The 72089-nt window shown below is 42.7% G+C and overlaps 1 protein-coding gene across 1 annotated transcript; it reads right to left on the bottom strand.

Moving 5' to 3' along the window:
* Positions 1–25674: 25674 nt before the first annotated feature.
* Positions 25675–57852, bottom strand: LOC134310705 (NLR family CARD domain-containing protein 3-like). The gene is made up of 4 exons (XM_062992333.1): positions 56668–57852; positions 56072–56556; positions 44339–44512; positions 25675–25855 (listed from the first exon to the last, which is right to left on the bottom strand). The coding sequence occupies exons 1-4, from the start codon at positions 57850–57852 to the stop codon at positions 25675–25677; spliced, it is 2025 nt and encodes a 674-aa protein (XP_062848403.1).
* Positions 57853–72089: the final 14237 nt, after the last annotated feature.

Here is a 72089-nt window from a genome sequence, read left to right as displayed (position 1 = left end):
TTAACTATTTGTATTATAACCAGCAGAGATTTGTGAATTTCACTGTCCAGGCAGTGGAAGGACTTAGAGATCAATTGGACAAAACCTCACTAATGACTGTCCAAAATAGAATGGCACTAGATACAGGGGTTGGACAAAATAACTGAAACACCTGGTTTTAGACCACAATAATTTATTAGTATGGTGTAGGGCCTCCTTTTGCGGCCAATACAGCGTCAATTCGTCTTGGAAATGACATATACAAGTCCTGCACAGTGGTCAGAGGGATTTTAAGCCATTCTTCTTGCAGGATAGTGGCCAGGTCACTACGTGATGCTGGTGGAGGAAAACGTTTCCTGACTCGCTTCTCCAAAACACCCCAAAGTGGCTCAATAATATTTAGATCTGGTGACTGTGCAGGCCATGGGAGATGTTCAACTTCACTTTCATGTTCATCAAACCAATCTTTCACCAGTCTTGCTGTGTGTATTGGTGCATTGTCATCCTGATACACGGCACCGCCATTGGATGCACATGGTCCTCCAGAATGGTTCGGTAGTCCTTGGCAGTGACGCGCCCATCTAGCACAAGTATTGGGCCAAGGGAATGCCATGATATGGCAGCCCAAACCATCACGGATCCACCCCCATGCTTCACTCTGGGCATGCAACAGTCTGGGTGGTACGCTTCTTTGGGGCTTCTCCACACCGTAACTCTCCCGGATGTGGGGAAAACAGTAAAGGTGGACTCATCAGAGAACAATACATGTTTCACATTGTCCACAGCCCAAGATTTGCGCTCCTTGCACCATTGAAACCGACGTTTGGCATTGGCACGAGTGACCAAAGGTTTGGCTATAGCAGCCCGGCCGTGTATATTGACCCTGTGGAGCTCCCGACGGACAGTTCTGGTGGAAACAGGAGAGTTGAGGTGCACATTTAATTCTGCCGTGATTTGGGCAGCCGTGGTTTTATGTTTTTTGGATACAATCCGGGTTAGCACCCGAACATCCCTTTCAGACAGCTTCCTCTTGCGTCCACAGTTAATCCTGTTGGATGTGGTTTGTCCTTCTTGGTGGTATGCTGACATTACCCTGGATACCGTGGCTCTTGATACATCACAAAGACTTGCTGTCTTGGTCACAGATGCGCCAGCAAGACGTGCACCAACAATTTGTCCTCTTTTGAACTCTGGTATGTCACCCATAATGTTGTGTGCATTGCAATATTTTGAGCAAAACTGTGCTCTTACCCTGCTAATTGAACCTTCACACTCTGCTCTTACTGGTGCAATGTGCAATTAATGAAGATTGGCCACCAGACTGGTCCAATTTATCCATGAAACCTCCCACACTAAAATGACAGGTGTTTCAGTTTCATTGTCCAACCCCTGTATGTTGCTGGCAGATAAAGGAGGTGTCTGTCACATGATTGGAACCACCTGCTGCACCTTCATACCCAACAATACTGCCCCAGATGGAACTGTTTCCAGAGCCTTGGAGGGGCTGAAGGCTCTCTCAAAGGAATGGAAAGAGAACTCTGGTATCGAAAATTGGTTCACTAAGTGGATGGAGAATTTCTTTGGCTCATGGAAAGGAATAATAACTCAATTGGCTATGGCAGTTTGTGTGGGATTGGCTATCCTAGTGGTGTGTGGATGTTGTTGTGTGCCATGCATAAAGATTGTGAGATTCATCAACACCGTGATTCAAAAGGGGGCAGCAGCAGGCGAAGTCCAGGAAACTGTACTCTACATGCAAACCGATGGGCCAAAAGAAAACTTAAAGAATGAGGAAGATCAGGAGTACTGGACTTAACTTCAATGTTGAGTGTTTGTCTGTCTCGTTTGTCAATATTCTTCTGTCTAGATTGCTGATCGATGGATGACACTAAAGGGGGACCCCAAGAAGCAAGAATAGAAGAAAATGTCGTGAATTAATGTTTTGTGTGTATTTAGCTACAATACAACATATATAGGGTAAAGGACATATTGATAGTTTAAGTAAATAGTAATGTTAAGTTGCAAAACACATAGGCACATATTTGATTAATGTAACCCTTGCATGATTGGTGATGGTTCAAGTTGTCCAAAAGGAGATCACTGAGGTCAAAAGGGGGACCATGGATTTCCTGTCAACAAAAAGATATCATCATCAACACATAAGGGAATTTAGCTTACTTTGAAGATGTAACACATATAGGGAAGTCTCTAAAGGACTATAAATTTTGAATTTCTTTCCTATCTCGTTGCTGAAAGGTCCAAGTAAGCTTTGATTGTGTAACTATAGCCTTCTGAAGCTCTTTGTTGAAGTGAATGCAATGTTTTGCATTCAAAGGGGGAATTGTTATAATATAAATTATTATTGGGCATTACAATATTGGTCTAAAACATTTGGGTATTCAAGGAATGTGATTGGAGTTGGGCCAAACCGCCACGTGGCATAAAACCGGTTAGAACTGGCTGAGCGGAAGCCTGGGACAAAAGGCATACCTTATATGGAGTAGTACTACACCTGGCCACTGGGGGGGGGGGTGGTAAACTATAAATAACAGCTGCGTGCTTTACTCGGGGTCTGTTGCATTCTTCACTTAGACAGAGAGGCTCCAGAACGCAGCTGCTTGTGACCTGGAAGACGAACCAACCTTTTCTGAATAAAACTTTTAAAGAACGTCACCTTGCCTCCTGATAAATTCGGATCGATTCTAACAAAAGATCCACGACAGTTCATTAGAACGAGTAAGGAGCAGTTTTACTACAGTGTTCAGCTATTTCTTTATATTTAAGTTCATTAAACTATAAACTTTTATTTTGTAATGTAAGTTTTTAATGAAAGTTAATTGTCCATACCAGATTTACTAAAACTAAAAGGAGGTGAATTAAGAACATAATGACGTTTATATGACATTTATATACAGTGAGGAAAAACCGACTTTACATCTAAACACCCGACATTTTAACTTTGTACTGATCAATAACAAATATCATTTCATTACATTTTCATGTTTATTATTGTGTTAATCTGGTCACAATGCAGAGAAACCCGGACAGTACACCAGTCCACTGTGGGATTTATAACCAAGTGTAGCTGGACAATAGAAGAAGCTTTTAAATGAAAATTGTGAGTGGTAACACTGGATTCTTGGATAATGTAATTTATTAGGTAACACAGAGCTGCTCTTTACAGTAGGTCAGTATGTAGTGTCTCAAATCACTCCCTGTTCCCTATATAGTGCACTACTTCACTGTTTGGGGTGGAAGCGCTAATATGTCATGCCCTACGAAGTGCACTACACAGGGAAGGAGGAGTGATTTGGGACGAAGCCTCACAGAGTAAACATGAGTGCTGCTTTCTGTAAGAGGGAAAAACAACGAAGTTTCATTTAGGAGATGAAAGTTAAAATGAGAGTTTTTAAATGGCAGTGAAGTGAGTTTGAGCTTCTGAACTGGTTTGAAACTGTTCATGTACAAGCGGCTCCACAGGTGAGGGTCACTTCAGCCTGGTGAACGTGGTGTTAGGGACAGGAGAAGAACTTTGTGGAGAACAATCTGCTAAAAGTTTCCATGTAAGGAAGAGGGTAAAAGTCTGGTGATTTATTAGATGCGTTTTGGAGGAATAACTTGTAACCAGAAGTAATAAATCAGGATAAATGAAGGATTATTGCAGTAATAATACTGCAGTAGAATCATGTCATGGCTCATGTTGTGTTATTGTGGAGCCTGTAGTGATGAACACAAGTAATAATAAGTAGTTTTGTTCTTTTCTTCTGATTCTTTACTTTGCTGCTATAAAGAACATTTTTAATCAGCTTATGTTTGTGAAATTGTCATTTGATGTAGAAGAAACAGTATTATGAAAAACATTGACTTATTGTAAAGAATTCATTTGAATACACAGTTAATATCTGCTGTTTGAAGTATTTTAGTCATTCTTGTAACTCATCTCTTAGTATTTTGTTTATTTGTAATGTTGTGTAAATTATACTTTGTTTAGAAGGCCGTGTACATATACATTTATATTTATACTTTTTTAAACTCTTTAAAATATCTCTTAAATCAGATTTTTCTCCTTATGGCCCAAATAAATTGTGACAATAGTGATCTCAGTTTTAGACCAGAAATAGAGATTAAATATAAATCCAGAAGCTTCAGTTCTAGTTCTCTAAAATATGTTCTCATGGCTGTTTGTGCTTGTTTACAGGTGATGGATGAGTTGGATGGAGGATTTTCTTTAATCTGACCATCACAGGTACACCACAGAACTGAGGGAAAGATGGAAAGTATTCTGTTCAGAAGTTCAGTTCTTTGGAGTCATGAAAAATGTCATGAGGTCACCAGTGACTCTGGATGAAGGTAAATTCAATATAATTCATTATTCAACATTTATTCAGCAGTGTGCTCCCCTAGAGGCACCAGCTGTCTAAAATATTTTAAATCATCACTTTATTACTTATAATCAACTTCATTCATGAAAACACATCAGTGGAGGTTAATATTGTATTTAGGTTTTCTTCTAATAACAATTTAATGTAACTACTGTAATATTGTGGCTCTTCAGAACCAGCATGCATTGTAATGGGCATCATACACAGATCAGTCATAACATTAACACCACCTTGTATCTACACTCATGGTCTATTTTATCAGCTCCACTTACCATACTGCAGTACTTTGTAGTTCTACAATTACTGACTGTAGTCCATCAGTTTCTCTGCATACTAAGTTATCCCTCTTCCATCCTGTTCTTCAATGGTCAGGACCCCCTGATGTGATGGTGGTGTGTTGGTGTGCGTTGCACTGGTATGAGTGGATAAGACAGCAGTGCTGCTGGAGTTTTTAAGCATCTCAGTTCCACCACCAAACATCCAGCCAACATTGTCCTTTGGGCAGCATCCTGTGACCACTGATGAAGGACTAGAGGATGACCAACACAAACAGCAGCAATAGATGAACGATCGTCTCTGACTTTACATCTACAAGGTGGACCGACTAGGTAGGAGTGTCTATAGAGTGGACAGTGAGTGAGTCAATATTTTAAAAACTCCAGCAGCACTGCTGTGTCTGATCCACTTGTACTAGTTCAACACACACTAACACACCACCACCATGTCAGAGTCACTGCAGTGCTGAGAATGATCCACCACCTAAATAATACCTGCTCTGTGGTGGTCCTGGGGGGGGGGGGGTCCTGACCATTGAAGAACAGGATGGAAGAAGGATAACTAAGTATGAAGAGAAACTGATGGACTACAGTCAGTAATTGTAGAACTACAAAGTACTCCAGTATGGTAAGTGGAGCTGATAAAATAGACCATGAGTGTAGATACAAGGAGGTGGTGTTAATGTTATGGTTGATGGATGTAAATAGCTAGCAAACAGTAATTATAAACGATTATTAACATTTATCATCATTTATGGCTGAAAGAAGAATAGAGCACAAACATATTTCTAATTTAAGTTTGAAAATCACTAAATTGGCTGATCACTGAACACAAACATTACATTGTAGTTTGTGAATAGTACTTTGAAGGTTGACCAGATTACAGAGAGTCTCTAACAGGAAATGTTACTTAAATGTTGTTAGAAAGTTTGTCTATGTTTAAGAGCGTGTTAAACACAAACAGACAAAACTGCTTTACTGCTTGATGCTACGATACATTCTCATTACAGATAGAAATGTGCATTATGTTTGTGGTAAAAACTTGATGAAGAAATAAAAGTGATTTAAAATCATTTCTGGATGAAATACTGCTTTATTAGTATATGATTGTTTTATAGATGTTGAGTGTTAAGTCTTTATTTGACACTCGACCCTGAAGCAAAACAGTTGATCAGTAATCAGTAAAATATCCCATGTGCTATTTTTATCATCCTCATCAAGCGGTAGTCTGAAGCCCCGTCTAAAGTCATGTCTGTTCATGAGAAATGTTGTGAGCTCTCAGGTTGGTCTAGAACTCTGGTTTGTACACGTTTGGTGGTGTCTGTTTTATTCTGGGTAGATGTTGAAGTCTGGGGGTTTCGGTGACTGAAGGTAAAATAAATGTGTAATTATTGTAAATCCTGTGGTGTGGTCAGGCAGAAATGAAGTGAAGTGGATATGACATATTGTAAACATTTTGGAGGGAAAATATTGATTTCAAAATCGATTTCAATTTCAGTAAGACATTTTGTTTTTCTTTATATAGTGCAACAGTCCACTGAGATTTTGAACGGCCTTCCAGCACTCTTCCCATCAGGAGTTGCACCACCACAGAAACTGGGACAGCCGAGTGAGGCTCTGTTTCATATTCTCATGGTAAGTATTGTCTACTGTTATTTATTTGTTGTTTAGATAGTTCACTAAACTGCTTGCAAAGAAACTTTAAGTTGTGATTTAAATCCTGAATATAATTTGTTCTGTTCATGTCTGTGGCTTATAGTCCCTTTGGTTTTTGTTTTTTCAGCTCTCTGAAAACGCTGCTGCTTTTCTTAGCAGATGTCGTCTATCAGCCCCCTGCTTCTAACTGACCAGGATAACTGCATGATCAGTGTTGGGAAGAACCCAGTGACAACATTCCCCAAAGGCCTGCTGCACCAAGGTGTTCTGTACGTCATGGTGTACTATTACACGCTGCAAGTCAGGTCCAGATTGAAGGACCCATTTTATTGTTATTTTTTTATGTTTAAAGATGGTATATGAAGACCAAGCAATGTTGTTAATGTTGTATACAGAGGGACATTGTTATTGGAAAGCCTTGACATCTAAGATTTACGTGTTTTAATAGAATTCTCAGAAGCAGCCTGAACATGCTTGTTGTGTATTTGGATAAAGCTGCCATGATGGCACACTTGTTAAAGTTAATAAAAATTGATAGATAAAAATTCAGATTTTCTGTTGTTTCTTTTTATTAATGGACTTGGTGTATGATGTTTTAATTGGAGTATAAAGTACATTCATACATTCGTACAATACCATAAAGGAACGGCTCTTTAAAATGAACAAAAGGAACCACACACACACACACACACACAGACAGACAGACAGACAGAGGGAGTGAGAGAGACAAAAAAAAACATTTCCATGATCGTTCATCATTGATATTGGTATCGGGGCTGTCGTATACTAAGCTAACAGATCTTGCCATTCAAACTGATGGGATGGGATAGCACAGCGAGCTACCATGTCAACTACATCCACCCTGTACCAAAGACAGTTAAATTGTCACTGACAAGCTTGAATTTGCAAATAAAAACACATGTGCAAGTTTATACAAAACTCAATAATAATAATTTATTTACGTTTGAAAATAAGTCCATTTCTCCACACCGTCGGCCGTGTTTTAAGCCGAGGACGCTTCCGGATGCTCACTCGTTCTTGAGTCAAAATAATGTTGAAATGTTAGGATGCCTAACTAGTGAGGATATTAAGGCATCTAGGATTTCGAACAGCCTCATTCTTGGGAGTGCGCGTAGGATGGCGTAAATCGCATCTATGTAGAGAGCGCACTAGTTTTTGTGTTATCACCTCAAACAGTGAGCACCTCCACAACCAATCAGTGAGCTCCAACCGTCTACAACTCCCACCCCTCCCGTACTGTGGATGCGCGAAGGTCTTAAAGTCTCCGTTTTCAAGGTAGACCTGAAGCAGAAATTTGGCGCTTCACATTTTTAAAATACCGTCACCATTTTTAAATACCTTTATGACCCAACCGTCCACCCAACAACAGAAAAGATAGAGGGGTTTATATTACGTGGTCATCAGCTTTATTGACACTCAGTGCCTCATCAAGGCAGTGGCCATACCCACGATGCCCCTAGATGCTCCATTACCTGTCACTACAATCACGGGTTGATCACTGGCTTCTGGAAAGGTTACCCAGCAAACTTGCTCCATCATTCTGCCACTGGGTAACCACACTGAGAGGATCCCTCTTCTCCTCACCCAGGCTCCAGATTTGCTACTGACTCTGGGGTTTCCTTGGCTTCAGCAACATAACCGCAGGATCTCAATTGGTGCACCTACTTAGTGTCCATTCGGGTACCTCTTTGTCAGAAGACGTGCTTCAGAGAAGTCCTCGGTGCACCTCTATCTGCCAAAGTACCTGAAGCACCTACATTTTTCAGGCATTTTATCCACCACATTAGTACCACCGTGGTGCCCCTGACTATCCTGCATAAGAAAATTTCAGGTTGGTTTTAGTGGATGGACGAAATGCAGATTACATCCCTGTTTATATGTCTCTCATTGACTGTCATCAATTTTGCATTCAAGATTGTATTTCATATGTTGGGATCGTGAAGTTAATAGCAGTTAAGCTTGAGAGAGGGACAAACATCAATTTGTGGTCTGGACCAGTCTCAGGTACTTGGCATGTCCTGGAACACAGAAAGCTCTTTCTAGATGGTGAGAACCTTCAACTGTCTATTTCCCCAGTAAGCCCAGAATTTTGCGATGCCATATGAAAAGACCATATGGGAGGCTCAGTGGCAGAAGCCTGATCCCACCAGCAGCCCTTCAGGGAAATTATATTCTGTCCCTCATACAACTGTCCTTGCAGTCCACCCTGGGCCTGGGGGACACAGGACTTTTTGTGCCAACGGTTCTGGTGGCCTTTGTTGAACTGGGATGTAGAGAAGTACTTTGTGGCATGCTAGGTTTGTGGTTGGAACAAGGACCCTCAAACTCATCCTGCAGGCCTCCTACACCTCCTCCCCAACCTGTCTTGTTATAGTGAATAAGCTTTCAAAGGCCTACAGGTTCACTAAAACTCCCCTCAGTCAAAGGGACCAAATCTTTAGAAACTCCCCTTACAGAATGCAAAATTCATGCAGATTTTATGCTTAATAGTACCCAAGTATTAGTCTTATGCCGTTTTGTTCAATAAGTCCTTAGTTATATTGTGCTTGAGATGTGGCTGAGAGTCTAAAGTACAGAAATATCTGTTGTTAAGCTGTTGTAAAATGTTGTAAGCAGATGAGAAACAATTGTTAGCACAGAATGGAGGTTCCAAAGTCAAACACCCAATCCAATGTGACTAGAGCAGTATAATGGGAGGCCCACAGTTCTGTTCTTTGTTCTTTAGCTATTTGATTTCTGTGAGGAACCCATGGTTGTGCCAATAAATTCCTTAACCTAGTCAACTGTAACATTTGTTTTCATTTAACATTTGACCTTATTTTTCCATGACAACCTCAATGAACCACACCCACTCCACCTATTACAAACAGAAAAAAGACATCTACACCTATCCAGTACTAAAACACTGATCAAGTTCCTATCTGTTAATGAATAATGACCCCCTCCTGCCAGGAAAATGGCCTATGAGTTGTCTTGACATTGACCCCCATTAACTAAGTTACCAATCCAACAGGAAGACAAAAAGGGTAAAGCTGGTGTCTGACTTTTACCAACCTTACCTCAGAGGATAGTGAAGAAAGCGTAGCAACATAATGTTTCTAAATCAGGGGTGTCCAAACTTTTTTTTCCTGAGGGCCACATACAGAAAAATATACAAAGGACTGGGCCACTCACTAGACGTGAGGTATACTGTCTCACTTCTAATGCATGAATATTGGCAAAATCAATCAAATGCAGGTAAATTATGTTTGATAATTGAATATGTTTGAAGAAAAAAAATACCTCCACCACAGCTCTCCATTAGTAGATTTTTATTTTATTTTTTACAAAAAAGTTGACCGGTCATTCTCTCAGTGACAGCCTCAGATTGTTTCTTAGAGCAGGGGTCTTCAACCTGGGGGGGCATTATGAGATTTTTACTCCTAAAACATTTTTTACACAGGAGACATATTTGATCAGTCTTGCTGACCACGCACAAACACACATTTATTGTCCAGTTCAGGCTGAAAAAATCTTAAAAATAGGGCTCACAGTGAAAATAAGTGACAAAAACAATGGCCGCTGTTACAGGATGTGTTTGTGTCTTTAAGAGAGGTGTATAGTGTCGCTATAAGTGAGTCATGAATCGATTCATTTGAACTGAGTCATAAGTTTCTTTTCTCAGTTATCTCTCCATTTTTACTGATATTAATGAATGTCGTGGTTTTAAATAAACACCAGATACTGGAACATTTCGTGTGACTCTCTTACCTTAAAAAGCTCAGGCTTAATTACACCGCTATTACCACAGAGACAGACTCAGAGTCAGACTCACTGTCCGTGGAGCTAAAAGTTTTCTGTCAGTCAGCAGATGATCCTGAACTAGTGAACTTAGTAACTGATGAACTTTTGTCTCTGTTTGGCTCTGTGAAGGAACGTTTTCTGCTCTCATCTACATCAAAAGCTAGAACCGCTTACGATTTACGAGGGGGGCATGTCCAAAAAGGTTGAAGACCCCTGTCTTAGGGTGCTGTTCCTTCTTTAGTGTCCTGTATGACAAGAAAAAAAAGGGGATGTGGCGCCACCAATGTTTAAACGAAGAAGTACAACACAGTTAAGCACAAATATTGGGGGCAGTAGTACATTATATTTTTAGACTTTGATACGGGCCAATTAAAAATAGATGGCAGGCCGCAGTTGGCCCGCGGGCTGTAGTTTGGACACCCCTGTTCTAAATCATTCGAGCTATACTGCTGCTTTATTTAGTTCCAGTCTACCCTTGAGTTAAGAACGGTTTACTATGTGAACATTTCGGGTTACAAACGATTTTTTTCAACTTAACGTACGAACAAATTTTGGATTACGAACCGAAACTCGCGAAACACGTTACGTCACGAACAAGTTGACAACGAGCGTCTCTCTCTCTCTCTCTATAGATATATATATATATATATATATATATATTAGGGCTGTCGAAGTTAACGCGATAGTAACGCATTAACGCAATCTCAATTTAACGCGATTAAAAAAATAGTGCCGTTAACGCAAATTCTATTTGGCCCTGCGAGTCATCCCGTTAGCCAAGCATGCTATTCCATGCACTATGGAAGCCCCAAAGGGTCAAAACACACACAATGTTTGCTGATGGAGAAATTTTTACCTACAATCTGACATGTATACGAAGTCAAGGGTCTCTGCTGGATAGTATTACTGCCTAGTATGTGAGTGAATAAAACTCCCTTACAGTTTTCTCTTGTCCCAGCAGTTTTTAACATAAGTACATTTAGCATAAAATGTGTTCACCATTTTAATTGTAACATTTCACTTAAAAATCCTTGTTTTCTATAACATTTACACAGATTTTTTTTAAATGCGATTAATCGCGATTAACTATATGAAATTCTGAGATTAATCGCGATTAAAATTTTTTTTCGTTTGACAGCCCTAATATATATATATATATATATATATACATATATATATATATACATATATATATATATATACAGTGTATCACAAAAGTAAGTACACCCCTCACATTTCTGCAGATATTTAAGTATATCTTTTCATGGGACAACACTGACAAAATTACACTTTGACACAATGAAAAGTAGTCTGTGTGCAGCTTATATAACAGTGTAAATTTATTCTTCCCTCAAAATAACTCAATATACAGCCATTAATGTCTAAACCACCTGCAACAAAAGTGAGTACACCCCTAAGAGACTACACCCCTAAATGTCCAAATTGAGCACTGCTTGTCATTTTCCCTCCAAAATGTCATGTGATTTGTTAGTGTTACTAGGTCTCAGGTGTGCATAGGGAGCAGGTGTGTTCAATTTAGTAGTACAGCTCTCACACTCTCTCATACTGGTCACTGAAAGTTCCAACATGGCACCTCATGGCAAAGAACTCTCTGAGGATCTTAAAAGACGAATTGTTGCGCTACATGAAGATGGCCAAGGCTACAAGAAGATTGCCAACACCCTGAAACTGAGCTGCAGCACAGTGGCCAAGATCATCCAGCGTTTTAAAAGAGCAGGGTCCACTCAGAACAGACCTCGCGTTGGTCGTCCAAAGAAGCTGAGTGCACGTGCTCAGCGTCACATCCAACTGCTGTCTTTGAAAGATAGGCGCAGGAGTGCTGTCAGCATTGCTGCAGAGATTGAAAAGGTGGGGGGTCAGCCTGTCAGTGCTCAGACCATACGCCGCACACTACATCAAATTGGTCTGCATGGCTGTCACCCCAGAAGGAAGCCTCTTCTGAAGTCTCTACACAAGAAAGCCCGCAAACAGTTTGCTGAAGACATGTCAACAAAGGACATGGATTACTGGAACCATGTCCTATGGTCTGATGAGACCAAGATTAATTTGTTTGGTTCAGATGGTCTCAAGCATGTGTGACGGCAATCAGGTGAGGAGTACAAAGATAAGTGTGTCATGCCTACAGTCAAGCATGGTAGTGGGAATGCCATGGTCTGGGGCTGCATGAGTGCAGCAGGTGTTGGGGAGTTACATTTCATTGAGGGACACATGAACTCCAATATGTACTGTGAAATACTGAAGCAGAGCATGATCCCCTCCCTCCGGAAACTGGGTCGCAGGGCAGTGTTCCAGCATGATAATGACCCCAAACACACCTCTAAGACGACCACTGCTTTATTGAAGAGGCTGAGGGTAAAGGTGATGGACTGGCCAAGCATGTCTCCAGACCTAAACCCAATAGAACATCTTTGGGGCATCCTCAAGCGGAAGGTGGAGGAGCGCAAAGTCTCGAATATCCGCCAGCTCCGTGATGTCGTCATGGAGGAGTGGAAAAGCATTCCAGTGGCAACCTGTGAAGCTCTGGTAAACTCCATGCCCAGGAGAGTTAAGGCAGTTCTGGGAAATAATGGTGGCCACACAAAATATTGACACTTCAGGAACTTTCACTAAGGGGTGTACTCACTTTTGTTGCCGGTGGTTTAGACATTAATGGCTGTATATTGAGTTATTTTGAGGGAAGAATAAATTTACACTGTTATATAAGCTGCACACAGACTACTTTTCATTGTGTCAAAGTGTCATTTTGTCAGTGTTGTCCCATGAAAAGATATACTTAAATATCTGCAGAAATGTGAGGGGTGTACTCACTTTTGTGATACACTGTATATATATATATATATATATATATATATATATATATATATATATATATATAGAGAGAGAGAGAGAGAGAGAGAGAGAGAGAGAGAGAGAGAGATATATATAGATAAATATATAGTGAGTGAACATTTGCACCGCGGACGGTGTTTTTCCGGTGTTTTCAATATTAAAATGTCCCCAAATAAGGTGCAGAGAAAGCGCAGAGCATTTGTTGATGTATAATTACTTCTGCCAGTAGGTGTCACTGTGTATCAGACAGAGGGGACACCTAACAACAGTGAGAGAGAGAAGAAAGTTTGCTGAGTAAAGTATTCTTTCTTTCATGCAATTACACCTATAGAATACTACACTATTGAAATAAAGAAGGAAATAATTGAGAAATATGAGAGTTATTGTTGTTTCTGGTAGATTTTAATAAAAAATTTTATTTACATTATTTCTTATGGGAAAAATAGGTTTAACTAACGAACATTTTGACTTAAGAACAGCCCTGCGGAACCAATTACTGTAAGTAGGGGGTGTGTGAGGGCGAGGATTAATGTGGAGTTTAACTTAATTCCGGGTTTATTCTCACCCGCACGTTGTTTGGACCCACTGTGCAGAAAAGATAAAGTGTGTGCTTGTGTTACGTTACTGTGTGTTGCACCGCTCTGCGCTGGATTCGAACTCGGGACGGAGAAGCGCTAGAGCGACGCTCTACCGACTGAGCTATATCGTCACCGTAGCAACGCACTCTGGTACGGGCTTATGTGGCTGCACTCACACACGCACACACTTTATAACAGTGATAAGCGTTTAGTAGTCTTTAAACAAAGAACACTAAATCAAAGAAGCGATCGGAATGCGTGGCCGAACGCACACACCGATCGCGGAAACGTGCCTATTAAACTAAACGTGATCAAAAGGAATCCTTACTAAAAGAACGTGAACAGCTTCCTTAACTGCTTCGTTGTTCCTGTTCACGTTTTATACAAACCTATAAGTTATTTCTTTCAACTATTTATCTGTTTATCTATCTTGCTCTTTCCTTCTATCTTTCTTGCTTTCTTTCCAACTCTCCTTACCTCTGTCTTTCTTGCTTTCTTTCTATCTCTCTTTATTTCTGACTATCTTTTCTCCTTCACAAGCTCTCTGTATTAACTCGTTTCTGGAACACTTTAAAGTAATAAATATACCTCTCGGAAAACCCGATAGCATACCGGCTTAATCCTTGAATGAACAAAGACTCAGCACCATGCTGTTGGAAACTGGCGTTTAAATAGTGCTAGACCCAGGTGTTGTGAGTCTTTGTTAATGAGCGTGGTGGACTGTGGGAAATGTAGTTATTTTGAGCTGCAGCGCGCTGATAGGCGCTTCTGCTTTCCCACTGAAGCAGCTCATCCCGTTACAGGATCCCCTCTCCTAGGAATGGCTCCTGACGTTCCCATGCCTGCTGCTTGGTTACGGCGGAATTCACGAATTAGTTCGGGGTCCAGGATGTGTCTGGCTGGAACCCATGAGCGCTCTTCCGGGCCGTAACCTTCCCAGTCTACCAGGTATTGTTTGGAGTTCCTGACCCGACGAACATCCACCAAGCGTTTCACTGTGTAGGCTGGGGACCCAGCTATTAACCGGGGTGGGGGAGGTGTGGTTTTGGTTGGGGGGTTGTAGGGACTGCACAGCACTGGCTTAAGGCGTGATACGTGGAAAGTTGGGTTTATTCTCATACTCCGAGGAAGGACTAGAGTATAAGATACTGGGTTTACTCTTCTAAGGACCTTAAACGGTCCCACGTATCTCTGGCTCAGCTTTCTAGACTCCACCGGCAATGGCAAGTCTTTGGTTGATAGCCAAACTTGTTGTCCGGGTCGAAGAGAAGGACCCAGGCGCCTTTTCCGGTTGGCTATAGCTGTCCTGGATGCAGTAATTGACCTGAGGGTATTTCGTGCCCTCCTCCAGGCTTGTTTGCAGCGCCTGACTAGCTGCTGAGCTGAGGGAACTCCAACGTCTGCTTCCTGATCTGGAAAGATAGGTGGTGGGTATCCGAATTGACACTCGAAAGGGGACATGCCAATAGATGAGTGCCAAAGCGTGTTATGGGCATATTCTGCCCACAGCAGATGTTTAGCCCATGTTGAAGGGTTTGCCGAAGCCAGACATCGCAGAGTCCGCTCCAAGTCCTGGTTTACCCTTTCAGTCTGGCCATTTGACTGGGGATGGTAACCAGAAGACAGGCTTACCGTAGCCCCCAAAAGTCTGCAAAAGGCCTTCCAAAACTGACTAGCGAACTGGGGTCCCCGATCCGAAACCAGATCGCTGGGCAGACCATGAACTCGAACTACCTTATCCAAGAGTATCTCGGCGGTCCCTTTGGCCGAGGGGAGCTTGGGTAGGGCGATGAATTTGCTGGCCTTGGAAAATCTGTCCACTATTACTAAGATCACCGTATTGCCCTCTGAGGGCGGCAGACCTGTGATGAAGTCTAAGGACAGATGTGACCATGGACGGGCTGGGATAGGCAGGGGGTGCAGCAGACCTGCTGGACGAGAACGAGGTTCCTTGTTGCGGGCGCATGTTTCACAGGAGCCTACATAGGCTCGAACATCCCTGTCCATGGTTGGCCACCAAAAGCGTCGCCGAATAAACTCAAGGGTGCGGGCGCCACCCGGGTGACCTGCAAATGGCGAGGTGTGTCCCCAGCGGAGGATCCGTGCCCTGACAGTTGCGGGTACAAATAATGTCCCTGGGGGACCACCACCGGGGTCCGGATCTTGTTGCTGGGCCTCTCGAATAGCCTCCTCCAGACCCCATCGTATTGGAGCTACTATACGGGATTCCGGTATTATTGGCTCGCTGGGGAAAGACGGAGTCGAGGTTTCCCATTGTCTAGAGAGGGAGTCGGGTTTAGTGTTCTTTGATCCAGGCCGGTATGATAGTATAAATTCGAATCGACCAAAGAACAACGCCCACCTAGCCTGGCGAGGGTTAAGCCGCTTGGCATCTTGGATATATGCCAAGTTCTTCTGGTCTGTCCAGACTAGGAACTGATGTTTTGCCCCCTCCAGCCAATGTCTCCATTCTTCGAGAGCGAGCTTAACTGCCAGCAGTTCTTTATTACCGACATCATAATTTCTCTCAGCCGGGGTCAGTCAGTGAGAGAAATAGGCACAGGGGTGTTGGAGGTTGTCGGGGCCTGCACGTTGAGAAAGAACTGCTCCGACCCCTACATCGGAGGCATCCACCTCCACGATAAAAGGGACCTCAGGGTCTGGTAGTCTGAGTACTGGGGCTGACACAAGGTGCTTCTTAATGGTGTCAAAAGCTTCCTGCGTTTTGGATGTCCACTTGAACCGACCTGCATTTTTTCTGGTTAGCTCGGTCAGGGGTGCCGCGATGGAGCTAAATTTGTGTATAAAGCGGCGAAAAAAATTCGCAAAACCCAGGAAGCGCTGGACCAGCCGTACTGATGTTGGTTGTGGCCAGTCGGAGATGGCCTTGGTTTTGGCAGGGTCCATTTGCAACTCTCCCCTGGAGACCACAAACCCCAGGAAAGATACACTATCCATATGAAACTGAGATTTCTCCAGCTTCACAAAGAGGTGGTTCTCCAGGAGAAGATGTAAGATGCGCCTAACATGTGCTATGTGTTCGTCCAAGTTCCTGCTATATATCAAGATGTCATCAAGATATACGAACGCATATTGCCCCAGTGCTTCACGGAGTGCCTCATTTATAAATCGTTGAAAGACAGCGGGCGCATTCATGAGGCCAAAGGGCATGACTCTGTACTCATAGTGGCCTGATGGGGTGATAAAGGCCGTCTTCCACTCATCCCCTTGTTTTATCCTGATGAGGTTATAAGCACTGCGCAGATCTAGTTTTGAGAATATAGCTGCTTGTTGCAGTGACTCAAAGGCTGTATTCATCAGGGGAAGGGGATACCGGTCCTTGATAGTAATTCGGTTAATACCTCGATAGTCTATGCAAGGACGTAGGGTACCGTCCTTTTTCTTGACAAAAAAGAAGCCAGCCCCAGCTGGTGAGGTGGACGGTCTGATGAATCCAAGGGACAGGGCCTCCTGTACATACTCATCCATTGCCTGCCGTTCGGGTGCTGAGAGTGCGAACAATCTCCCCCTCGGAGGTGTTGTTCCTGGGAGGAGGTTGATCGCACAATCAAAGGAACGATGGGGAGGTAAAATCTGGGCTCTGCACTTGCTAAACACCTCATGGAGGTCGTGGTACTCCAGGGGGACCATTGACAAGTCAAGTGATTCTTTTTTTTGTACCTCAGACAGTCCAGGAGAGGTCACCTCTCCCTTTAAGCATGTTTTTTGACAAAGCGGTCCCCATAGGGAGATGGATCTCGTGCACCAATCAATCCTGGGGTTATGTTGCTGCAACCATGGGAACCCCAGGATGAGGGGTAGATCTGGGGCTTGTGTCAATAATAGGGAAATCTTTTCCACATGATTCCCTAAACGCAGAATGATGGGCCGGGTTTGGCGAGTCACCACCCCGGATCCTAGAGCTCCCCCGTCAATAGCAGAGATTTGTTGGGGAACCTCCAGGGAAATGGTGGGTATACCCAAGGCTTTTACTAGGGCGGCATCAATAAAGTTGCCTGCTGCCCCCGAGTCTGCAAAAGCCTCCAGAGACTTTTGTTGTGTGGTTCCCCAAATGAGTGTAGCCTTTAAAAACAATCCGGAGAACCGGGGTTTAGTCCTATGGTCCGTCACAGGTCCCCCTTCCTGGGACGGACGTTGGCTTTTAGTCGATCTACTGATTTAGGAAAATAACCCCGATCTCTGGATGGAGATGGGGCAGACCCCTGCAGATGGGTGTTTCCCAGCTGCATGGGCTCCTCTGTCACCTCAGCAGGGTTAGCAGAGGGTGGTAAGGCTAGTGCAGAGGAGCGAAAATGAGCCCCTTCAGGTCTGGAACGCCAAGGACACCTAGGGCTTCGGTTACGTTGCCGTTCCCGGAGACGATTATCCAGGCGGATGGCCTGCCATACATCAGCTCCAGGGACTGTGGTGGATCTCTGGTGGCCATTTCGTCCTTAAGCTCCTCTGAGAGCCCCTCCTGGTAGGCCGCCACCAGGGCCTCAGAGTTCCACCCACTCTCAGCAGCCAATGTGCGAAACTCTATTGTGTAATCTGCCACAGATCTATTGCCCTGCCGTATACGGAGAAGGCGAGCAGCCGACTCCCTTCCCCTTACCGCACTGTCAAAAGTCTGCTTAAACTCATTAATGAATAAGTCAACAGATGCACACAGGTCGGGCCTGTTCTCCCAGATAGCGGTGGCCCATGTTAGGGCCCTGCCAGATAAGAGGGCAATAATATGAGCCACTTTGGCTCGTTCGGTGGGGAAACTAGAAGGTTGTAGTTCAAAGGCCAGTGAGCATTGTAGCAAAAATCCCCTGCACCGTCCCGGTTCCCCATTGTAGCGGTCAGGAGCTGGCAAATGGGGTTCCGAGCGGTGTGAACATGGGGTATCCTCTGGAAGGGGAGGAAATTGATTGCTATCATGTGGAGAGGAGGGAGGGTGAGAAGTAGCGGGAGGATTCAGGTTTATAGCTTCCAACCTGTCCATGACTTGTTTTAATGCCTGGGCGTGTTGGAGGAGTATATTACCCTGGCGCTCCAAAGCCTCCTTGACCCTCTCCATTTCTACTGGGTCCATATTGGCTGAGTCTTTCTGTAAGTAGGGGGTGTGTGAGGGCGAGGATTAATGTGGAGTTTAACTTAATTCCGGGTTTATTCTCACCCGCACGTTGTTTGGACCCACTGTGCAGAAAAGATAAAGTGTGTGCTTGTGTTACGTTACTGTGTGTTGCACCGCTCTGCGCTGGATTCGAACTCGGGACGGAGAAGCGCTAGAGCGACGCTCTACCGACTGAGCTATATCGTCACCGTAGCAACGCACTCTGGTACGGGCTTATGTGGCTGCACTCACACACGCACACACTTTATAACAGTGATAAGCGTTTAGTAGTCTTTAAACAAAGAACACTAAATCAAAGAAGCGATCGGAATGCGTGGCCGAACGCACACACCGATCGCGGAAACGTGCCTATTAAACTAAACGTGATCAAAAGGAATCCTTACTAAAAGAACGTGAACAGCTTCCTTAACTGCTTCGTTGTTCCTGTTCACGTTTTATACAAACCTATAAGTTATTTCTTTCAACTATTTATCTGTTTATCTATCTTGCTCTTTCCTTCTATCTTTCTTGCTTTCTTTCCAACTCTCCTTACCTCTGTCTTTCTTGCTTTCTTTCTATCTCTCTTTATTTCTGACTATCTTTTCTCCTTCACAAGCTCTCTGTATTAACTCGTTTCTGGAACACTTTAAAGTAATAAATATACCTCTCGGAAAACCCGATAGCATACCGGCTTAATCCTTGAATGAACAAAGACTCAGCACCATGCTGTTGGAAACTGGCGTTTAAATAGTGCTAGACCCAGGTGTTGTGAGTCTTTGTTAATGAGCGTGGTGGACTGTGGGAAATGTAGTTATTTTGAGCTGCAGCGCGCTGATAGGCGCTTCTGCTTTCCCACTGAAGCAGCTCGTCCCGTTACAATTACATTCGTAAGTCAAGGGTCGACTGTATTTTAAATGCTTTATTATAATATTTGTTACAATATACATATATAATTACATAAAGATGTTCAATTTTACATTTACATTTTCAGCATTTAGCAGACGCCTTTATTAGATTAGATTCAACTTTGTCATTACACGTGTACAAGTACAAGGCAACGAAATGCAGTTTAGCATCTAACCAGAAGTGCAATAAGCAGAAAGTGCAGGATATACAGTATTTATGATATACATTATTTACAGTGGGTAAATAGTGGTATAAACAAGATCTATAAACCAGGGCCGGAGTGGGCCCCTTTTTCAGCCCGGCAGTTTCAAGCCCAAACCCGGCCCACTTTTTCCATGGAGGAGGAATTTGAATAAATGAAACAGCAGCTAGCTCTTACAATGCCTTTTTATTGGGTATATAACAGAAAACACTTCACTTAAACATGTTTAATTCAAATTTAAATCAGTTAAAGATTTAAAAGGTAAAAAAATGTGATAAAGATGAAAACGTATTTACAGCAATACGTACAGGAGCAATAAGTTGAAATAAAAATAATTTATAATTAAAATTAAATTTGTCTTCTTAACAGAGAGGTGCTCTATCGTTAGGTTTACACTAAACTCTTAAGTAGCTTCACTACACACATATTTAGTAGCTACCTAGAGCATCAAAAGCCTCCTAAGCAGTGCACTGGTTTCTGCAACTTTATTAACAACGGTGTCATTGTCTATAGACATGATACATGGCTTATCTGCTGCTCTGAGGCTAAAAAAAACATTTCATTAAGGGTCAGCCTATTTTGCTGAATAACATTACATGCTTGAAGTTTTTTTATTTTTTATTTTTTATTTTTTTTAACAATTTAGCCTTTATTATGATGGTGTAAAATTGATAGTGATTTAGGCTATTTGTCTCTATTTGTTAAAATAAATTAGGCTATCCTGCTGACATCTTTTTGAATGTCTGAACAATTTAACATATATCATGTATATTCTCTACGTTATATTTTACACTATAACTATGCTAGTTTAAATAACTCTATTAGACTATCCTCTACCTGTCCCTTCAGTAGTCATGTACTCCTCAGGATCATCAGTACAGTAGCGTCGAAACAAAAACATTCCATTAATGAGTTAGGCTATTTAATATATTACACTTCAAATTATGTTTATTATTTTCAGCTTGAAACTGGATATTTGTGATTAATGGTGTGTATTGGGTTCTACAAAATAAACTACGCTAAGTTGACATTGCACATGTTGCGCAATAGCCTTACAGTGACAATACAAAATTATTTCCATATCTCTCTTTACCGGCTGCAAAGGGGGTCCGTCCGCAGGAAAACAGGTCTGTTAATTTGGCACCTTTGCCAGCTTTTTTTTAACCTGGCCTTTTTGGCTCCACCGGGCCTCTTCCTGCCCTTCATCACCACCGACTGATGGTTTGCGCTATTCTGTTGCTATATTTACTTTTACCGGCGCTCCAGAAAAGACACCTCATGGGCCCAACCAACTTAAACATTTGGGAGGGGAGAATTCCCTCAGATGGTAGAACCCATCTAATCTACTGCGATGTAGGGGCTGAGCTGTCAGATGAATGGAGAATTAATGCAAGAAGAGAATTAGATAAGTGACAGATAAGTGTCAAAATTATTTTTCCCAACCGGCCCAAACTCGAGATTGACATGAGCCGGCCCATCGGGAATCCTCCAGAATCTCCCGATTAGCCACTCCGGGCTTGCTATAAACTATACTATAAACAAGATATGTAGCTAATATATATATATATATATATATATATATATATATATATATATATACAGTGGAACCTTGACTTACGAGTTTAATTCGTTCCGTGACCAAGCTCATAACTCAATTTGCTCGTATATCAAATCAAATTTTCCCATTGAAATGAACTGAAACGCTATTAATCCGTTCCAGCCCCCCAAAAACCACACCGATTTTTTTTTACGTGTTTTTAAATAAGAAAAATGTACTTTATAAATAACAAATAATGTATAAAATAATAATAATACATAATAAAAGAGAATGTAAAGAAATAAACTGGTTTTATTACGCGTATTTACCTTAAAAATCAGACGGAGATGCTGGCGGAGGTGGAGACTGGCAGAGGAAGTTGGGGGAGTGTTTCATTTCGTGCTCTATCACTTAACTTACTCGTTACACACGTAATGCTACAATATACAGTGGCACCTCGGTATACGTCTGCTTTGGTATAAGTCCAACTTGGTATACATCCTGTTTGGATGTGAAAAATTTAGCTTGGTATACGACCTTTATTTGGAATACGTCTCGCGTGCTAGAACTTGTACGGGTCAAAATCAGTCACGACACCACGCGCTACTCTTGTTTACCTATCGCGAGACAAAGCCACGAGCATCATTACGCCAGTTGCTACCGTTCAGTAAGCAACCCGCGCTATAATCTACAGCTATAACGCTCTATATAATTTTTTTACTTCACTTAATCTTATTCTTCACCGACTTTTGGCTTTTTCGTCACATTTTCCTCTTATTTACTTGCTTGTACGGCAAGATAACCAGGTGAACTGAACTCAGCTGAGCTCGTAACTCAGATCTCGGCTCGTATCACAAAGCAAAAAATCCACCAAGTGACAGCTCGTATCTCGAAAAATTCGTAAGTTGGGTCACTCGTAAGTCGAGGTTCCACTGTATATATATATATATATATATATATATATATATATATATATATATATATATATATATATATTATATATATATATATATATATATATATATATATATATATATATATATATATATATATATATATATATATATATATATATATATATATATATATATATATATATATATATATATATATATATATATTATATATATATATATATATATATATATTATATATTATATATATATATATATATTTATATATATATATATATATATATATATATATATATATATATATATATATATATATATATATATTAGGGCTGTCGAAGTTAACGCGATAATAACGCATTAACGCAATCTCAATTTAACGCGATTAAGATAAATAGTGCCATTAACGCAAATTCTAGTTCATGTTGAGACTTGACTGGTAAAACAAACGTTTTAATGTCGGACATGTCACCGTTTTTCATTTGCGGTTTGTTAACATAATGTAAAAGAGCGTCGTAGCATCTGCACTTGCATAATAAAGAAATAAATATACGCTATATTCACAAGTTGTCGGGAGCAGAATACTTTTATTAACTTATTCTGTTACGGTAAAGAATACCGGACAGCTGAGTCAAGCACGTTGTCCATGAACTATGGAAGCCCCAAAGGGTCAAAACACACTCACTTCGTGTAGAAACGTCCATCAAACCATTGGATAGTATTACTGCCTAGTATGTGAGTGAATAAAACTCCCTTACAGTTTTCTCTTGTCCCAGCAGTTTTTAACATAAGTACATTTAGCATAAAATGTGTTCACCATTTTAATTGTAACATTTCACTTAAAAATCCTTGTTTTCTATAACATTTACACAGATTTTTTTTAATGCGATTAATCGCGATTAACTATATGAAATTCTGAGATTAATCGCGATTAAAAATTTTAATCGTTTGACAGCCCTAATATATATATATATATATATATAATATATCTATATATATATATAGTGGGGAAAATAAGTATTTAATACACTGGCGATTTTGCACATTTTCCCACCTACAAAGAATGGAGAGGCCTGTAAATTTCGTAAATATCGTAGTTACACTTCAACTGTAAGAGACAGAATCTAAAAAAAAATCCAGATAATCACATTGTATGATTTTTAAATAATTAATTTGCATTTTATTGCATAAAATAAGTATTTGATACAATGTGAAAACAGAACTTAATATTTGGTACAGAAACCTTTACAGAGGTCAGACGTTTCCTGTAGTTCTTGATCAAGTTTGCACACACTGCAGCAGGGATTTTGGCCCACTCCTCCATACAGATCTTCTCCAGATCTTTCAGGTTTTGGGGCTGTCGCTGGGCAACATTGAGTTTCAGCTTCCTCCAAAGATTTTCTATTGGGTTCAGGTCTGGAGACTGGCTAGGCCACTCCAGGACCTTGAAATGCTTCTTACGGAGCCACTCCTTAGTTGCCCTGGCTGTGTGTTTCGGGTCATTGTCATGCTGGAAGACCCAGCCACGCCCCATCTTCAATGCTCTTACTGAGGGAAGGAGGTTGTTGGCCAAAATCTCGCTATACATGACCCCATCCATCCTCCCTTCAATACGGTGCAGTCGTCCTGTCCCCTTTGCAGTAAAGCACCTCCAAAGTATGATGTCTCCACCCCCATGCTTCACGGTTGGGACGGGTTGTACTCATCCTTCTTCTTCTTTCTCCAAACACGGCGAGTGGAGTTGATACCAAAAAGCTCTATTTTGGTCTCATCTGACCACATGACCTTCTCCCATGCCTCCTCTGGATCATCCAGATGGTCATTGGTGATCTTCAAATGGGCCTGGACATGTGCTGGCGTGAGCAGGGGGATCTTGAGTGCCCTGCAGGATTTTAATCCATGGCAGTGTAGTGTGTTACTAACGGTAATCTTTCTCAGGATCATCCTTACCCCACGAGGTGAGATCTTGCATGGAGCAGCAGACCGAGGAAGTTTGACAGTCATCTTGTGTTTCTTCCATTTTCTAATAATTGCTCCAACACTTGTTGCCTTCTCACCAAGCTGTTTGCTATTGTCCTGTAGCCCATCCCAGCCTTGTGCAGGTCTACAATTTTGTCCCTGGTGTCCTTAGACAGCTCTTTGGTCTTGGCCATGGTGGAGAGGTTGGAGTGTGATTGGTTGAGTGTGTGGACAGGTGTTTTTATACAGGTAACGAGTTCAAACAGGTGCAATAAATACAGGTAATGAGTGCAGAATAGGAGGAGCTTCTTAAAGAAAAACTAACAGGTCTGTGAGAGCCAGAATTCTTGCTGGTTGGTAGATGATCAAATACTTATTTCATGCAATAAAATGCAAATTAATTATTTAAAAATCATACAATGTGATTATCTGGAATTTTTTTAGATTCTGTCTCTCACAGTTGAAGTGTCCCTACGATAAAAATTACAGGCCTCTCCATTCTTTGTAGGTGGGAAAACTTGCAAAACCGGCAGTGTATCAAATACTTATTTTCCTCACTGTATATATATATTAAGGTGCAGATTAATAATAAGGTGCTATGCAGGTTAAAGTGATTAGGTGCTATGGACACGATCAATGAATGATCGTTGGTGTTTATCGTTTGGTGTTTATCCAAAGCGACTTACAGTACTGTGACAGATGCAGTCTGAGCAACTGAGGGTTAAGGGCCTTGCTCAAGGGCCCAGCAGCAGCAACCTGGCAGTGGTGGGGCTTGAACCAGCAACCTTTCGATTACCAGTCCAGTACCTTAACCACTAGGATACGACTTGCCCTTTAAACTTTAACAGTCAACAAACAGATCTTGTATTAAGTGTAAATCAAATAACATTTCAGAGTGTTATCAGCTTTAAATACAGCCCAGCACTTATGCTGTAAGAATTACATTTCTTACAGTTTGTATAAAGCGAAGTGAAAATATTAGTAAACATATTAGTAAGATTATTTCTATACTTGAAAACATCTGATAAAGTAAATCTAAGTGTAGAGCATCACGTAAATACGACATTTACAATATATCATGGCAAAAGTCTTTCCTCAAAACTTTGATGTTTTTCAAATCAACATTTTGCTTAATATATATATTAAATTGTGGTTTCCTGTCCCCACACAAAGCAGCCAGCAGGAGATCAGTGTGATTACTGTAACTGACAGAGATTGGCTGGTTCGATTGTAAAGATCTTGCCAAACATCCAATTGTGACTCATCATGTCCAGGTCAATTCATATCTGCATCATTATACTGGGGTTCCACTGTTGGTTGAACTGTGACTAGAAGATGATGGTGATGCATCACTTCTTATCTCTGCTCATGGTGAAGCTTCAGCCGGCTAATAAAGCAGGTCAGTTAAGGATCATTATATCTGAACATGAAGTGCTGATCACACACTGTTGATGTGGAAGAGAGAATAAATATAAAAAATTATGTAACAGAGATGAGCAATAAAATTACAACAAAACACAAACAGCTCAGTAACTCACCGTAGTGTCTCCAGTTTACAGTGAGGATCCTTCTGTAGATCAGTGAGAAGCTTCACTCCTGATTCTCCTGGTTTATTGTCCCTTAGATCCAGTTCTTTCAGGAGTGATGAGGAGTTTGATCTCAGAGCTGAAGCCAGAGATATAAAACCTTCTTCTGTGATACTGCAGTTCACCAACCTGCAGAGAGAACAAGAACTCATCACAATTACATCTCACACACACACACACACACACACATAACTCATCACTATTACATCTCACACACACATAACTCATCACTATTACACACACACACACACACTCACTCATCACAATTATATCTCATCACACACACACACAGGACAAACAGAATTAGAATTACTCACAACTGACGCACATACTCAACATGTATACACACATAATTACACACATAATTCAATTCAAAAAGCTTTATTAGCTTGATTATTTATTTATGTATTAATTTGAGTTTTTATGCCACATTATACACTTGATTGTGTTATGTATGACATGAGTGGTGTTTAAGTCACTTTTTCTTTGTTTCTCCGCACCCATTTATATTTTTGTTTTTATTTTTGTTCCTGTCAGGAAGTTTAGGATTGCTCTTGTGTTTTTCTGGTTGAGGGTTTCTTGGTGATAGCAGAGTTTTCTGAAGGCACATAACTGATGGGTTGATGAGTAGTTCATCATAATTAACCTTGGCAGTTTTATTGAATTATAGAGTTGTTTGTCATTTGGATTTTGTTGTGTTTGAACAGGGTTTGCTTTTGATTTTTGGGGATATACTATGGTGTCTAGTATGTCCCTTCTTTTTATTTCTATGTCCTTGATCATGTTCGATGTGACTGTTACGCAGCCCTGCTTATTGTTTTCATTAGCGTTGGTTTCTTCTTTGCGCTGTTAGCAGGAGGCTAACCATAAGCTGAAGCTATAACCTTAAGCAGCTTTATCTTCTATTAAGCCAGGCTAGTTCCTAGCTCTGATATAGGGTAGTGCTTAGAGCGTCCTCGGTTGGAATCTGCCTTGTGTTCACTCTTTAACTGTTCTTGCTACTTTCTTACAGAGTTGCTGATCCTTCAGCGGTAGCAGGTAACCCACGTGGTGGCGAAGGCTCTGCTCTATCTGCGCTCACTCTATTGTCTTGTATAGCTGTTTAGTGCAGTGGTGAAGCTAGCGTGTCTGCAAAGCCAGGGACCTGGGTACGAGGCTCGCGTTCCTAAGTTATTGTTTTTGATTTCTGTTTCATTTGAGTCTACGCCTCCCGGCGGTGTGATTGGGACTTCTCCAATCCTTTTTGTTTCTTGTTTTCTCCTTAATTTATTTTGTGTCTTATTTTTGTTAATAAATATAGTTGCTTACGCAATTTAAATCTGCATTTTGGGTCAGACTCATTTTATCATAACAGAAAGGTGCGACCAGTAAGATGGACCCAGTGGATTCCCCATTGGTAACCAACGTTCTATGCCACCAGGGGACGACTCTAGGTATACACAAGCTGACACTAAACAAATTGGCTCAGCACCTGGCTGATTTGTCTCAAGCCATACCACCATCTAATACCGACTTTGATAACTCAGTCCAGTCTCCTGCTCGCCTCGGGGCATCCTCAGTTGGTGAGCCTTCCATTCCGTCCCCCGAACATTTTGAGGTTTTCTCCTGCAGTACTCTCTGATTTTGATTGATATAATCAATTGTCCACCAAGGACCGAGAAACTGGCACAACCCGATCCCGACCTATGCAATTGGAAGTGGCTCGGGCGGCTTCCAGACAGACACCCTGTCCTTTTGTTAAATCAGGGTTGCTGAGAGTAGGCCAAGCGACCATCCCTAATAGGAGTATATTTTTGCAGGCCTGGTTGCGCTGAGGAACTGAAGCCACCAAGCTTAAAGTTTATATTTAAGTAGTATATTGATTTGGGAGCGGTCGAGAGTTTTATTGACCAGTCCCTGGTACAGAGGCTCTGCATCACCACCCAGCCATTATCGGGTCCCATTTCCGTCTTCGCTGTGAATGGGCGGGCGGTGGCTGGGGGTTCCATTACCCATCAAATGCAACCTCTCACTCTGCTCCTCGTGATTGCCGTGATCACTTTTCTGGTTACACAGGTCCCTCATCTTCAATTAGTCCTAGGTTTCTCCTGGTTTAGTAGACACAATCCTAGGATTGATTGGGCCACCGGGTACATGTTTGGGTGGGGTACACGTTTCCAGGATTCGTGCCTGTTACAGGCTAGCCCATGACCAGAATCTAAGGTGTCCATTAAAGCACTAACTGGAACACCGAACTGAAACACTGCTTGGGCTTTATTGTCTCCCAGGGGGTTTTCCACATGGATCCGGCTATAACCAAAGCTGTGGAGAATTGGCCAACCACCAGTTCTGTCCGCCAAGTCCAGAGGTTCCTGGGCTTTGTCAACTTTTTTAGGCGGTTCATATGTAACTTTAGTACGTCTTCCCGTTCACAGCCCATCCAGGTGTCAGTAAGACCCTGGAACTTCTCCGCAGGCGATTCTGGTGGCCTAGTATGGAGAGCCAGGTAAAGGACTTTATTCGCTCCTGCTCCATGTGTGCCACTAATAAGAGCACCAGGGAGCGCCCCTAGGCCTACTCCATCCCCTGCCAGTGCCCTCAAGACCCTGGTCACACTTAGCTCTGGACTTCGCAACAGGTCTACCTAAGTCCAGAGGATTTACTGTGCTGCTAGTCATCGTGGACAGGTTCACCAAGTCCTGTATTTTTGTTCCCCTGCCCAGACTCCCATCTGCCATGGGTACGGCACAGGTTATTCTGCAGCATGTGGTGAGAGCACATTGTTTCCCTGCAGATATTGTATCTGACCGAGGCCCACAATTTATTAATCAGTGCTGGCGAGCCTTCTGTCAGATAATAGGAGCCACAGCCAGCCTGTCCAATGGACAATCCGATCAGGTTATTTAGGATTTGGGGAAGATGCTCAGGTGCCTTACAGCAGGTAATCCAGCCACCTGGGCAGACAAACTTTTATGGGCTGAATTTGCCCACAACACCCTTCACCACTTAGCAATAGGGATGTCTCCCTTCGAGGCACAGTTCGGGTACCCACCTCCGCTATTCCCAGAAGAGGAACACAAGGTGGCGGTCCCATCTGTTCAGCAGCACCTAGGTTTACTGGCACCTAGGTTTATTGTCCTGTTTAAGGTAGTACGGCGGATAAACCCTGTGACATACAGGTTGGAGCTACCCGCTCAGATGAAAGTTTATCCAACCTTCCATGTCTCTCAATTGCATTCATTTGCATGTGAAGGTGCCTCTCCTCCCACTCAGCCTCCCGCCACACGTATCATACATGGTGCCGCTGCATTCACAATCCGCTGCCTCCTTGACACGAGGAAGGTGCAGGGTAGCACCCAATACTTGGTAGATTGGGAGGGTTACAGCCCCAAGGAGCATTCATGGGTCCCTGCTTATCACATCCTGGACCCTAAACTCATCCCGGAGTTCCGTAGGTATCAGGCCGCTAACCTTGGGACCTCAGGAGCTGTTCCTAGAGGAGGAAGTACTGTTAGGGTTCCTGCAACGACTGGTGAACCAAGGTCTGGTTCACAGCATCGCCATTGTTACAGAAATTCTGCTAACAAACCCTTAAACACCACACGCTCTAATTAGTGCTGACAGCCTGCAGCTGGCTCTGCCCTATTTAAGCAGAGCTAGTGTCGCTGCAGGTTGTCGCACCTAGTGCTTAGAGCGCTTGCCTTGGGTCTGGACAACCCCGGTTGGAATCTGCCTTGTGTTCACTCTAACTCTTCTTGCTACTTTCTTACAGAGTTGCTGATCCTTCAGCGGTAGCAGGTAACCCGAGTGGTGGCGAAGGCTCTGCTCTATCTGCGCTCACTCCATTGCCTTGTACAACTACTGTGGTGAAGCTCACGTGTCTGCAAATCCAGCGACCTGGCTAGTTATTGTTTTTGATTTCTGTTTCATTTGAGTCAATGCCTCCCGGCAGTGTGATTTGGACTTCTCCAGTCCTTTTTGTTTTTCGTTTGCTCTTTTATTTATTTTGTGTTTGTGTCTCATTTTTGTTAATAAATATAGTTGGATGGCGCCGCAGATGGCTGCCTCGGTGAGAACTATCTATGTTTTGTGTTGGCTTTTGTTTGTTATTGTAATTTATTGTGCATCAAACTCGGTCAGTTGGAGCAAAGAACTGTTACTGACCTCCAGAGACAATGTTTCACCAACTTTTATTCCGGAGTTTTCTCAAAATCCTTCAGAGATTATGGAAATCCTCACAACAGGTGCGCTGGCTCTACTCAACCTGGCAAGAAAGCGGCGGAGAGGCAGACGAGCCGGAACGCTCGTAAAGATGAGGCGACGTGGGGTGCGAACACTGTTACCGTCTTTTTTCCTCTCCAATCTGTGATCTCTGCACAACAAACTGGAAGAACTACTAATGCTCAACCAAACTAACAGGGACTTTTCAAACACATCTGCGCTGTGCTTCACGAAGACCTGCCTTTCGGAGCTGACCCCGGATAGCGCGCTGCATCTCCCCGGCTTTCAGCTGCACCGAGCGGACAGAGACGCGGAGCTTAGCGGCAAAACAAGAGGAGGAGGACTGTGCTTTTACATCAATGAACGCTGGTGTAAAGACGCAACGGTACTGTTAAAATCATGCACTCCTCATCTAGAATCACTTTTCATTAACTGTAGACCGTACTACTCTCCCAGAGAGTTTTCTTAATTCATTCTGGTCTCTGTTTACATTCCGCCAGATGAGCGCACGAGAGATGCGCAGAAACTGCTGGCAGATCAGATAATGAAAGTAGAAAGGGAGAACCCGGACTCACTGCTCATCATCCTGGGAGACTTTAACAGCGCAAATCTTACCAAAGAAATGCCGAAATACAAGCAACATGTCACCTGTGCCACAAGAGAAGGAAACATTCTGGATCATTGCTACACCTCTGTTAAAAATGCCTATCGCTCCGTCACGCGTGCGGCTCTCGGACATTCCGACTACAATCTCGTTCACCTCATTCCCACATACAGGCAGAGACTCAAAACTAACAAGCCTGTCATTACAACAGTGAAGAAGTGGACCAGTGAAGACATTGAAAAGCTACAGGACTGATTTGAATTCACAAACTGGTCTGTCTTTGAGGAGGTGACGGACAGCTTGGATGAATATACAGACACTGTAGCATCATACATCAGTTTCTGTGAGGACAGCTGTATTTCTACTACAACACGGGTTAAATACAGCAACAATAAAGCATGGTTCTCGGCTGAACTCAGACAGCTTCATAGGGAAAAAGAGGCAGCATTCAGGACTGGAGATAGAGTTCTCTACAAAGAGGCCAAATACAAGCTGGAGAAAGGTATCCCATCAGCAAAAAAGGAATATTCAGAAAAGCCATATTGCTGCTAACGACCCAACTTCAGTCTGGAGGGGCCTCGAAGAGATCACTAACTACAAGGTGCGAAAGACCCCCCTTCTCCTGAATGACTGCAGATTTGAATACAATAAGGACAATTCTCAGCCTTTCTCAGCTAATTCTTCATCCTCCTCCTCCACCCTGGCTCTCTCACCTCTGTCCCTGGCTCCTTTAACCATCAACGAGCGGGACGTCAACAGACTCTTTAAGAAACAAAAGGTGAGAAAAGCTCCTGGGCCAGACGGAATCTCTCCATCCACCTATAAGCACTGCAGCAATAAACTGGCGCCCACCTTCACTCACATTTTTAACAGATCATTAGAACTTTGTTTCTTCATGCTTCAAAACATCCACCATCATACGAGTCCCCAAAAAAACGAACATTTCTGGACTGAATGATTACAGACCTGTAGCCCTGACATCTGTAGTCATGAAGGTCTTTGAACGCTTGATCCCAGCCCACCTGAAGACCATCACAAATCCTTTACTGGATCCCCTGCAGTTTGCATACAGAGCAAATAGATCTGTCAATGATGTAGTCAATGTGGCCCTGCACTTCATGCTGCAGCATCTCGACAGTCCTGGAACCTACGCTCGAGTTCTGTTTGTGGACTTCAGCTCGGCTTGAACACCTTAGTGCCAGAGCTGCTGCAGGTCAAACTGTCCCAGCTGTCAGTGCCAGATGCCATCTGCCAGTGGATCATGGCCTTCCTGACAAATAGGACACAGCAGGTACGGCTAGGAAAACACACTTCAGACCAGCGGAACCTAAGTACTGGTGTACCACAAGGCTGTGTGCTTTCACTCAGCCTTGTCTCTATAATCCACTCTTCAGTCTCTATACCAATGACTGTGTTTCTAAGGAACCAGCTGTAAAGATCCTTAAGTTTGCTGATGATAACCGATGGTGACGAGTCTGACTACAGAAAGGAAGTCGAGCAGGAGGTCGAGACAACCACCTCCTGATCAACACGCAAAAGACTGTAGAGATGGTGGTGGATTTCAGGCGCAACACACCCTCCTTACCCCCCCCCCCCTTTACAATTAATGGCTCTACACTGTAAACTCTAACATTTGTATGTATTAAAAAAAATTACGTTGAAATTACTTAATTTCTTACATAAAGTAGACATCACTTAATCTTGATAAGTAGTTTTTAATTTCTCTTTGAATGATCATGTGTACTTAATGTTTTAAGAGAATTTAACTCAATAATCCAAGTTTTAGCTTTCTTGTCTGTCATGTGAACACAGTTCTAGAACATTTCCAAATGGCGGGGATTGATTCCAAGAAAACTGTTCTAGTTAACTGAACTGGTTAAGGTTTCTCAACCACATTTCTTTTATGTATTGCTTTATTTGCTAGCTCGGTTAGCTATTAATATTTTACTGGCCAATATTTATCAGGTTAGCTTTAATAGTGGTGTTTTGGAAACATAATTTTACATGTAGTTAATTAAATCTATAGCGCTCGCGATTACTTGAGAAATGTAATTCATTTTTCTGAGTCGGTTTGTTCGTTTGTCTGTTTAATAGACTGTGTGCTCGGTTCCATCTAATTCAACCGATTCATCCGAGTGATTCATATGTCGACTCACTCCCAAGTTTAGGCGCACTATGCCAAGTTGAAGTCTCATGCACAGAGAAAAGTAAGCTTGTATTTATTTACCATGACTGCTAGACATTATCTGTAGAAATGCGTTGGTCCAGTCATTTTAATCAAGTTTTAACGACAAGCAAGACGTGTCTCATGCAAAAACGCATTCTAGCCAGCGGGTTAGAATCTCGACGACCAGTTCCATCTTAACTGGTGTTGCAGTTACATTGTGGAGCTAAGTTCCATTTTAATTGGTACATGAGTTATATTCGGGTGCCTTTTTTAACTATTCTTGTGTAGTTTGCTAGCTAATTCATGTTTGTCTATCTTGTAGTTTATCATTCAACACTGAAATGTGAATTTACTGCACTAACTAACCTTGCACTGTGGCAGATTTTTTAAAAATGTGTGATTAATCTCCCCTCCCCCACCTGGGACAGTCTGATCACCTCTCATTGTTCCTGCTTCCCAGGTATGTGCCACTCATCAAACGTGTGAAAACCACAACAAGGACAGTTAAAGTGTGGCCAGACGGCGCCATCTCCTCCCTACAGCATCAGTTCCATAACACTGATTGGAGCATGTTTTCGTCTGAAGCCTCCATGGACATAGACTTGGACACATACACATCATCTGTAATAAACTACATCAACACGTGTATTGATAATGTTACCTCTGTCAAGCATGTGAAAATCTTCCCCAACCAGAAACCCTGGATGAACGCCGAGGTTCGACTTCTACTGAAAGCACGGGACGCTGCATTCAGGTCGGGTGATACTGAGGCCTACAGCTCAGCCAGGGCAAATCTGAAAAGGGGCATCAGAAGAGCCAAACACACCTACAAACTGTCTGTTGAGGAGCACTTTCACAACTCTGACCCCCGTCGTATGTGGAAGGGCATCCAGACACTCACCAGCTACAAACCATCACATCCAACACCTCCATCCAACAGTGCGTCCCTCCCAGATGAGCTTAACAGGTTCTACGCTCACTTTAACTACAATGGACTTCACACCACACAGAGTCGACCACCTGAGGACTGCAACCTCCTTACACTCTCCACAGCTGAGGTGTGTTCAGTACTGAGTAAAGTAAACGCGACGAAGGCTGCCGGCTCTGACGGCATCCCTGGACGTGTCCTGAGAGCATGCGCTGAACAGTTAGCCCAGGTCTTTACTAACATCTACAACCTGTCACTGGCCCAGGCTACTGTTCCTACGTGCTGGAAGACATCGATCATCATTCCGGTGCCTAAGCGTACTACTGCAGCTTGCCTGAACGACTTTAGACCGGTAGCACTCACACCCATTGCAATGAAGTGCTTTGAGAAACTGGTTCTCTGCCATCTGAAAGCGGCGCTTCCACCAGCACTGGATCCTTACCAGTTTGCCTACCATGCTAACAGATCAACAGAGGATGCCATTTCCACTGCCCTTCACTCCGCCCTCACCCATCTGGACAATAATGACACCTACATACGGATGCTGTTTATTGATTTCAGTTCTGCCTTCAATACGGTAATCCCAACCAAGCTGGTAGCCAAGCTCAGTGACCTGGGAATCAGCATCTCCATGTGTAACTGGGTCTTGAACTTTTTAACAAACAGACCCCAGTCTGTAAGGTTGGGTAGTCAGGTGTCCTCTAGCCTGACTCTGAGCACAGGTGTTCCACAGGGCTGTGTGTTAAGTCCATTGCTTTTCTCCCTGTTCACCCACGACTGTGCGCCGCTGCATAGATCCAACATCTTCATCAAGTTTGCAGACGACACCACAGTGGTTGGCCGCATCAAGGACAACGACGAATCGGCCTACAGGGAGGAGATCCAGCACCTGGTGGCATGGTGTTCCTCCAACAACCTTCATTTGAACACTGAGAAGACCAAAGAGCTCATCGTGGACTTCCGGTACACATCTCCCTGTCCTTATCAACGGTGACGAGGTGGAGCGTGTCTCCAGTTTTAAGTTTTTGGGCATCCACATCTCTGAGGATCTTTCATGGACCCACAACACATCCTGTCTGGTGAAGAAAGCGCAGCAGCGCCTTTACTTCTTGAGGAGACTAAAAAAGGACCATCTGTCTCCCCAGATTCTCACGAACTTCTATCGCTGCACCATCGAGAGTGTACTGTCCAGCTGTGTGACCGTGTGGTACGGCAGCTCCACTGTGGCTGACAAGAAGGCCCTTCACAAGGTGGTGAGGACTGCTCAACGAATCATCGGTACACGGCTCCCCACCATCGGAGACCTTCACCACCAGCGCTGTGTGAGCAGAGCACACAGCATCATCAGGGACCCCTACCACCCCAGCCACACACTGTATAACCTTCTACCATCTGGGAAAAGATACAGGAGCATACGTGCCAGGACCAGTCAGCTCAAAAACAGTTTTTTTCCAACCTCAATAACTTTACTGAACACCACTATTCGCCGTTAACACACGGCATTCTGGACATTCTGGACTAAACACTGGACCTATTATTTATTATTTATCATTGCACCTTCTGATTACACACTGGACTGTTGTGTTATTTATCATTGCACATTTATCATTGCACAAGTTGCACCTGCACTTTACCATCACCCCGGACTGCACACTGGACTGTTGTAATTATTATCATTGCACCTGCACTTTACACAACTGTCATATGTATAGTTATAGTTATATTTTCACCGTCCTATATAGTCATAGTTACAGTGTAGTACTATTTACACATCCTTTATCCCAGTACTGTTATTACTAATATATACCTAACTAATCTTTATTACTGTTACTGTTATTATTATAATACACATTCATTTTTACTAATATGCTTATTTTTATTATTGATATTATGTATATAGTAATATGTACACAGATATAATTCCATATATGTAATTAGCTATAGTTATAACTCTATATTCATATTAATAATAGGTATATGTTACTAATATTCTCTGTTTTTTTTGCACAATGCTACTATTTGCACTTCTGGTAGATGCTAACTACATTTCGTTGCCTTGTACCTGTACTGAGCAATGACAATAAAGTTGAAATCTATCTATCTATCTATCTATCTATCTATCTATCTATCTATCTATCTATCTATCTATCTATCTATCTATCTATCTATCTATCTATCTATCTATCTATCTATCTATCTATTAATACAATTTTATTGCAGACTTGGATGCCATGTTTTTTTCTCTGGTCAACTTCATTGAATTCATACTTGTACATCCATTTCAGCCATTTAGGACTAACACATTTTTAAAAAGTTGAGATGGGGCAGTTTAGGGCTAGTAATGGGGTAAATTAAATAATGATATGATTTGAAACAGGTGATGCGAGCAGGTGACTGTAATCATAATTGGGAATCTTTTAATTATGTTATGCACTGTACAGGGTAAACTTACCGAAATCCCCTCCCATCTTTCTTTGAGGAATATTATTTTTTAAACATTTCAATAATTTTCTCACACATTTGTTTAAAAACTTGTTTAAATTATCTGCCTATCTTTGCTTTGTGAAGGACTAGACCTTTCCTGGATGTTGCTTTTGTACCAAATCATGATTAGTCCCCTCTTTCAAATCACCTCATTAGTAAATTTTTACCTTTTTACTAGCCCTAAATGGCCCCGTCAACTTTTTTTTTTTTTTTAAATATGCTGCATGCCTGAATATCAGAAATTAATTTATATTTATGAATAAAATTGTTGGCCAGAGAAAACAAACAATTTCATGTTTGCAATAACAAAAGTCAAAGTAAATTTTAGAAAGCTTTCTTTTTTATTTGCATTTTCCACACTTTGTGCATTTTCCACACTTTAACTTAATGCATTGTGTTTGAATGACTGAATTGTAATGTTTTGACATTTTTTAGGATACTGATGAAGAGCAGACGTTCAGCAGTATTGCTACTGGGATCCTCATTGTGGAGTGTGATGAAGGAGGGCACCAGCTTGTTTCTACACACACTGTCTTATCAGCTCCACTTACCATATAAAAGCACTTTGTAGTTCTACAATTACTGACTGTAGTCCATCTGTTTCTCTGCATGCTTTTTTTTAGGCTACTTTCATACTGTTCTTCAATGGTCAGGACCCCCACAGGACCACCACAGAGCAGGTATTATTTAGGTGGTGGATCATTCTCAGCACTGCAGTGACACTGACATGGTGGTGGTGTGTTAGTGTGTGTTGTGCTAGTATGAGTGGGTCAGACACAGCAGTGCTGCTGGAGTTTTTAAATACCGTGTCCACTCACTGTCCACTCCATTAGACTCAACAACACCTAGTCGGTCCACCTTGTAGATGTAAAGTCAGAGACGATTGCTCATCTATTGCTGCTATTTGAGTTGGTCATTTTCTAGACCTTCATCAGTGGTCACAGGACGCTGCCCATGGGGCGCTGTTGGCTGGATGTTTTTGGTTGGAGGACTATTCTCAGTCCAGCAGTGACAGTGAGGTGTTTAAAAACTCCAGCAGCACTGCTGTGTCTTATTCACTTATACCAGCACAACACACACTAATACACCACCACCATGTCAGTGTCACTGCAGTGCTGAGAATGATCCACCACCCAAATAATACCTGCTCTGTGGGGGTCCTGTGAGTCCTGACCATTGAAGAACTGCATGACAGGGGGCTAACAAAGTATGTAGAGAAACAGATGGACTATGCACCAGAATTTATTTGTTTTCCACTTTAAAGTTTGAAGTTTAGGTGAATTGTGCAATCAAGCAAATGTTTTTAAGATTTATATTTGCATAACTTGGAGCTTTGTGAGTTGCTGTCAAAATGTTGTCACATTTTTTTTACAGTTTTGTGAAACTGCTGCTTTTTTCCAATAAATAAGATTTGATACCATTGATTTGATGTCATTTGGATTTTTTTGCAGTTGTAATATTAGTGCCTTCTTAATTTAGAATATTTTGGGTATAAAGCCAGTACAATATGCATATTTTGATGAGTGACAACAACTTTATATAATCACTGCAATAAACTTAAACAAGCAAGTTAGATCAGTTGTGCAATAGTTAATTTGACTTAAAAAGTTAAGTTACAGGTGCAGTACAAAACTGAGTTTCGAAAACTTAATTCATTTGAGGCAACGAATTGCCTCAAATTATTTGAGTAAACTTAACTTATTAGGGTTTACAGTGTATGGTCTTAGTGGTGGAGTCACTTAAGTTCCTGGGCACCACCTTATTCAGGGACCTAAAGTGGGGAAAGAACACACTCTCCATTGCCAAGAGGGCTCAGCAGAGAATGTTTTTCCTGAGACAGCTGAAGAAATTCAACCTGCCACAGAGTCTGCTGATCCAGTTCTACACAGCAATAATATAGTCCATCCTTACATCATCCATCACCATTTGGTTTGGTTCCTCAACATCACATGAATGAGCCAAACTCCAGCGTATAATCAAGACAGTGGAGAGGATCATTGATGTAGTCTGCCAACGCTTCAGGACATCTACAAGTGCTGAAGCGTGCCAGCAAAATTACAGCAGACCCCTCTCATCCTGGACATCACCTTTTTCAAACTCTTCCATCTGCCAGAAGACTCAGGACTAGGGATGTCCCGATCCGATCTCAAAGATCGGGATCGGGGCCGATCAAGGCATTTTTTAACTAATCGGAATCGGCTTTACTAAACCCGATCCTAATCCGATTTTTTGTTTTACGTCAGCATGGCCGCTACTTTAAATTGGAAAGTGAAACAAGTCCAACAGTGAAGTGTAATGTCTGCACTGTGAGCGTTTCACGAGGCGGTAGGAGCAGAGCTGCGTTCATTACTGTAGAATTTTACTGTTTATATGGTGTGTGAGTCGAGGATCACTCCGGTTTACCAAACAACGTAGTGATGCACTCGTTTAATAAAGAAATAAATACACACTATATTCACATATTGTCGGGAGCAGAACACTTTATTAACTTCTTCTGTTACGGTACCGAATAGCGGACAGCTAGAGTCAAGCACGCTATTCCATGCACTATGGAAACCCCAAAGGGTCAAAACACACTCACTTCGCATAGAAACGTCCATCAAACCACTGTCACAATACAAGCACTTTAAAAACTGGCTTTCCTTCATAACAAAAGAGCCTGTCCATTTTATTTTGGTATTCAGGTTTTACTGTAATGCTGTTAAGTAACTTTTTTTCTTATATTCAAGTTAAGCTGCTACACAGATTTCTGTTCATTTTTAGTGCATCACTGCATTAAAAAGATTGTTTTTCTTTGAATGTAAAGTTTAAAGTAAAACTGTAATTATCTCAATCATTTTTATTGATTTTGTAAAAATACAAAACATTAAGCCAATAGCTTGGATGCAGCATTTTTCCCTACAGCACTGCAGAGCTATTCAGGTGTTAAACATGTACACTGGATTAATTTGAATAACTGTAATGTACTTGAAGTGTGCACTGTGTGAACAGTATTATCCAGTTCTTATCTAGACAATATCTAGAAAATACAAGTATCGGTTTGAGACTCGGTATCGGATCGGGATCAAAATTAATAATCAGGATCGGTATCGGGAACAATAAAACGTGATCGGGACATCCCTACTCAGGACAGCAAAAACACATCCAGACACGCTAGCAGCTTTTTCCCCAGAGCTGTAACACTTTTTAACCAAAGTTGTTCTCTTGGGCAAATGTTGGTAAATACTGGTTAACAGTCCGTGTGCTGTCGGGTCTGTTAAATATGTTCTATGTTACATGTCATACATGTGTAATTATCTGTACTATGATGTGTATTGTGTGTACTACTATGTGAAATATTGTGTGTATTATTGTGTGTATCACCAAAGCAAATTCCTCGTATGTGTAACATACCTGCTGAAATAAAGTGATTCTGATTGTAGTTGCTTACGCAACTATAATCTCACCTCAGTATCTCCAGTTTACAGTGTGTGTGTGTGTGTGTGTGTGTGTGTGTTATAATCTCACCTCAGTATCTCCAGTTTACAGTGTGTGTGTGTGTGTGTGTGTGTGTGTGTTATAATCTCACCTCAGTATCTCCAGTTTACAGTGTGTGTGTGTGTGTGTGTGTGTGTGTGTTATAATCTCACCTCAGTATCTCCAGTTTACAGTGTGTGTGTGTGTGTGTGTTATAATCTCACCTCAGTATCTCAAGTTTACAGTGTGTGTGTGTGTGTGTGTGTGTGTGTGTGTGTGTGTGTGTTTGTTATAATCTCACCTCAGTATCTCCAGTTTACAGTGTGTGTGTGTGTGTGTGTGTGTGTTATAATCTCACCTCAGTATCTCCAGTTTACAGTGTGTGTGTGTGTGTGTGTGTGTTATAATCTCACCTCAGTATCTCCAGTTTACAGTGTGTGTGTGTGTGTGTGTGTGTGTGTGTGTTTGTTATAATCTCACCTCAGTATCTCCAGTTTACAGTGTGTGTGTGTGTGTGTGTGTGTGTGTTTGTTATAATCTCACCTCAGTATCTCCAGTTTACAGTGTGTGTGTGTGTGTGTGTGTGTGTTTGTTATAATCTCACCTCAGTATCTCCAGTTTACAGTGTGTGTGTGTGTGTTTGTTATAATCTCACCTCAGTATCTCAAGTTCACTGTGTGTGTGTGTGTGTGTGTGTGTGTGTGTGTGTGTTATAATCTCACCTTAGTATCTCCAGTTTACAGTGTGTGTGTGTGTGTGTGTTATAATCTCACCTTAGTATCTCCAGTGTACAGTGTGTGTGTGAGTATATGTGTGTGTGTGTTATAATCTCACCTCAGAATCTCCAGTGTACAGTGTGTGTGTGTTGTGTGTGTGTGTGTGTGTGTGTGTGTGTTATAATCTCACCTCAGTATCTCCAGTGTACAGTGTGTGTTTGTTTGTGTGTGTGTGTTATAATCTCACCTCAGTATCTCCAGTGTACAGTGTGTGTGTATGTGTGTGTGTGTGTGTGTGTTATAATCTCACCTCAGTATCTCCAGTGTAGTGTGTGTGTGTGTGTGTGAGTATATGTGTGTGTGTGTTATAATCTCACCTCAGTATCTCCAGTGTACAGTGTGTGTGTGTTGTGTGTGTGTGTGTGTGTGTTATAATCTCACCTCAGTATCTCCAGTGTACAGTGTGAGTTTGTGTGTGTGTGTGTGTGTGTGTTATAATCTCACCTCAGTATCTCCAGTGTACAGTGTGTGTGTGTGTGTTATAATCTCACCTCAGTATCTCCAGTTTACAGTGTGTGTGTGTGTTATAATCTCACCTCAGTATCTCCAGTTTACAGTGTGTGTGTGTGTGTGTGTGTTATAATCTCACCTCAGTATCTCCAGTTTACAGTGTGTGTGTGTGTGTGTGTGTTATAATCTCACCTCAGTATCTCCAGTTTACAGTGTGTGTGTGTGTGTGTGTGTGTGTGTTATAATCTCACCTCAGTATCTCCAGTGTACAGTGTGTGTGCGTTGTGTGTGTGTGTGTGTGTGTGTGTTATAATCTCACCTCAGTATCTCCAGTGTACAGTGTGAGTGTGTGTGTGTGTTATAATCTCACCTCAGTATCTCCAGTTTACAGTGTGTGTGTGTGTGTGTGTGTGTTATAATCTCACCTCAGTATCTCCAGTGTACAGTGTGAGTGTGTGTGTGTGTTATAATCTCACCTCAGTATCTCCAGTTTACAGTGTGTGTGTGTGTGTGTGTGTGTGTGTTATAATCTCACCTCAGTATCTCCAGTGTACAGTGTGTGTGTGTGTTATAATCTCACCTCAGTATCTCCAATTTACAGTGTGTGTGTGTGTGTGTGTATGTGTGTGTTATAATCTCACCTCAGTATCTCCAGTGTACAGTGTGTGTGTTGTGTGTGTGTGTGTGTGTGTGTGTGTGTTATAATCTCACCTCAGTATCTCCAGTTTACAGTGTGTGTGTGTGTGTGTGTGTTATAATCTCACCTCAGTATCTCCAGTTTACAGTGTGTGTGTGTGTGTTATAATCTCACCTCAGTATCTCCAGTTTACAGTGTGTGTGTGTGTGTGTGTGTGTGTGTGTGTGTGTTATAATCTCACCTTAGTATCTCCAGTGTACAGTGTGTGTGTGAGTATGTGTGTGTGTGTGTGTGTGTGAGTATGTGTGTGTGTGTGTTATAATCTCACCTCAGAATCTCCAGTGTACAGTGTGTGTGTGTTGTGTGTGTGTGTGTGTGTGTGTGTGTTATAATCTCACCTCAGTATCTCCAGTGTAAAGTGTGTGTTTGTTTGTGTGTGTGTGTTATAATCTCACCTCAGTATCTCCAGTGTACAGTGTGTGTGTTGTGTGTGTGTGTGTTATAATCTCACATCAGTATCTCCAGTGTACAGTGTGTGTGTATGTGTGTGTGTGTGTGTGTTATAATCTCACCTCAGTATCTCCAGTGTACAGTGTGTGTGTGTGTGTGTGTGTGTGAGTATATGTGTGTGTGTGTTATAATCTCACCTCAGTATCTCCAGTGTACAGTGTGTGTGTGTTGTGTGTGTGTGTGTGTGTGTGTGTGTTATAATCTCACCTCAGTATCTCCAGTGTACAGTGTGAGTGTGTGTGTGTGTGTGTGTGTTATAATCTCACCTCAGTATCTCCAGTGTACAGTGTGTGTGTGTGTGTGTGTGTTATAATCTCACCTCAGTATCTCCAGTTTACAGTGTGTGTGTGTGTGTGTTATAATCTCACCTCAGTATCTCCAGTGTACAGTGTGTGTGTGTGTGTGTTATAATCTCACCTCAGTATCTCCAGTTTACAGTGTGTGTGTGTGTGTGTGTGTGTGTGTGTGTTATAATCTCACCTCAGTATCTCCAGTTTACAGTGTGTGTGTGTGTGTGTGTTATAATCTCACCTCAGTATCTCCAGTTTACAGTGTGTGTGTGTGTGTGTGTGTGTGTTATAATCTCACCTTAGTATATCCAGTGTACAGTGTGTGTGTGTTGTGTGTGTGTGTGTGTGTGTGTGTGTGTGTGTGTGTGTGTGTTATAATCTCACCTCAGTATCTCCAGTGTACAGTGTGAGTGTGTGTGTGTGTTATAATCTCACCTCAGTATCTCCAGTTTACAGTGTGTGTGTGTGTGTGTGTGTGTGTGTGTGTGTGTGTGTGTTATAATCTCACCTCAGTATCTCCAGTTTACAGTGTGTGTGTGTGTGTGTGTGTGTGTGTGTGTTATAATCTCACCTCAGTATCTCCAGTGTAGTGTGTGTGTGTTGTGTGTGTGTGTGTGTGTGTGTGTTATAATCTCACCTCAGTATCTCCAGTGTACAGTGTGAGTGTGTGTGTGTGTGTGTGTGTTATAATCTCACCTCAGTATCTCCAGTGTACAGTGTGTGTGTGTGTGTGTGTGTGTGTGTGTGTTATAATCTCACCTCAGTATATCCAGTGTACAGTGTGTGTGTGTGTGTGTGTTATAATCTCACCTCAGTATCTCCAGTGTACAGTGTGTGTGTGTGTGTTATAATCTCATCTCAGTATCTCCAGCGTACAGTGTGTGTTGTGCGTGTGTGTGTGTGTGTGTGTGTGTTTGTTAAAATCTCACCTCAGTATCTCCAGTTTACAGTGTGTGTGTGTGTTTGTTATAATCTCACCTCAGTATCTCCAGTTTAGTGTGTGTGTGTGTGTGTGTGTGTGTGTTTGTTATAATCTCACCTCAGTATCTCCAGTTTACAGTGTGTGTGTGTGTGTGTGTGTGTGTGTGTGTGTGTGTTATAATCTCACCTCAGTATCTCCAGTTTACAGTGTGTGTGTGTGTGTGTGTGTTATAATCTCACCTCAGTATCTCCAGTTTACAGTGTGTGTGTGTGTGTTATAATCTCACCTCAGTATCTCCAGTTTACAGTGTGTGTGTGTGTGTGTGTGTGTGTTATAATCTCACCTCAGTATCTCCAGTTTACAGTGTGTGTTATAATCTCACCTCAGTATCTCCACTTTACAGTGTGTGTGTGTGTGTGTGTGTGTGTGTGTGTGTGTTATAATCTCACCTCAGTATCTCCAGTGTAGTGTGTGTGTGTGTGTGTGTGTGTGTGTTATAATCTCACCTCAGTATCTCCAGTGTACAGTGTGTGTGTGTGTGTGTGTGCTATAATCTCACATCAGTATCTCCAGTGTACAGTGTGTGTGTGTGTGTGTGTGTGTGTGTGTGTGTGTTATAATCTCACCTCAGTATCTCCAGTGTACAGTGTGTGTGTGTGTGTGTGTGTTATAATCTCACCTCAGTATCTCCAGTTTACAGTGTGTGTGTGTGTGTTATAATCTCACCTCAGTATCTCCAGTTTACAGTGTGTGTGTGTGTGTGTGTGTGTGTGTGTGTGTGTTATAATCTCACCTCAGTATCTCCAGTTTACAGTGTGTGTTATAATCTCACCTCAGTATCTCCACTTTACAGTGTGTGTGTGTGTGTGTGTGTGTGTGTGTGTTATAATCTCACCTCAGTATCTCCAGTGTAGTGTGTGTGTGTGTGTGTGTGTGTGTGTTATAATCTCACCTCAGTATCTCCAGTGTACAGTGTGTGTGTGTGTGTGTGTGTGCTATAATCTCACATCAGTATCTCCAGTGTACAGTGTGTGTGTGTGTGTGTGTGTGTGTGTGTGTGTGTGTGTGTGTGTGTGTTATAATCTCACCTCAGTATCTCCAGTGTACAGTGTGTGTGTGTGTGTGTGTGTGTGTGCTATAATCTCACATCAGTATCTCCAGTGTACAGTGTGTGTGTTATAATCTCACCTCAGTATCTCCAGTGTACAGTGTGGATTCTTCAGTGCAGCAGAGAGCAGCTTCACTCCTGAATCCTGCAGCTTATTGTAACTCAGGTTCAGATCTCTCAGATTGTTGGAGTTTGAACTGAGAACTGAGGACAGAGCTGCACAACTTTCACCTGTTAGAGAACAACGTTCCAACCTGAGAAAGAAAAGATGAATCATCAGATTATTTATACACATACACACACACACACACACACACACACACACACACACACACACACACACACACCCACATCCACACTTTTTGTTTTAATGTTTGAAGTTAAAGTCCTAATTCATTTCCTCCAGCTCAACAAAACATGCAGAAGGTGGATTTACTCTTTTAAAAGTAAATATGTGAGTCTGTGTTTCCCTGCAAAGGTAAAAATGAATGCATGAATCAATATATCTGTACAGGGGGGAAAATAAGTATTTGATACACCGCCGAATTTGCAAGTTTTCCCACCTACAAAGAATGGAGAGGCCTGTAATTGTTATCGTAGTTACACTTCAACTGTGAGAGACAGAATCTAAAAAAAATTTTCAGATAATCACATTGTCACGTGGGGAAAGGAGGACTCAATTACAGAACTTAAAATAAATAAATATTTTATTTTTAAATTCGAAATAAACAAAAAACAGAAGAAAAAATGAGAAAACAAAAAAAACCAATTGGGCAGTCCGATGGCGCCACTGAGGCTGCAGGCAAAGGAAAAAGCAAAAAGAGAAAATAGTACAGTTGGGCGCGAACCCTGGTCTTCCAAGTACTAACCAGGCGCGTTGTCGCCGCGCTATAACAGCGCGGGTGAATGAGAGTGGCAGAGCGCTTAAGGCGCTACAGCGTAGGAACTCGGGAGAAGATAACTCCCGGTAATCGCTAGCCCCAGCACAGCGGAAGGCTAGGAATGAAGGCGATCGGCGTCTACTTCGCTGAGGGTCGCAGCTGAGGAAGTTTGCCGATCTGAAAAGAGAGAGATTTAAAAGTTAGTATAGACAGGCTGAGTGCGGATTCGAACCGGGGAATACAGCGCAGTTCCGGCGGAACTCGCGGATCAGTTCAGAGTCCAGGATCTGCCGAGCCGGTACCCATGAACGTTCCTCAATCCACCAAGTACTGGGTGCTACCCTGAACCTTCCTGCAATCCAGCAGGCGGCGGACTGTGAAGGCAGGAGCACCCTGGATGATACGAGGGGTGGGAGGCTGGGGAGGGGGTAAAAATACCCCGCACATAAATGGTCGGAGTTGGGAGACGTGAAAGGTTGGATGCACTTTCATCCTGGGAGGAAGCTCCAACCTATAGGTCACCGGGTTGATCCGCCTGACAACCTTAAACGGGCCAATGTACCTGGGTGCCAACTTGTGAGGGGCACCTCTGACGGGGAGATCCCTCATCGACACAAGGACACGTTGGCCCGGCCGGAAGGTGAGAGCCAGCTGCCGCCTGCGGTCAGCAATGTGCTTCATGGAGCGTTGGGTGGCCACAAGTGCCTGCCTTGCTTTACGCCAGGCGGCGCGGCAGTGGCGGACATTAAGCTGTACAGACGGGACTGCTACTTGCTGCTCCTGCTCAGGAAAGAGTGGAGGAGGGTACCCGAACTGAGCTTCAAACGGTGACATTCCTATCGCCGAGTGATGCAGGGTATTGTGAGCAAATTCAGCCCACAATAATTTATCCGACCACGTGGCCGGATTCCCTGCCGTCAGGCACCTGAGCATTTTGCTCATATCCTGGATAAGCCTTTCCGATTGCCCATTCGACTCGGGGTGATACCCCGAGGATAAGCTGGCCTTGGCGCCAATGAGTTGGCAGAAGGCCCGCCAGCACTGGCTCACAAACTGCGGGCCCCTATCAGACACAATGTCTGAAGGGACCCCATGCGCTCTCACCACATGTTGCAGGATGATTTGCGCAGTGCCCATGGTGGATGGTAGCTTGGGCAGAGGGATAAACAGGCAAGACTTGGTAAACCGGTCGACAATTACCAAAACCGCCGTGAACCCTCTAGACTTTGGCAAGCCTGTTACAAAATCTAGAGCGATATGGGACCACGGTCTTGCAGGTATTGGCAACGGATGGAGAAGGCCTCGTGGGCGCTCCCTGGGGCTCTTGTTCTGAGCGCACACAGTGCAGGCATGGACGTAGTCACGTACCTGATTCTCCATCCCCGGCCACCAAAATTTTCGGCGCAGCAAAACCAGGGACTTAGTCACGCCTGGCTGCGCCACAAAAGGAGAGGCATGAGCCCACTCGAAAACCTGACGCCGTACAGTAGTAGGTACATACAGCCTGTCAGGAGGTCCGCCACCGGGGTCGGGTTCGGCCCTTTGGGCGTCCCGTTTGACCTTTGAAATGCCCCAAGTGACTGGGGCAGCTATCTGGGTCGAGGGAATCACGGAATCAGGCTCGGTCTCCAGCCTGGTTTGTTCCCACTGTCTAGACAGGGCATCCAGTTTAGCGTTCTTGGACCCTGGTCTATACAACAGCGTAAAGTGGAACCTACCGAAAAATAAGGACCACCGTGCCTGACGCGAGTTCATCCTTTTGACTTGCTGGATGAACGACAAGTTCTTGTGATCAGTCCAGACAAGAAAAGGATGTTTGGCTCCCTCGAGCCAGTGTCGCCACTCCTCTAAAGCCAACTTAATGGCTAAAAGTTCCCTGTCTCCGACCGGGTAATTCCGCTCAGCTGGAGTCAGGAGGTGCGAGGCATCCACTTTAACCACGAATGACTCCTCAGGGTCAGGCAACTGCAAAACAGGAGCAGTTGTCAAGAGAGCTTTTAGTCTGTCAAAGGCTTGTTGGGCCTGGACTGACCATTTAAAAGGCCCCTTACCAGTAAGGGCTGTTAGTGGCGCAGCGACAGTGCTAAAGTTCTTGATAAATCGCCTAAAAAAGTTTGCAAAGCCCAAAAACCTTTGCATTTGGCGAACAGAACTTGGTGTTGGCCAGCTCTCCACAGCTTTAATTTTAGCCGGATCCATGCGAAGGGCGCCCTGTGACACTATGAACCCTAGGAACGAAACTGAAGGGGCGTGAAAGACGGACTTCTCCAGCTTGACGAAAAGATGGTGTTCGAGCAAGAGCTGGAGAACCCGTCGGACATGCCCTATATGTTCGTCGATGGATCAACTAAAAATGAGAATATCGTCTAGGTAAACGTAGACGAACTTATCAAGGGTCTCCCGTAGGACCTCATTGATGAATCTCTGGAAGACGTAATGAACACAGTCTTCCACTCGTCCCCCTGCCTGATCCGGATCAGGCTGTACGCGCTGCGTAAGTCGGGCTTTGTAAAAATTGATGCTCGCTGAAGGACTTCGAAAGCCATGGCCATCAGCGGCAGCGGGTACTGATCCTTGATCGTAATGGCATTTACACCGCGATAATCAACACAGGGGCGCAAGTTACCGTTCTTCTTGCCAACAAAAAAGAACCCCGCCCTGGTCGGGGAGGAAGAAGGACGAATGAACCCCTGTTTGAGCGCCTCGCGCACGTATGTCTCCATGGCAACCTTCTCCGGACCGGAGAGCAAGAGAAGGCGCCCCCTAGGAGGGGTAGTGCCGGGCAACAGGTTTATGGCGCAGTCAAACGGTCTGTGGGGGGGCAAGTCCCGCGCCCTGGACTTGTTAAAAACCTCCTGAAGATCATGATACACAGGAAGAACTGTGGCCAAATCCAGGGTCTCCATTTGTGGTACTGGCGGTTTGAGATTCGTGCCGGCCTGAAGCAAGCACGAATCTCTACACCGTGTTCCCCAAATGAAGATTGACCCGGTGGCCCAGTCGATCTGGGGGTTGTGTCTTTGCAGCCACGAAAATCCCAGGACCACCTGAGGGTGAAGAACGTGAGTCACTAAGAAGGTGATCCGTTCCTCGTGGTCCTTCAGACGCAACGTCAAGGGCTGCGTCCGATGGGTAATCGAGCTGCCCGCTACGGCTCGACCATCAACAGCATGGACCGAGACCGACTTGGTTAGTGGTTGGACCTCTATCCCCAGCCTGCGTACCAGATCGATGTCGATGAAGCTCTCTACCGTTCCCGAATCTACACAGACCTTGAGGTTTGTGTTTCCCGAGCCCCAAGACAATTGGACCGATAAAAACAGGCCATGACCAGGGATGCTAGTTTGGCCCTCTCTCGATTCCCTGGTTCGAGAGCGGCCTACTAGTTTAACGGTTGTCGGGGTCTGGAGCGGGAACCTGACGCCTGAGGGGTGTCAGGTCGTGTCGACCCCAATTGCATGGGTTCGGGATCGGGATTGTGCGGAGGGGAGCTAGGAGGGACCAACGAGCGAGCAAACGGAGGACAGGAACCCTGTTCCCGCGCTCGCTGGCGAAGCCGGGTGTCTATGGACATGGCCAGCGTGTAAAAGGCCTAAAGGGTGGTAGGAGGATCTCTAGTGGCCAGCTCATCCTTTACCTTATCGGAAAGGCCGCGATGGAAAATAGCGGTAAGGGCCCCTTACCACAACTCTGCTGCTAGCGTTCGAAACTCAATAACATAGTCAGCTACTGAGCGACCACCTTGGGTGAGTTCGAGAAGGCGTAGGCCCGCCTCTCGGGCCCCCCGTAGGGTGAAAAAATGTCTCCTTAAGAGCCTCCTTAAAGGAGCTTTCAGACGAACATTCTGGAGCGTTTTGCTCCCAAAGGGCGGTAGCCCATTCCAATGCCCTTCCAGTGAGAAGGGAAATGATATAGGCCACCTTTGAACGCTCTGTGGGGTAGCGAGACGGTTGCTGTTCAAACGCTAACGAGCATTGAAGGAGAAATCCGCAACACTTTTTCGCTTCTCCCGAGTGTCTCTCGGGGGGAGGGATGGGCGTGTCGCAGGTAGTAAACTCCCCCGAGTGGGTTACGGGATTTGGAGTGGTCCCTGAAGTTGACACATGTTGAGTGAGCGTGGCTACGCGCTGCGCCAACTCGGTGAGGGCTACCTCATGCCTGCCCAGCACGTCAGAGACGGGTGTGGGTTCCGCTGAGTCCATGAGTGGTCGCACCTTTCTGTCACGTGGGGAAAGGAGGACTCAAATGCAGAACCCAAAATAAATAAATATTTTATTTTTTTATTCGAAATAAACAAAAAAACAGAAGAAAAAATGAGAAAACAAAAACCAACCGGGAAGTCCGATGGCGCCGCTGAGGCTGCAGGAAAAAGCAAAAAGAGAAAATAGTACAGTTGGGCGCGAACCCCGGTCTTCCAGGTACTAACCGGGCGCGTTGTCGCCGCGCTATAACAGCGCGGATGAATGAGAGTGGCAGAGCGCTTAAGGCGCTACAGCGTAGGAACTCGGGAGAAGATAACTCCCGGTAATCGCTAGCATCAGCACAGCGGAAGGCTAGCAATGAACGCGCTCAGCGTCTACTTCGCTGAGGGTTGCAGCTGAGGAAGTTCGCCGATCTGAAGAGAGAGAGATTTAAGAGTTAGTTTAGACAGGCTGAGTGCGGATTCGAACCGGGGAATACAGCGCAAGAGCCGAATGCTTAACGGCGTATTTAGATACTAGAGGTTGCACGGATACTGAACCAAGCACTATCGCTTGCTGTGTAGCAGCACCGCTAATGCTAACCGATTAAACAAAAAGCAGCGCAAGGGCTGCACGGCGTCGCACCACGCTAATCCTAAAAGGCAAAATAAAGACAAGTACCTCGACCTTGCAGTCTACACACCCGAATGGCGTATGCCACCAGGGGATACCGTCTAAACCTATAAAGAGCATGGACGAGCTGCCACTTGAGAACAGGGAAACAAACAAAAGGTGCGACACCCGCTGCTGCACAGAGCTGGCTTAAATAACCAGCCCCGCAGCTGCAGGTGATCAGCTCTAATTAGTCCTCCTCCTATTTAAAGCCTTTGTTCGCTTGGCTCTGTAAGACCTGCTTCGTTGGGAACTCGGGGTGCATTCACCAGCTACCGAAGGTCTCCTAATACACATTGTATGATTTTTAAATGATTAATTTGTATTTTATTGCATGAAATAAGTATTATTTCTATAGTGGCGGCACTGGTGGCGGCAGCAGCTGGGCTACCTCTCCTGCTAACGTGTAGCATTATTTGTGTATTTAGTGTATTTAATGTATATATATATTTCTTATTTTTGTCCACGATGTGCAAGACAAGCATTGTCTACGACCGACAAACATTATTCGTTACATCCGTTTTCTTGACAACAAACTGGATTAACTGAAACTCAGGCTCATGACAGATCGCCAAACCAGGAACTGTTGTGTTTTTATTTTTACGGAAACCTGGCTTCACAGCAGACTACCAGACTCGGCTATCATGCTACAAGGGCTAACAGCACATCATGCGGACCGTACAGCTGCATCGCTTAAAACAAAGGGCGGAGGATTATGTGTGTTCGTGAATGACCGATGGTGTAACAACTCAGCTGTTGTGGATCACTACTGTTCTCCTGACCTGGAGTTTATGGTGGTAAGATGCAGACCGTATTACCTCCCCCAGGAATTTACTGTACTAATCGTGGTGTCTGTTTACATACCCCCACAAAGCGACACTAAGCTAGCGCTAGCTACGTTAGCTAATGCTATCAACAAGCATCAGTTTCGCCACCCGGAGGCTGCACTCATCATCGCAGGGGACTTCAATCAGACTGATCTTAGAACAGTGCTTTCAAAGTTCCATCAGCACTTCCTCTGTCTGACACGAGGGAAAAACATGCTGGATCACGTCTACACGAATGTGAAGGATGCCTACAGCTCCATCCCACTGCCTCCATTCGGAAAGAGTGATCACATATCGCTACTGATGAAGCCCACATACCAACAGCTACTGAAACGGGTTAAAACTACAGTGAGAACTATGCGTGTGTGGCCTGAAGGGGCAGAATCAGTATTGCAGGACTGATTTGAGTACACGGACTGGGATATGTTTAAAACTGCAGCCACCAGTGACTGTCTGACTGATGTAAATGAATATGCATAATCTGTCACTGGCTTCATCCAGAAATGTGTAGATGATGTGACTCAAACAAAGCAAATCCGCACATTTCCAAACCAAAACCATGGATGAACAGCGAAGTCCGCAGACTACTGAAAGAACGGGATGCAGCTTTTAAATCTGGCAACCCCAAAGAACTCAAGACTGCTAGATGTAACCTGAGGGTCGGCATCAAGGCTGCTGAACACAAGTACAGCACACAAGTTGCAGCTCACTTCAACACCAATTCAGACCCCCGACGCATGTGGCAAGGGATACAAGTAATCACAGACTACAAGAGCAAAGTCAGTAACTTGGAGACTACAGACGCCTCACTCCCTGCCGAACTGAACACCTTCTACGCCTGCTTAGAGACCACTGCTCAGGCTCAACCAACCATGTCTGCCGTGCCTTTTTCCAAAGAAGAGCCAGCACTCATTCTAGCTACAGACGAAGTGAGAAGAGCACTGATGAGGGTGCCAACCCGGAAAGCAACAGGTCCAGATGGCATTCCAGGATGGGTCCTGAAGGCATGTGCCAACCAGCTGGCTGCCACCCTTACAGACATCTTCAACTTTTCCCTGGCACAGTCTACTGTTCCTGCCTGTTTCAAAAACCACCACCATCATACCAGTCCCAAAGAAGTCCAGCATCACATGTATGAATGACTACCGCCCCATCGCTCTCACACCCATAGTGATGAAGAGCTTCGAGAGACTGATCTTGGGTCATATAAAGAGTAGTCTTCCTAGCACCTTGGACACTCATCAGTTTGCCTACCGCGCCAACAGATCTACAGATTACGCAGTTTCTCTGGCAATGCACACCGCACTCTCCTCACTCACCTGGATGGAGTTAACACATACGTCAGGACGTTGTTTATTGACTGCAGTTCTGCCTTTAACACCATCATCCCATCCAGACTGGTCTCCAAACTGAGCACCCTTGGGATTAGTCACACAATATGCAGCTGGATTATGGACTTTCTTACCTCCAGACCACAATCTGTTAGGATGGGTGACCAAACCTCCCCTGTCCTCACACTCAGCACAGGATGCCCACAAGGATGCGTCCTCTCACCTATGCTGTACACACTGTACACATACGACTGCATCTCAAAACACAGCTCCAACACCATCATCAAGTTTGCCAATGACATCACAGTAATCGGCAGAATCACCAACGATGATGAGAGACTGTACAGGGAGGAAGTGAGGATGCTCACAGAGTGGAGCACTGCTAACAACATCTCCCTCAATGTTAGCAAGACCAAGGAGATGGTCATCGACTTCAGAGTGCACACACCACTGAGCATCGGGGGACAACGGTGAAAAGAGTGAGCAACTTCAAGTTCCTTGGCGTCCACATAGCTAAGGATCTCACCTGGTCACTTAACACATCACATGTCATCAAAAAGGCACAACAACATCTCCACTTTCTTCGTAGGCTGAGGAGAGTCAACCTGCCACAGAAGCTTCTCTGTAACTTCTACAGATCCACTGTGGAGAGCATCCTGACAAGCTGCATCATGGTCTGGTACGGCACTGGTACTTTGACCCCACACACCCCAGCCACTTCCTGTTCCAGCCACTGCCATCTGGAAAGAGGTACCGGACAATTCGAGCCAGAACCACCAGACTAAAGAACAGTTTCTACCCACGAGCGGTTAAACTGGTCACTCCTACAACAACTACCAGGACATAACCTACCTTATGACTGCCACTACCTAACCCTGCACAATAAACTCATTGCACTTGCACTTTGTGCTGCTAAATCCACTACCTCAAATTTTACCTCAAAATGTTACCTAAACCTACCTCATGTCTGTATATGTATATGCACCTTGTCTATGCAACTTGTATTGCTCTTGCACCTTGTTTGTCTTTGCAACTTGTCTATGCACCTTATGTATGGAATTTTTTGGTAACCTCCCCCATCCCATCATCCATTGTCTTTGCACTATTGTCTTTTGTTGTCGCACTGGAGATGTAGCCTGGCAGTGTTTTGTTATACTGTACAACTCTGTATTGTATAATGACAATAAAGTTGAATTGAATTGATCACCTACCAACCAGCAAGAATTCTGGCTCTCACAGACCTGTTAGTTTTTCTTTAAGAAGCTCCTCCTATTCTGCACTCATTACCTGTATTTATTGCACCTGTTTGAGTGTGTGGACAGGTGTCTTTTATACAGGTTACAAGTTCAATCAATCACACTCTTACCTCTCCACCATGACCAAGACCAAAAGGCCGTCTAAGGACACCAGGGACAAAATTGTAGACCTGCACAAGGCTGGGATGGGCTACAGGACAATAGCAAGCAGCTTGGTGAGAAGGCAACAACTGTTGGTGCAATTATTAGAAAATGAAAGAAACACAAGATGACTGTCAATCTTCCTTGGTCTGCTGCTCCATGCAAGATCTCACCTCGTGGGGTAAGGATGATCCTGAGAAAGGTCAGGAATCAGCCCAGAACCACACGGGAGGACCTGGTCAATGACCTGAAGAGTGCTGGGACCACAGTCTCAAAGATTACCATCAGTAACACACTACTGTGAAATACTAAAATCCTGCAGGGCACGCAAGGTCCCCCTGCTCACGCCAGCACATGCCAAGGCCTGTTTGAAGATCATCAATGACCATCTGGATGATCCAGAGGAGGCATGGGAGAAGGTCATGTGGTCAGATGAGACCAAAATAGAGCTTTTTGGTATCAACTCCACTCGCCGTGTTTGGAGGAAGAAGGAGGATGAGTACAACCGTCCCAACCATGAAGCATGGGGGTGGAAACATCATACTTTGGGGGTGCTTTTCTGCGAAAGGGACAGGACGACTGCACCGTATTGAAGGGAGGATGGATGGGGTCATGTATAGCGAGATTTTGGCCAACAACCTCCTTCCCTCAGTAAGAGCATTGAAGATGGGTCATGGCTGGGTCTTCCAGCATGACAATGACCCGAAACACACAGCCAGGGCAACTAAGGAGTGGCTCCGTAAGAAGCAGTTCAAGGTCCTGGAGTGGCCCAATAGAAAATCTTTGGAGGAAGCTGAAACTCAATGTTGCTCAGCGACAGCCCCGAAACCTGAGAGATCTGGAGAAGATCTGTATGGAGGAGTGGGCCAAAATCCCTGCTGCAGTGTGTGCAAACTTGGTCAAGAACTACAGGAAACGACTGACCTCTGTAAAGGTTTCTGTACCAAATATTAAGTTCTGTTTTTCTATTGTATCAAATACTTATTTCATGCAATAAAATGCAAATTAATTATTTAAAAATCATACAATGTGATTATCTGGATTTTTTTTAAGATTCTGTCTCTCACAGTTGAAGTGTCCCTAAGATAAAAATTACAGGCCTCTCCATTCTTTGTAGGTGGGAAAACTTGCAAAATCGGCAGTGTATCAAATACTAATTTTCCCCACTGTAGGTGGAAACACAGTCATTATCTGATACAGAACCAGTTGTGTAGGAGGTTTAAAACTGGGTGAGGAACAGCCAAACTCTGCTACAAAGGTGAGGTTGTGGAACACAGCTTCATGTCACAGGTCAAACACCATGATAAGACACAGAGCACAGCAACAAGACACAGGGTTGTTATGCTGCATCAGCAGGTCTCTCTTAAGCAAAGATTTCAAAACAGACTGGAGTTCCAAGCTCTTATGAAGAAGCACAAAGAAAAGAGCAACACTGAGGATTGTAGAGGTCGACCAAGGAAACTTAGTGCAGCAGATAAAAGAACATCATGCTTTCCTTCAAAATCAGAGGAAAACCATCAGCTCAACACCTTGGAAGTAAAGTGGCAAAGTGGCAGATTTTTTTTATTTCATGATGCACCAAATGTTTCACTGCACTGTTACCTCACAGCAAGAAGGTCCTGGGTTCGATCTTCAGGTGGGGTGGTCCGAGCCCTTTCTGTGTGGAGTTTGCATGTTTTCTCTCTTCTGCGTGGTTTTACTCCGAGTGCTCCGGTTTCCTTCCACAGTACAAAGACGTGCATGTGAGGTGAATTAGAGACACTAAATAGTTCATGACTGTGTTTGATATTAAACTTGTGAACTGATGAATCTTGTGTAATGAGTAACTACCGCTCCTGTCATGAATGTAACCAAGAGTGTAAAACATGACGTTACAATTCTAATAACTAAAAACTATTGGTGAAAGGTCTGTACTGCAGTTAGGTTCACCAGTTCAGTCTGATGGATGATTGGATGGATGCAGTATGTGGTTTAACATTGTCTTGCTGAAAAAAACAAGGCCGTCTCTGAAAGAGACGTTATCTGGATGGGAGTAAATGTTGTTCTATAACATCTGTATTCTGTTTAGCTTTGATAGTGACTGTCCAGATGTGTACTAATGCAACCCCATCAGAGATGCAGGTTTATAAACTGAGCGCTGATAAGAAACTGGATCGTCCCTCCCTCCCCTCTTGAGTGTGAAGAACACGGCATCTGTGGTTTCCATAATGAATTTCTAGTTTTGATTAATCTGACCACAGAACAGTTTTTTATTTTGTTTTAGTCTATTTTAAATTAACTTTGGCCCAGAGGGGACGGTGATGTTTCTGGATTGTGTTTACATAAGGCTTCATGATACAGCTTTAACTCACGTCTGTGGATTGCACAGCGAACTAAATTGATAGACGATTTCTGGAAGTGTTTCTGAGTCCATGCAGTGATTTCCAGTACAGAATCATGCATTTCAGCATCTTCATGTTGCTGCACTACATTTATAATAACAGTAAAAAGCTGCTGCTGTGATATTAATGAAGAAAATACTTACTCAGCTCTTCTGGATTCTTTCACGACTGGCAGCAGCTTCAGAAGACATTCATCTGATCTGTAATATTTCCTCAAATTAAACTCCTCCAGATCTTCTTCTGAGTTCAGCAACACAAACACCAGTGCTGACCACTGAGCAGGAGAGAGACTTGTTCTACTGAGACAACCAGAACTATAGTGTTTACAACTGTTCAGGTAAGTCTGGACCTCCTCCACTAGAGAATGATCATTCAGTTCATTCAGACAGTGGAACAGATTGATGGATTTCTCTGGTGAGGGATTCTCCCCGATCTTCTCCTTGATGTACTTAACAGTTTCCTCTTTACTGTGAGAGCTACTTCCTGTCTGTGTCAGTAGGTCTCGTATGAGAGTCTGATTGGACTCCAGAGAGAGACCCAGAAGGAAACGAAGGAAAAGGTCCAGGTGTCCATTCTCACACTGTAAAGCCTTGTCCACTGCACTCTTGAGGAAATCAGACATGCTGGACTTCGTGAACAGATCAGACAGATCAGTGGTTTGTTGTTCTGTTGGATTTTTGCTGATGAAACAAATAAATGCAAATAAAGCAGCCAGAAACTCCTGGACGCTCAGATGAACAAAGCTGAAGACCTTCCCCAGGTGTAACCCCAACTCCTCTCTGAAGATCTGGGTGCACACTCCTGAGTACACTGACACTTCTCTGACATCAATACCACACTCTCTCAGGTCTTCTTCATAGAAGATCAGGTTTCCTTTCTCCAGCTGTTGGAAAGCCAGTTTTCCCAGTGCCAGTATCGCCTCTGTGGTCTGATGAGGGTCAGGGTCACATTTCCCATGGTACTTTTGTTCCTTGTGTTTGATCTGAAAGATCAGGAAGTGGGTGAACATTTGAGTCAGAGTTTTGGGGATCTCTCCACCCTCTGCTTCACCCAGCATTCTCTCTAGAACAGAGGCTGAAATCCAGCAGAACACTGGAATGTGACACATGATGTAGAGGCTTCTTGATGACTTTATGTGTTTGATGATTGTACTGGCCAGGTCCTCATCACTGATCCTCTTCCTGAAGTACTCCTCTTTCTGAGGATCACTGAACCCTCGTACCTCTGTTACCTGGACTACACACTCAGGAGGGATCTGATTGGCTGCAGCTGGTCGAGAGGTGATCCAGAGGAGAGCAGAGGGAAGCAGGTTCCCCTTGATGAGGTTTGTCAGCAGCACATCCACTGAGGCTGATTCTGTCACATCCCTCACAGTCTCATTGTTCTGGAAGTTTAGAGGAAGTCGACACTCATCCAGACCATCAAAGATGAAAATTATCTTGTAGGTGCTGCAGTTTATTGATTTTATTTCTTTTAATTCTGGAAAGAAATAACGAAGAAGCTCAGTCAGACTGAGATGGTTCTCCTTCATCAGATTCAGCTCTCTAAAGGGAAGTGGGAACATGAAGAGAACGTCCTGATTGGCTTTTCCTTCAGCCCAGTCCAGAATGAACTTCTGCACAGAGACTGTTTTTCCAATTCCAGCAACTCCTTTAGTCAGCACAGTTCTGATGGACGTGTCTTTAAAGAGGTTGTTACATTTAATAGGTTTCTCCTGTGTTGTTGGTCTCCTGGATGTCGTTTCAATCTGTCTCACCTCATGTTCATTATTGACGTCTCCACTCGAACCCTCTGTGATGTAGAGCTCAGTGTAGATCTGATCCAGGAGAACTGATGATCCAGGCTGTGAGATTCCTTCATTAATTCTTTTATATTTCTCAATCAGTTTGGTTTTGAGGTTCAGCTCTAATAAACAGAAGAACATAAATCTATCTTTCACTGTATGAACCAGAATATAAAATCTAATATTATTTACTAACCTAATCTGTCTGATCATTTCTATCAGACACTGATTTATTCAAACAGTCCATATACATTAGACTTAATGTCAGTGTTCTAATATCAGTAATCATTTTATTACTATTAGAAAGATCAAAACTGAACTAATAAGTGATTAAATCTGGACCAGGTTAGATCTTCTCAAATGAAAGTGATGTAATAAAACCAGAAACTCTTACTGGTTTGCGGTGTGTTGACAAGATCCTCCCTATTGTTTACCTCAGGGCATTCTGTGTAATCTGGACTCTGTATCTCCAGATAGTTGTCTTTCGGTTCCAGCTGCTGATTAACAATACATAATAATAAAATATCTTGAAAAGATTTTCTGATACTACACAGGTACATTCAGTTCCAGAATTATTGGCATCCTTAGTAAAAATGCCAGGTTTTATCCTTCAGGTTTTAAAGTTCTCTCTCCTTGTAACATTACATCTACATTAATAATCAAATGGATATTTCATGTTTATGCTAACACACATTCACATTCACATTCACGTTCGCAACAACCTTTTAATACATTAACCACTAGGCTTTTTTTTTTTTAACCAGAGATAGCAAAGCTCCCAATAGTCACAGTACAGATACTCAAACTCACATAAAAAACACACAGATGCCCTAAAAACAGTATTATAAAACGGATAGTTCCGGTCCTAAAATCTGATTGGCTGAGCTGCGTTCAAAGCCGTTGTAAAATCCCTGATAAACGCACACCTAGGACCACCTCACATCATTCCATATTAATATGCCACTGAAAAGAAAAAGTGAATAGTATGTTCGCCCTCATATAGGAAAAACACTTAAAAAAAAACCATAAAAAAAAAAAGCCGAAACCAGCCACTAGGGAACACATGCCAGTGTATCTTTTGTGCCGGTCCCAAGCCCGGGTAAATGGTGAGGGTTGTGTCAGGAAGGGCATCCGACGTAAAACACTTGCCAAAACTATCATGCGAGTTCATCTAAGAGATACCATACCGGATCGGTCGAGGCCCGGGTTAACAACGACCGCCACTGGTGCTGTTGACAAACAGGGTGCCGATGGAAATTGTGCTACTGTTAGTCGAAGACCACGAGGAGGGAAATGTGTCAGGAGACAGAAAGAGAGGAGGAAAGTCAAGAGTGTAGGACTGAGGGTGGCAACTCTAAATGTGGGGACAATGACAGGCAAAGGTAGAGAGCTGGCTGACATGATGCAGAGAAGGAAGGTAGATGTTTTATGTGTTCAAGAGACCAAGTGGAAGGGCAGCAAGGCTTACAGCATTGGAGCAGGGTTTAAACTGTTTTACCATGGTGTGGATAGAAAGAGAAATGGAGTAGGGGTGGTCTTGAAAGAGGAGTTAGCAAAGAACGTAGTAGAGGTGAAAAGAGTGTCAGATAGGGTGATGGGTCTGAAGGTAGAGGTAGAAGGTCTGATGTTGAATGTTGTCAGTGGTTATGCTCCGCAGGTTGGTTGTGAGAAAGAGGAAAAAGAGAAGTTCTGGAGGGATCTAGATGAAGTGATAGAGAGTATTCCCATGGAGGAGAGAGTGGTGATAGGAGCAGACCTAAAAGGACATGTTGGTGAAGGAAACAGAGGAGATGAGGAAGTGATGGGTAGGTTTGGTGTCAAGGAAAGGAACCAGGAAGGACAGATGGTGGTGGATTTTGCCAAGAGGATGGAAATGGCTGTAGTCAACACTTATTTCCAAAAACGGGAGGAACATAGGGTGACCTATAAGAGTGGAGGAAGGAGTTCACAAGTAGACTACATTCTGTGTAGAAGAGGAAACCTGACAGAGATTGGGGACTGTAAGATCGTGGCAGGGGAGACCGTGGCCAGACAGCATCGGGTGGTGGTGTGTAGAATGACTGTTGTGGTGAAGAAGAGAAAAAGTGTCAAATCAGAGAAGAAGACCAAATGGTGGAAGCTGAGGAAGGAGGAATGTGGTGAAGAGTTCAGAGAGGAGCTGTTAAAGGCTCTGGGTGGTAAGAAAGAGCTTCCAGATGACTGGGCTACTACAGCAACAGTGATTAGAGAGACAGGTAGGAAGGTACTTGGTGTGGCATCTGGACAGAGAAAAGATGATAAGGAAACCTGGTGGTGGAATAGTGAAGTGCAGGAAGCGATTCAAAGGAAGAGGTTAGCCAAGAAGAAATGGGACATTGACAGGACTGACGAAAGTAGACAGGAATATAAGGAGATGAAACGTAAGGCAAAAAGAGAGGTAGCAAAGGCAAAGCAGAAGGTGTATGAGGAGTTGGATGAGAGGTTGAACACGAAGGAAGGAGAGAAGGACTTGTATAGATTGGCCAGACAGAGGAATCAGGCTGGAAAGGATGTGCAGCAGGTTAGACTTGTCAAAGATAGGAATGGTAATGTTCTAACAAGTGAGGAGAGTGTGATGGGAAGATGGAAGGAGTACTTTGAGGAGCTAATGAATGAAGAGAATGAAAGGGAAAGAAGAGTAGAGGTCATAGGAACGGTGGATCAGGAAGTAGGAAAGATCAATGAGAATGAAGTTTGGAAAGCTTTGAAGAGGATGAAGAAAGGGAAGGCAGTTGGACCTGATAACATACCAGTGGAAGTATGGAAATGTCTAGGTGAGATGGCAGTGAGGTTTTTGACTCAATTATTCAATGGCATTGTTGAGAGTGAGAAAATGCCAGAGGAATGGAGAAGTGTGCTGGTGCCCATTTTTAAGAACAAGGGTGATGTACAGAGTTGTAACAACTACAGGGGAATTAAGTTGATGAGCCACACAATGAAGATCTGGGAGAGAGTTGTGGAAGCTAGACTTAGACAAGAGGTAACTATTTGTGAGCAGCAGTATGGTTTCATGCCAAGAAAGAGTACCACAGATGCCATCTTTGCTTTGAGGATGCTGATGGAAAAGTACAGAGAGGGTCAGAAAGAACTTCATTGTGTCTTTGTTGATTTAGAAAAAGCGTATGACAGAGTACCAAGGGAGGAGCTGTGGTGTTGTATGAGGAAATCTGTAGTAGAGAAGTATGTCAGACTGGTACAGGACATGTATGAGGACAGCAGGACAGTGGTGAGATGTGCTGTAGGAGTGACAGATAGCTTCAAGGTGGAGGTGGGACTACATCAAGGATCGGCTCTGAGCCCCTTCTTGTTTGCTTTGGTGATGGACCGACTAACAGATGAGGTCAGGCAGGAATCCCCATGGACTATGATGTTTGCAGATGATATTGTGATCTGTGGTGAGAACAGGGAACAGGTGGAAGATAACTTGGAGAGGTGGAGATATGCACTTGAAAGAAGAGGAATGAAAGTCAGCCGTAGCAAGACAGAGTACATGTGTGTGAATGGGAGAGAGACAGGTGGAACAGTGAAGCTACAAAGAGCAGAAGTCACAAAGGTGAATGACTTCAAGTACTTGGGGTCGACTGTCCAGGAAAATGGGGAGTATGGTAAAGAGGTCAAGAAGAGAGTTCAGGCAGGATGGAGTAGTTGGAGGAAAGTTTCAGGAGTGATTTGTGACAAAAGGGTGACAGCAAAGGTCAAAGGAAAAGTTTACAAGACAGTGGTGAGACCAGCTATGTTGTATGGTTTGGAGACAGTGGCATTGACAAAAAGACAGGAGAAAGAACTGGAAGTGGCAGAAATGAAGATGTTGAGGTTCTCCTTGGGAGTGACAAGGATGGATAAGGTTAGGAATGAGATAATCAGAGGTACAGCACAGGTTAAACAACTAGGAGATAAAGTTAGAGAGGCCAGACTGAGATGGTTTGGACATGTCCAGAGGAGGGACAGTGGGTATATTGGTAGAAGGATGTTAGATATGCAGCTGCCAGGAAAAAGACAAAGAGGAAGACCAAAGAGGAGGTATATGGATGCAGTTAGAGAGGACATGGAAGTAGTTGGGGTGAGGACAGAGGACGCAGTGGACAGAGTGAGATGGAGGAGGATGACTCGCTGTGGCAACCCCTGAAAAGGGAAAAGCCGAAAGAAGAAGAAGAAAGAAGATGTTTCGCCCTCATATAGCAACACCTTTAAGGAACTACCTTGCATCGCGGCACAATGCTTTATTGTAAGTTTATACACAATAAATACATTTATGAACTAAACATTGTTGTATTTATTATATTTTATGTTGACCACCGTTTTATAAAAGCAATAAGCCACTCAAGACCGTGCGTTACTGCTATGATTTTATCACGGGGAAAGAAGTTTTAGGCACTCCGCTTCACGTCGTGCCAAAAACGGCGTCCCTGTGATAAAATCACAGTAACGCACAGGCTCTCGTGGCTTATTGCTTTAATTGACACCTGGATGGAAAACACATACCCATAAACACAAATAAGTGATAACTTATTAACATATAGGGCCCTCAGGCAGGTCACAGTGGGTGTGACATCAAGGAACCAGTGCCAAAATATGCTTAGCCTCCTGACTACCAGCAATTCCATTTTTTCCTTTCTAGAGCAGAGCTCCCCAACCTTTTTTGCCCCACTAGCGAGCAGGGATGGAGTAAGCGGTGTTTTTGTTTTGCTTCACAAATTAATGTGTTAAAGTCTTTATTTTGGCTACCCATAAAAATTATATTCCCACCACGGATGTGCTGAATGTGTTAGGTATTACCAGTATCATTTTTAACAACTCTATAGCAACAACATACCACCAAAAACAAGTAAACAGAAGCCCTCTGAGATCTGTGGTCAGTCGGAAATGGTCCCTCAATTATTTGAAGAAAATGCAAGCAATGCTACAAGCTCTGAACCTCCACCGAATTTAGTGTTTAATAGATGGGCAGAATAATATTTTAACTCATCTTGTCTCCATCGAACAAGCCCTCCAGACTGTACAAGCAACGCAAAGTGCATTCGCAGAGAGGCTGGATGCAATGGCGGAATGAACAACGGGGCAAGAGACCAGAGTTAACCCAGTTAAAACAAAACTGCACCAAATCGAGAAGCAGTCTGAGTTTTTGCAACACAAGGTTGATGATTTAGAAAACAGGTCGAGGCGCAATAATATCAGGATTATTGGTGTCCCTGAGGGAGCTGAGAAGGGTCAACCGGCTAAATTTGTGGCAAACTCATTACCAAAATTATTTGGACAAGAGAAATTAACTTTACCCATCATAATCGATCGAGTCCACCAGAGTGATCCAAACCGCGCCCGATAATTGCACAAATTCACCTGTTTCAAACAAAAGAAAAAAATACTGCTTCTAAGGAGGGAACAGCCTTATCTCAGCTTTCAAGGTAGCCCAATTGCTATTTTTCTGGACTATTCTGAGGCTGTTGTTCAGAAATGTCAGCAGTTTTCGGATCTTCTGAAGGAAAGCGAGGGATCTCTCATACATGTATTTTAGGCGCTCTACGACCTTTACTAAAGCAGAGTGTTAGGCTCTGTGGCGTCAGGGGAATACACCATCTCTCCCTGATGCCACAAGCCTTACAGATCACAAACGAGCTGTCGCTTAAATACCTGGCCAGCTCGTTAGGGCGAACGCGCTGCAGCTGTGCCTCCCCTTATTTAAGGGAAAGGCGCAAAGCTGCAGGCGTCGCACCTTCTGGTTTCCTTAGGTTTGTTTTTTTTCTTTTAGTTTGTTTGGCACTACGGTGCCCTCTTATGTTTGTTTATTTTCTGTTGGGCTGTACGCACCAGCCACTTTTCCTTGGGTTTTCTTGGTACCTCCAGGCGCTATAAGCGGTTGGAGGAGTAGGGTCAGGAGCCCCGAGGTAAAGTTGGTTTAGGTTTTTATTTTGGTGCATTTCCATTCAGTCCACGAACAACAGTGCCTTTTTGATTTTCTTTTAACTGGATTCAACGCCGTGCCGCCGCCGCTGTGCCTCCGCCGCCGAGCCGCCGCCGCCGAGCCGCCGCCGCCGACACGGCGCCCCAGAGGGACGCGACCCCCTCCCAGCATGTGGTGCTGGTGACGGCGTCGCGTTTCCCCGACTGAGTCGTGCTTGTAAACGGCCACTTCCCAGCCATGCTGGCTGGTGACAGCGCCGTAATGTTTACCCTTTTGACTAAATATATCGATTGCATCTGGAAATTGGCATGTCACGCCCCAGCCGCTATCGCTGGCGTCCGTGTCGTCTCATCTACGAGCGCCGGTGTCACCCCCCTTCTCCGGTCCCATAGCGCAAGGAGTTTCATCTCGCGAACCCGCTCTCTGCCTCTTCAGTCCCGGGAGCGAGCCTGCCTTTAGCGATGCTTTGGCAGGTTACTTGTGCTCCCGGTCTGGAGGCATGAGTCCTGGGTTCGCGCCTCGCGCTTCCCCTTTCTTTTCCCACGGTATATTTTCTGTTATCAGCTCGGACGTCATCGGCTGCCTTCGGACTTCCCCGAAGTGTTTTGTGTTTGTTATACCCTTTTTATTGTATGTTGTGTTTAATTATCTGTTAAATAAAACCCCATTTTTGTTATTCCTCCGCATCTTTGGGTCCTTTCTCTCCCCTCATAACAGAGAAGGCAAAGTGTTTTTTGCAGACAGAACTAAATAAAGCAGGTTCACCACGTCAACTGGAATAATTCTTTGGAAGGTTTAAATGGCAGCGGGTGTCCTAAATACAGAATTTTTGTGGTAAGGTGGTTTTGAGGATTTTGTTTGACTATTTTGCCACATTCATAAATGTACTGGATTATTCTGATAGACTTGGTGGGTTTATGTTATATTTACAGGTGAACTGATGGTGATTTAGCCTTTTTCATTTCTTTACATGTTCAGCGAGTTTTTCGTAAGCTAGAGTGTAAATACTTTGATATTTATGTTTGTGATTGGAGGAGTGCTTCATGAAAGGGACAGCCCAGTATTTAGGGTTTAGAGATGACGAACTGACTGGGGTTGTGTTGATGTTCTAGGGTTGTTTTTTTGTTGTTTTTTTCCCTCTCTTTTCTTTCTTTCTTTTGGGTCCCCTTGGTTCGTTGCTTTCCTCTCAGAATCAGAATCAGATTTATTGGCCAAGTATGTGGAATTTGTTTCCGGCAGATGGTATTTCTCTAGTAATAATACAGTGTACAAGAAATGTAAACATTAAACACAAAATTATACAAACTATAAGATTATATACAGGCAATATACAGATATGTAATTTAGCAGCATGTGGAATATTTACGAAAACAGTAAAGGGCAGCACAGCACTACAGTGTAGTCCAGGGGTCACCAACCTTTTCGAGACCGAGAGCTACTTCAAGGCTACTGAATAATGCGAAGGGCTACTTGGTGATTCAAATTTCCTGAATAACATAAAGTTGCACGGTTCACCTTTAATGATATTATTATTATTATTTTTATTATCATTATTTTTATTATTATTATCAATATTCATATATATGAAGAGACTGTCTGATATGTTAATGTTAATGATTCCTCAGGATAATTATTAACAATGATTTACCATGGTAGGAAACATATATTTCAACATGTAACATTATTACTCTATTAATCTAAATCTGTCAGAGCAGAGTCACATCTTTGTAAATATCTGTCTTGACAGTTTTGTATGAATGAGCACATATGTAGCATTTTGATCAAAATCACATATTATGGATTTACTGATCTTTATTCTATTTTAATATAAAATAAATATAAAAGGATTTAAAAAAACAATGTTTGTAGGAAGTAAGGGACATTAATTTTGTATATAAAAATAGTTTGACATTAATTCATGAAATTATACAAGAGTTTAATAGATTTATTTATTTGCACAATAAAATTATTATAAAATAAACATAAAAATAATTTAAAAACAAGGTTTGTAGTAGGTGAGGAAGATGCTAAAAAAAATTATTGAGATCTTTATAGATTTATTCATCTCCATTATAAATTTTTGACACATTTTTTCATACTTTATTGATACTTTAAAATTAATGGAAAATAAATACAAACGTTATTTTTGAAAAAATATGGTTTGTAGTATTTAATGTGTTTGTATAAAAATAGTTTGACTTTAATCCATCAAATCATTACAAGACTTTAATGGATGTATTTGTCTGTAATAAATGAAGAGTAAACGTCTCCTACGTTTTTCTGTTAGTTTGATGACGCTCCCTAACGCGTTAGCTGAAGTGGGAGCTTCATCAGCGGTTTCATTATAACCTTTCTGTAAATAAATACATGTAATCTTAAAATTACCATCAAATAGCTTTTGTAGTATGTTGCCTACTTTTATCTGTGTAATAAATCATAAATAAAGTGAGTGTTAGGTGTTTTTTCAACTATTTAAATAGATCGAAATGATCGAATGTTAAACGAATGTTGAATATGAAACTTTACTGCAGTCAGATACTGTCCTGTTTATATTTATCACCTTTACAACATTTTACAACAAATCATGTTTATTATCAGTTATGTACGATTTAAAAAAAAATCTGAGATGTACAGGGAAGTTTTTGTAACACGTACTGAAGCGTCTCTCCACATTCCTCCCAATCATTGTGAAAATATTAAGTTTTATTTCGCTTTTCTTTTGTTTTTTATTATTGTTTTTTCATGGTAAAACCCGCATCTCGCTCCGTATCGTAGCTGCGCATGCGCTCGCTTGTCTCAGCGTTATGCATACGTTTAGAAGCTCCGCACCCAGACAAGATCAGAGCTCATATCAACATCAGTTTTGTTTTTTAAATGTTATATTCAGTATTTTGTCATTTTCAAATCTACATCAATGCAAGTGTTATTGATTCAAAAAGAACAGCAACACAAATACAATTTTTAGACGGAGCTATAGTGCTATTTTGTAACATGCCCTGCGGGCGACTCACGTTGTCCCTGCGGGCGACCAGGTGCCCGTGGGCACCGTGTTGGTGACCCCTGGTGTAGTCAATTGGCAGCAGGTAAATATTGTTGTGCTTAGGTCCGTATTGTCAGTCATTTATTTGTTTTAGGAGGGAGATGAGGCCTGTGGGAAGAAACTGCTCTTGAATCTGGTGGTTTTAATGTGGATGGACCTATAGCGCCTGCCGAAGGGGAGGTTGAATGCAGCTATGGCCAGGGTGTGAGGTGTCAGTAATAATTTTATCTGCCCATTTCTTGGTCCTTGAAGAGTCCTAGAGAGAGAGCAGAGAAGCACCGATGATTTTTTTTCAGCTGACTTTACCAGTCGCTGCAGTCTGTTCCTGTGTTGTACTGTAGCTGCTCCAAACCAGACTGTGATGGAAGTGCACAGAAGTGCCTTACAGTCCCATTTGGTCGCTTAACATAGTCCATGGTGCACAGAATGATCTCATTGTTGGTGGCGTCTCGATAGTCTCTTGGAATGTCAGGGGACTGGGGCATCCAATTAAACGGACACAAGTGTTTTCTCATTTAAAATCATTAAAGGCTGACAATGTTTCTTCAAGAAACCCATATCTCGAAGGCTAATCAAGTTAAGCCTAGGGTCAATTGGATATTGCAGGTCTATCAGGCATCATTTACATCTAAAGCCAGGGAAGTTGCTATTCTTTTTAAAAATAATGTTCCATTTTGTTTTGAGGCAATGAAGGCAGATCCACAGGGCAGATCTATTATTATATCAGGTCACATTAACTCCTTCCCTCTGACTCTGGTAATTAAATATGCCCCTAATTTTGATGATCCTTCCATTTTTCGCAAGGTTTTTAACCTAATCCCTGATACCACATCTAATGTAATTATAGGAGGCCATTTTAATAGTTTTTTTAGAGCCCTACATGGACAGGTTCTCCCCAAAACCACATCCTGCTCTGTCTTCTGTGCAGGTTCTAAACAACCTTATCAAGACCAAAAACATGGTCGATATTTGGAGACTTAAGAACCTGACAGGCAAGGATTATTCATTTTTTCCCCATGTGCACAAATCCTACACTAGGATTGACCAGTTCCTGATTTCGTCAGAGCTAATCTCAAAAGCTTCCAGCACTAAATATCATAACATACTGATCTCTGATCACAGTCCAGTTACACTTCTCCTCTTTGATATTGTCCCCAGAGAGATACAATTGGCGTTTTAATCCTCACTTGCTCTCAGATGCAAAATTTGCAGCATGCATAAATTCAAAGCTATGATTGTATAGCTTTTAATGACACAGGTGAGGTGTCTAATTCTACATTTTGGGAAACACTAAAAGTGGTTCTATGTGGTGATATTTTGGCTTTTGAATACTTAAAGAAAAAAAGAGATGAATAAAAAGGTAAAAGAAATAGAAAACATCCTTCCATCACTGGAGCAAGCATACAGGAAGACTTTTCAACAGTCTTTTCAACAGAACTACAATAAAGTCCTGCATCTTAAGTATGAGTATAACTCCATTCTCAGCAAGCAGACAGAAACTTTATTACTTAAACTAAAACAGAAACACTTCAAGCTTGGTGACAAGCCCGAACGCTTAATGGCCAGACAATTGATGGGTGTCTTAGCAAAACCGAGCATAAAATAAAATCAGGAACTGGTAGCCTTATCACAGATCCAAAGGAAATAAATACCCAATTTAAAGAATTCTATTCTGATTTATATAATATAATGCCACAGATGTGGACATCAGTGGTGTGCGATAGTGCAAAATTTGGTATCGATCCGATACCAAGTAAATACAGGGTCAGTATTGCCGATATCGAACCGATACCGATACTTTTTACTTATAAAGCGGTTTATTTACTTTCATGTAGGGAAGAGCAGTGTGTCATGATTTATGAGGTGAATGTATCATCAATATGCTTTGACTAATAAATGATTTTGTGTTTATTAGTTCATCATGTGTAGTGAAAACCCACTACAGTTTGTAGGCGAATAAAAAGTAATTTAATTAATGTAATAAACTTTAATAAAAGTCTGGGGTTTTTGTTTAGAAACAACTATATGATAAGAAAACAGAATTCCTACTCTCACTGCACTCTCTGGCTTCTTGTAAAATAAAGTACAGAAGATAGTAAAGAATGTCCATTCTTTTTTCAGTGAAAGTTTTTTGTTCATAAACAATAATATAATAAAACTAAATTCGTTACTTTCACTGCACTTCTTATTTGGCTTAAAGCAAAGTACTGTACAACATTATAACTGAAAAACAAATGTTTTAAAACTTACAATTTTTATTTTTAATTTACTGATGAAAGTATCCACTGTTTCTCTCTGGCTCTCACTGCTGTATGTATTTTCTCAGTGTCGCTTAGTCACGTGATGGCACGACAGTAAAACACAGTGGAGTAGGATGGAGCAAAGTGTGTACATACACACACACACACACACACACACACGTCTACTTTTGGATAAAACGGGAGGAACGTACTGAATGAAGCGGAGAAAAAACTAAAACTAAAGTATCTATCCCATCGCTAGAATGGATCCGATTCCGATACCAACATTGGTATCGATAATATCGATATTGGATCGATCCGCCCACCACTAGCGGACATAGAAAGTTTTCTTAATAATCTGGAAATACCTAGGCTCTCGGACACTGCAAAAAACACAATTGATTCCCCATTTACAATGCCAGATGTTTTCCAAGCCATTCGGTCCTTCCCATAAGGCAAAGCCTCTGGTTCTGATGGTTTTGGCAGTCAATTATATAAGCCTTCTCCCCAAAACCTCCTCCCCTGATATTGAGAATGCTAATGAATTATTGGGGAAATAAGAAACTTCCTAATTCATTGTATGAGGAAAATATATGTTATCTTAAAGGAGGGGAAGGATGCTACTGACCCAGCCTCATTCAGGCCTATTTCCCTGCTGAATTTTGACCAGAAAATATTTTCCAAGATACTTGCACACATATTGGCCGGGTATGTCTCTGAAATAATACATTCAGACCAAACCGGGTTCATACCAAATAGGTTCTTATTCTAGGTTCTTATTTATAGGTTCTTATAATGTGGGCCTGTTGTTTATTATCCTCTATGCCAATCGCAAGAAGGATCCAAAACAGGTCGGTAAAACAGATGAAGCTGTAATTTCAGTAGATGCTCAAAAAGCATTCGACCAAATAGAGAGGCCATACATGTTCAAGATTCTTAAAAGATTTGGGTTTGGCGACTTTATTATTACCTGTGTAAAAATGCTTTATCTGTCCCCAACCTCATCCATCTCCAAACCACTACAAAGGAGTATGACGAAGTGATTCCCTATCTCCACTGCTTTTTAATATAGCTTTGTAACCATTAGCTAATGGAATAAGAAGCCGCAAATACAGTGGGGCCAAAAAGTATTTAGTCAGCCACTGATTGTGCAAGTTCTCCTACTTAGAAAGATGAGAGAGGTCTGTAATTTTCATCATAGCTACACTTCAACTATGAGAGACAAAATAAGAAAAAAAAAATCACAGGAAATCACATTGTAGGATTTTTAAAGAAATTATTTGTAAATTATGGTGAAAAATAAGTATTTGGTCAATAACAAACAAGCAAGATTTCTGGCTCTCAAAGACCTGTAACTTCTTCTTTAAGAAGCTCTTCTGTCCTCCACTCGTTACCTGTATTAATGGTACCTGTTTGACCTCGTTATCTGTATAAAAGACACCTGTCCACAGCCTCAAACAGTCAGACTCCAAACTCAACCATGGCCAAGACCAAAGAGCTGTCAAAGTACACCAGGAAGAAAATTGTAGACCTGCACCAGGCTGGGAAGAGTGAATCTACAATAGGCAAGCAGGTTGGTGTGAATAAATCAACTGTGGGAGCAATTGTAAGAAAATGGAAGACATACAAGACCATTGATAATCTCCCTTGGGGTCAAGATCTCATCCCGTGGGGTCAAAATGATCATGAGAACGGTGAGCAAAAATCCCAGAACTACACGGAGGGACCTGATGAATGACCTGCAGAGAGCTGGGACCAAAGTAACAAAGGCTACCATCAGACAATGGCAAATGGTAAATGATGAAGGTAAATGATGTGAGATGTGTGACGGGCTGCATGCTGGTTTGGTGAATCTGCGCTTGTAAGTTAGACGGTGGTTAAACACATTAATGCGCATGTGCAAACGTTCTCTAAATGCTATCAGAGTTTTCTAAAAGTGCATCGTTCACCCATAGACCCGCAAATATGGAGATTTCAGAAGCTTCCTGTCCAACACACTGATGTGAGTTAACAATGATTAACAAAGTATAGCTGCAGCATCAGTGGTTTTTTCATATTATTAGAATTAACATTGTTCAGATATCCACCTACCATTATTACCGATTACTACATTTGTTTGGAATTCATTGACTGCAAAACTCATGAAGACATGTCCATTATTTATTAGAAACTCACCTGTGGACAAATATTTCCTCAGATAACTTCTGTATTAGACCAGAGGAGAGATTCATGGTGCTGAGGAACATGCAGCAGGTCTTTAACCCTTTACTGATCTCAACAAGAACTCAATTATCCAACTTATTATGAATCATATAACTGTTAGCTTCAAGTTAGAAATGGTGTTTTCTTAAAGTAAGAATACCAATATTTTGTTTAGTTTAACACATGCCATTCAGTGAGTAGATGCAGCCCAAAAAAGATTATTTAAATACAGCTTATTTTACTCAAATATTTTGATTTAAAATAATGGTTGAACAGATCATTAAAGGGATAAAAGTGCCACATTTTGTTAAACTCTCTTGAGATTAGCTTTAACTTAATTATGCCAAAATTATTTTTTTGTTATTGAAATATACTACCCAAATAAAAAAATGGGACAGTATAGAAAATACAAATAAAATAGCTGCAGTGTTTCTTACATTTACATCGACTCACATTCTAAAAAAGTTGGAACAGGAACGTTTAGGGCTAGTACTAAGTAAAAAAACAACTAAATAATGTCATGACTTCAAACAGGTGATGTCAACAGTTGATTATGATCATGAATTGGCACAAATCATGTTCAGATGAAAGGAAGAAAACAGGTTAATTGTTAAGGTGGTTTACAGGCTTAAAAGAACAATCTTTATATTTAAAATGGCCGCTTCCATTTATACTAAAAGCATTTACTTTTACTTCTACTTTTAATACTTAAGTACATTAAACATCAGATAATTTCAGACTTTTACTCAAGTAATATTCTAAAAGGTAACTTTTACTTCTATCAAAGTAAATTTCTGGTTAGATACTTGTACTTTTACTCAAGTATGAACTTCCGGTACTTTATACACCATTGCCCCAAAGCCATCAACAGATTTTAATGACCAGTATGGTAGTGGCCAAAAAGATCATTCTTCTAAATTGGAAATCTTCTTTTGCCCCATGTTTTAAAAGATGGCTATCAGAGACGAGTCACGTGGCC

This window comes from Trichomycterus rosablanca, chromosome 3 (assembly GCF_030014385.1).
Source record: "Trichomycterus rosablanca isolate fTriRos1 chromosome 3, fTriRos1.hap1, whole genome shotgun sequence".
In the NCBI taxonomy this organism is placed as follows: Eukaryota; Metazoa; Chordata; class Actinopteri; order Siluriformes; family Trichomycteridae; genus Trichomycterus; species Trichomycterus rosablanca.
The sequence above is the reverse complement of the archived record's forward strand: the minus strand, read 5'-3'. Positions and strand labels throughout refer to the sequence as shown.

Bases quoted from the DNA above. Each gene is read 5' to 3' on its own strand.
- LOC134310705 (XM_062992333.1), bottom strand. From the start codon at position 57,852: ATGTTCTTCTGTTTATTAGAGCTGAACCTCAAAACCAAACTGATTGAG. The intron at 56,557-56,667 runs GTTCATCTGAGC...CTGTTCACGAAG, and splicing joins TGGGGAAGGTCTTCAGCTTT to TCCAGCATGTCTGATTTCCT. The intron at 25,856-44,338 runs GTGAGATTATAA...TTCTCTCTGCAG, and splicing joins TGTACACTGGAGATACTGAG to GTTGGTGAACTGCAGTATCA.